General features: G+C 46.2%; 1 protein-coding gene across 2 annotated transcripts; it reads right to left on the reverse strand.

Annotated features, from left to right (window-relative positions):
* Nucleotides 1–14,696: 14,696 nt before the first annotated feature.
* PARP16 (poly(ADP-ribose) polymerase family member 16) lies at nucleotides 14,697–38,078 on the reverse strand. Of its 2 annotated transcripts, XM_049906087.1 has the most exons (6): nucleotides 37,297–38,078; nucleotides 26,259–26,396; nucleotides 23,372–23,578; nucleotides 19,325–19,496; nucleotides 17,657–17,798; nucleotides 14,697–16,099 (listed from the first exon to the last, which is right to left on the reverse strand). In XM_049906087.1, exons 1-6 carry the CDS (start codon nucleotides 37,468–37,470, stop codon nucleotides 15,964–15,966), a joined length of 969 nt encoding a protein of 322 aa, XP_049762044.1. In that variant the 5' UTR covers nucleotides 37,471–38,078; the 3' UTR covers nucleotides 14,697–15,963. The 2 variants fall into 2 exon arrangements, with proteins under 2 accessions (XP_049762044.1, XP_049762045.1); XM_049906088.1 differs by lacking the exon at nucleotides 23,372–23,578.
* Nucleotides 38,079–59,012: the final 20,934 nt, after the last annotated feature.

Here is a 59,012-nt window from a genome sequence, read left to right on the forward strand (position 1 = left end):
CTTTCAATTTTAGCGTAGTGGGTCTACAGTGATATTTCATTGTTTTAATTTGCATTTCCCTGACAACCAATGAGCATTTGAGTGCTTATTTGTCATTTGGCTATCTTGTTTGGTAAAGTGTCTGTTCAAAATTTTTTCCCATTTTTTAAGAAATTTGGTTGCTTCCTTGTTGAGTTGTGTATGTACTTTGTGTGTTCTAGATCCTCTGACTCATGGCGACCCCATGTGTGTGATGTTAGCAGTAGATTTTTCATAAATGCCATGAATCTCAAAAGAGAGTTCTCTTCTTTTCCCAGTTTTCTAGGGTTTTTATCGGGAATGAATACTGGATTTTGTCAAATGATTTTTCAGCATCTATTGAGGTGATCGTATGTTTTTATCTTTTTCAGTTAAATGTGGTGAATTACATTGATTGCTTTTCAAACATTAAATCAACCTGGCATTCCCAGGTAAATCCCACTGGATCATGATGAATTATCCTTTTATACATTGTTGAGTTTGCTCTGCTAAAATTTTCATAAGAACTTTTTGCATTTTTGCCCTTGTGTTCATGAAGGATATTCGTCTGTAGTTTTATTTTCTTGGAATGCCTTTGTCGGATTTGCTCTCAGGGTAATGCTGCCCTCATAGAATGAGTTGAAAAGTATTCCTCCCCCCACCTTTTTTTTTTTTTTAATTTTCTAGAAGATTTTGTATAGAACGGGTATTATTTCTTCCTTAAATGTTTGGGAGAACTCACCAGTGAAGACATCTGGGCCTGGAGTTCTCTTTGTGGAAAGGTTTTTAACTATAATTTCTTTAATGGATATAAGGTTATTTGGGTTATTTATTTCTTCTTGAATGTGGGTCACACTTTTGCTCAAAGTCCTCAGGGTCTTCTTCTTATACCTACCTAAGTCCTTACTGTGGCTTACAAGGCCCTACCTGGTCTGCCCTGGCCCTCCTCTCAACCTTGTCTTCATGCCACCTTCCCCTCTCTTACCATGTTCCAGCCACATGGACCTTCTGGTTATTCCAAAATTATGCCAAGTTCTTCCCACCCACAAATGTCCCCATGCTCCAAGGTCTTGGCATTGCTTTTCCACAGCTCTTCCATAGGCTCTTTGCATGCTTCTCAGTCTCACACTTCAGGTCTCAGATTATACATCAGAGAGGCCTTCCCTAACCACTATATCCAAGGTAAGGCCTGAGGGATACCCTCTCCCACAGAATACTGTTTGTTTTCTCTAGGATTTATATATCACATTGTGTCATCGTCTTGTTTGTTTATTTTTTTCTCTGAGAGTAGGAACACTGTCTGTTTTTATCATGGCTGTATGCCCTGCACCCAGCACAAGACCTGGTACAAACAAGGTGTTCAATTACTATTTGTGGAATAAGTAGACTCTGTTAGTAAGTTTGCCTGTTGGTCAGTCAGGCTGTGTATCAGGCCAGCAGTGAATCCCCTGTAGGCCTGTCCATTAGGCTGAGATTTCTGATCAGCCTAGAGTAGGGCAGGCAGACACTGAGTGGGCCGGTCACTCTGTGGGGTGGGCCTGTGTGACTGCTGAGCCCACTGTGGGTGCAGCCCAGAATTCTGGGGGACAAAGAAGTGAAAGATCCAGGCCCATCCCCAACTCTCCAATTAGAGGCTCACTGCTCCCCATTCCCTGGCCAGGAGGTGAAGTAGGGATGGGACAGCAGGGGGTGGGGGTGGGGAGGTGGGGGGGTGGAGTGCAGGGGCTGTAGAACCAGTCTCTAGTCTGGCAGCTACTCTGCAATAACTTTGCTGCAGGGCTTTCAAACTCCATAAAAGCCTCACCCTGCGGACTTCTATGCTCAGGGAGAGCCTGTGGAAGCGGCACAGAAAGGGCTTTGTGACTTCTCCCCTACCGCACCCCCAACTTCCCCTGACGTGGGCTCTCTTCTCATGGAAACTCCCCCCTTGGACCTGGCTGTTTGGCCTCAGGAGACAGACCGTGGCACACGTTGCCACTGCCTGCTCTCCATTGCTACAGGACAGGGCCTGGTACAGGTCTGAACTTTTAAGGGCTACTTCTAGCAACTGAGCCCACTCTAGGTGTCTCTCTCCTAGACCAGGCTGAGGCATGCCTCTCTGGTTCAGGGAAAGGCTTTGCATGGAAGCTGGGAGTTAACCCCAGGTTTCCCCAGGAACACCCCCAGCTGTGGGGTCAGGGATATGGCTGGAACCCCATCACAAACATGTATGTATAGGAGGGTATCAGCCGCCTGTGTGGGAAGCAGCTGTTTCCAATAACTAGGCAGCAGCGCCCAGACCACTGGTGATCATGGAGCCTCCATCCTGCTCACTGACAAACTCCATGACTAGGAGGCCCCACTCATGGTGACATCATCCCCCTCACACACTGCTGAGGGAAATGAGCTCAGGGCAGCCATCAGAGGCAGGGTGTTTACTCACAGAGACCCTGGCCAGCAGCAGGTCTTTGAGCAGACATTCCATGTCCTGGCCAGGATGAAGCACAAATTTCCTTAAACACATTACTTTGGCCACAACCCACTACTTGCTGCCTTGCTCTCAGTTTTTTCTTTTTTTCAAGAGGAAAATTCCCAGTTCTGGCCCCAAACAGAACAGGCCAGAGGTGGTAGGGGAGAGCAGTAACAAGAATCCTGAGAGGGTCTTTCCCAGTTTAAATTGCTCCCAATTCCCCAGTAATCCCAGGAGCTGAGACACCACAAACCAGTTCTCAGGCATCTGTGTATGTGTGTGTGTGTGTCAGAGGGAAGGCCAACATGACCTCAAGAGCAGACTCTTCCCAGCCTCCTCAGAGTCTCTCCCACCCTCAGCTCACATTCACAGCATTTCCCAGCTCAGCAACCCTGACTGACCCCAGACCCCTCCCTCATTCTCCCCAGGCCGGGGATATTTCAGGAGAGCCCAAGAGCTGCCAGCTTTGACAGCCTCCTCCAGGGGATTCCCGGATGGTCACGCCCACCAGTCCTGCTGAGAGGCACTGTTACCCGCCCTCCCCCAATTCTCTTTTTGTTGTACCTGCTGTAATTCAGCTATTCTAGAGTCCTTTAAGGGAAAGGGTCATGGAGTTCTCTCCTCAGCTTCCCTAATGCTCCAGAACCCTGAGATTGCCTTTGCCAGGAGCCCGGAGATGCTAGGAGTATCAATCACGATGGACAGGTGCCCTCTGCCTGGCTGTATCTGCCCACCACTGGGGTGGGTCAGGCAGGCCAGGACATGTCCGGGAGCCTGAGGCCTTACCTGACCCAGCTCTGCCCTGTGGCTGGATCCTACTGAGCTCAGCATCTAGCCCACACCAGGGAGGAGCTCAGGGACAGAATCAGGTTGGAAGGGGGTTTTGAACCTGAGTTTCACAGTACTTTACATGAGACTGAGAAAATGTTAAGGGTCCACATTGAAGAATGGGGTGCGGGAGTGGCACACAGATATGAGTTGGCAGCTTCTTAGAAGGCACTGAAGAAAGGTCCAGATTTTCTCCCCCATTGCTATGACAGACAAGTATGAGCAGAGAAACACATACAGTAAAATCTGCAAAAGCCGGAACCTATATAAGGCAGAAACCTATCAGAGAAGAAAACTCAAATATTTTCCACTAAGAGAAGTGATAGAAAAGTGGTTTAAGACTGCACACTATCAAAGGGGGAAAACTTGTGAAACCCAGAAAAACAAGGCAGCCCTTTTGAGTTCCGGCTCTCACGGGTTTCATTGTACTTAAGAGCACACATGTGCACACACATACACACACGGCCATTTAAACCGATGCACTGTATTGCCTTATCTCCGTACTTGCTGCAGTTCCTTTCCAGGTTGCAAGTTCCATGAGGAAACAGGCAAGAAGGGCCCTTGCCCTGGGCCCAAGCCTTAGAAGGCCAGGCTCTGGCTCTACCCTGACTACACCCCTCCCCACACAGTGAGAAGCCCATCTTCAGGCACTCGATAGGCCCACCGAGAGACCCCCTTCTAGAGGACAAATTGGGCACACGGGACCCCATTATTTCCTACACCAATAGCCTGTGCCTGCTTCCAAGTCTACACAACCTAGCAGACTTTGACAATGGTGTGGGCACTCCTGGCCTGAGGGGTGGCCAAGGGCAGCTGTTTTTGGGTGTGTGGGTAGAGTCTGGATATGAGTAGACTGAGAAGTCATACATGTGTGCAAGGCCCCTTGAGGACACAGCTGGGGTGGGGAAGGAAGGAGCTGGGGCCATTCCCTGTTGCTGTGTTCCAGAATGGAAATCCAAGCTGAGAATTCAAAATCAAACCCGACCCTCCTGGTTACTGTTGTTCTTCTTAGCTGCCATCGAGTCAGCCCCTGGGTGGTGACTCCACGCACAATGGAACAAAACACTGTCGAAGCCTGCGCCATCCCCATGATTCGTTGTATATCAGATGGTCGTGATCATTAGGGTTTTTAATTAACTGGATTTTGGAAATAGGTCACCAGGCCTTTCTTCCTAGTCCATCTTAGTCTGGAAGCTCCACTAAAACCTGTTCAGCATCATAACAACATGCAAGCCTCCACTGACAGACAGTTGGTGGCTGCTCATGAGGTGTATTGGCCGGGGGCTGAGCCCAGGGCTTCGGAATTGAAGGTTAGAATTCTACCACTGAACCACCGTTGCTGAACTGGATATTTTAGTAAACAGTTTATTGGCTTGATTTTTAACTTTAAAATATTTAGACAGACAGGCATGGGCCTTCCTTGTACTCTTGCCCTGAGACCCACAAGTGTTAGGAGCTGCCCTGGACACCTCTCAAAATCCCCAGCGCTCAGTGCAGGGCTGATCCCACAACAAGCACGTTAAAGATGTCTGTTGAGTAAAATGAGCCAATCAAATCCCTTTACAAATGAATCGTCAAGTGAGTGAATGAACGCTTCCTCACAAATTAAACAGGCATACGCGCTTTCAGAGACTTGCCAACATATTGACAAACATAAGCACACACTCCCAGAGACACACATGCCTGAACCTGCATCTGGAAAAACAAGCACAGTGTACACCAGGGTAACCCACATGCTCCACACATACTCCCATGGACACAACAGGCAAAGACCCACTCATCTATGCAAAGACAAAGAGACCTGCACTTCTCTCAACGATATCCACATACATGAGCTTACAGAGATGTGGGCACTCACATATAAGCAGGCAAGTATACAAGGACGCACTTCCTGCAAAGAACCCAGCTCCAGTATAGACATGGAGCAGTCACAGAAACCCACAGTGATCCACTCAGCCAGACGAAGGCAAAGCTATAGGCCCGAGACTGACAGGGAGTGAGGCACTGCCCACAGAGGCCCCGGCCAGCCAGGCTCCCACAGTCTGCCTCCCTCCCCTCCTGTCTGCTGCCAGAGGGGCTCCTAGAGGAATTCCTTCTGCAGATGCTGAGAAAGGCTGCTGTCCCTCCTCCCCCCGCAGTCCCAGGCCAGAGTCACAGGGCCAGGGAAGCATTTGGTTTATGTTAGGGGCTCCCCTTCCCAAGTGCCCTGCCCTCAAGCCCCAGCTGCCTCCAGTAGCCTGGCCAAACCCAGGCTAGACACTGGATGGTGGCAGAGCCCCACTGAGGTCTGGCTGCCCCAGTGGTACTTCTGACAAATGATTTAGGAGGGCTGGTGAACAGTGCTTTGCCAGAGGCTTTGGTTCCTCAGGAAACGGCTGGGCCGCAAGCCTGATCTTCAAAACAGGCCTAGGATGAAAACACCCCTGCCCCTCTCTAAAAACGCAGGCCTCCCCTCTTGCTCACAGCCCCTAACGTCATTCTGGCCACAGCTTGCACAGCACCCCCAGGAGCTGAATGGGAATTAAAGATCCGGGTTCTAGTCCTGGTTCAGCCACTACTTAGCTGTGTCCACAGCTGTAAAGTTATTAGGCGTGATGATTTCGGATCTGGCTAGGATGTTACGGGAGTCTCAAATTCCCCAGGCAGCCCCTGAGCAGAGGTGAAGGGGTTCCAGCCCCAGGCACAGTGGCCTGGTGGGGGCCTCCTCTTAGCTCAGTCATTAACAGCACAGAGCTTGTGACGGGAGTGGCTTGAGGCTGGGCTTCCTGGTGCTGGAACAAAATAGGGACCTAGGGGAGGGAATATCCTGTCCAGTCTGGAGACAGACAGCAACCTCCCCTCTCCCTCCCACCCGCTCCCAGGTCCCCCAGGCCTCTGCTGGAGGTGGATACAGGGCTGCAGCCCCACCCAGCCAGGCAGGCCCAGAGACAGGAATGCTGCTCGGCACAGCTGGCCAGACAGGGGAGACTGTTTATTCTCTGATGTCGGGAACATCTCAGACAATCAGGGGGATTTGGCTGCTGGCAGCCCCTGGCTGTAAAGTCTTGAAGAATTCAAGTTAATCAGAGCAGACTGATGGTCCCAGCTGAGCAAGAAGTGGGGCTGGGGCCTCCCTCCCTGTCCCACATTCAGTGCCCTTGCACCTCTGAGCTCACCACCAGGGTCTGCAGTGATAGGGCTAGAAAGGTGGCCAGAGCCGAGTTCAGAGCTCTTGTTAATATTAATGTCAGCATCAGGGGAGACTTCCCATAGTCTTCTCATTCTGGCATCCTGGGTGCCCCTGCTTATAAGACAGGGCAGAGCTAACGGCCTTAGCCCAGGAAGGAATCTCACTTTGTATCCACCGGGGCTGATACTGCCCATGCCGGCCCCCACCACTACCAGCCCAGATCCTTTTTGCTCAGGCAGCCCTCTCGCTGAAACCTCACGTGCCTGCCCCACCTTTGTTTCAGCTCTGGCTCTGCCTCTTTCTGACCGTTTCATCTTGGGCAAGTCACAAGACTGTTTCCTCTCCTGTAAAACAGAGGGCAGTGGTGGTTCGGTGGTAGAATTATCACCTTCCATGCGGGAGACTCAGGTTCGATTCCTGGCTAATGCACCTCATGCACAGGCACCACTCATCTGTCCGTGGAAGCTTGCATGTTGCTGTGATGCTAAACAGGTCTCAGCGAAGCTTCCAGATTCAGACAGACTAGGAAGAAAGGCCTAGCAATCTATTTCTGAAAATCAGCCAGTGAAAACCCTATGGATCACAATGGTTCACTCTGCAACCCATCATGGAGATGGCACAGGACCTGGCAGTATTTTGTTCTGTTGTGCCATGAGCCAGGGACCAACTCAACAGCACCTAAGAACAAAAGTAAAGATAACAGCATCTGTGCCACAAGGATAATGTAAGGATTAACTGAGATAATTCCTGCAGTATGCCCATCATGCAGGAGGCCATAAATGGTAGTGCCCTTTTCACCTCCTTCCTTCTCCCACTGCTGTAGACCCACCTCTGGGCTTCCTGAGGGACAGACCCCTCCAGTGTTGCTTATAATCCCAGCCCTGCTCACATCTGCTTGTTGCTGCTCCCAAACCTCAGAGTGCCCTTGGGTTGCCTAGGCTGAAGCCCTTCTGGAGAAGAGTTCAAGTTGACCCAAAGAGGCACTTTGATGCGGAGGCTACAGAAGGCCCTGGAGCATGGCGGGTTTTTGTGTGTTTTGTCCAATCTCTCGTTTTGCACAGGTTTGAGTGCCTTATGAGGATAGTCCAGGGGTTAAACCCAGTGCCGTCGAGTCTATTCAGACTCATAGTGACCCTACAGGATAGAGTAGAACTGCCCCATAGAGTTTCCAAGGAGCGCCTGGCGGATTTGAACTGCCGACCCTTTGGTTAGCAGCCGTAGCACTTAAACACTATGCCACCAGTCCAGGGGTTAGGACAGTCAAACTTCATCAATTCAGACTCTCATTTGGAACTCACATATTTCTATCTTTAATAAAGGCTTTACATCAAGAATAATGAAGCCGCAGGTTGGCAAAGGGTATCAATCAGGAACCCCTGTTTACTCCCCACAAGACCCATTTTGAACCCTTTTAAATAAGAAGGAAATGTCCCTGAGTGACACAAATGGTTTGCAGCAGGGCCAGTCTCTCACATTCAGGACCAGCAGAAACACAAGACTTTCTTTTCCAAGGCCCCCAGCAAAAAGCTTAGTTCATCTTCTTGACTCTGATTGGGTCACATGTCCATACCTGAGCCAATCACCGAGGCCAGGGGAATGCAACTTGCTGATTGGCTGGGGCCAAAGCCACTCTCTACCAGTGTCAGCTTTACCAGCGTCCAATGAACGGAGATCAGGAAAAGGAGAAGCTGGGTCACCGTACCAGGAGGGCTACTGACCACTGGGGACAAGAACAACACATGTTATTATCCGAGAGAAATCAGTGGTCAAAGAGCTAAGATTATAAATATTTTTCAAGCACCGTCAAGCCCTCTAAAAATTTAATTGATTTGCTAGTTTTAAAACCCTATAGACCTCTGACAGAAAAATGCTATGGGACCTTCTGGGATAGCCGGTACTTGCTCAAAAACAGTAAAGCCGCACCTTTAAGCCAGTCTGCAATCCGTACTTCCCAGTAATTCAGACTGGCCTAGTCTCTTTCCGGCCCCAGTTTGGCTGGACTGACCAAGGTCGGCAGGGCTGGAAGGGCCTGCCGGCACCACACACTGCTTTCTCTGGGGTCCTCCCTTGGCCAAATGGGGATTGAGCAAAGCTTGACTCCAGTGCCCCCAGCCGTCCTTTTCTTCTTACCCCCCTACCACGGTCAAAGCTCCTTTTGCCCTTAAATCTCCTGTGACTTCTTACTATTCACTCATCACCACCCTATCCCAGACCCCCCACCCCCAACTCATTATGTTACAGGGCAAGGCTTCCCAGCTCGGGACTAAGCCCTGCCTAGGTTCTTACCTTCTTCCGACCAAGAATGACCAGGAGAGGCTCAGAGGTTCCACACGAACGAAGATTACGGACAGAAAGAAGGTAAAAAGGCTGGCGAGGGAAAGATGGAGAGGAGTTCCCACCTATGCTAGCCTCCAGTCTCTCCTGAACAAAGGATTTCCAGGGGTTTATTAAAGGTTTTCTTCATTCATTACATGGGTGGAGATCTCCAGGAGAAGGGGAGGGATTATGAAAATCAAATGAGCGCGCAACTGAAATTCAAGATGGATTTCCTCGCAGAGGTTGTCAGAACTAAAATGGAGCCTGTCGCGCGGGCTGCTGGGGTGTCGAACAGGACTTATTCTGGGATGTTGCACATGCGTAATGTCTCTGGATCCTGGTTCGAGTCCCGGCAAGGGATTCCTGTTCATGATTATCTCATGTGGAAGGTCATTCATGGGTTACCTCGATTTTTACTGCGCATGCTCTGCACCTGGTGGGGGACTTGAAAAACAACTCAGGAGGGTTATCAGTGATTTACAGGTGGTCAAGCATGTAGGGATAGGAAATATGGCCCCTTATCTTGTCTAAGCACCTAGTTTGTTAATCACAGGTAGTCCTCAAGTGCCAGCAGTAGAAGTTACATGGTGGTCTGCACTTGGGTTTAAATTCCAAGAATACTGAGTCAGAGGCTATGTAATTTACAGCTGGTCAAGCACATAGGGCCTTAGAATGTAGCCCCTTATCTTGTCTGAGCACCTAGTTTGTTAATCACAAGTAATTCTTGGGTGCTAGCAGTAAAAGTTTAATTTTTATTTATATTTTTATTAGCAGTAAAAGTTATATGGTGGTCTGCACTTAGGTTTAGATTCCAAGAATACTGAATCAGGTTATTTAATTATAGCCAGTCCGATCTCTTACCTGTCTCAATTACTGTTCTTAAGAAAGAAAGTCTTAGTTAAATCGGTCATTTACACTGTATATGAATAAGCATCAAATCAGGACTCCTCTCAGGACTTTAAGTCTGATCCTTTCCAAAGAAACAAAAGGCTGTGTCCTACCCACACTCCATTACCCCCAAAAGGTACTTTTGGTGACAGAGAACAAATGGAGTTTCCTGAGATCAAGTAACAAATGTCCATGACCTTCACTGAAACTCTCACCCACCCACACTGCCTTGCCAAAACTTTTTTTTCTCAAGTCTAGCTCAGTCCCTATGGGGCAGTTCTACTCTGTCACGCTGGGTTGCTATGAGTCAGAGTTGCCTCAGTGGCACCTAGCAATAACTTCAATCCCCGTTGCTGCCATTCAATCATTACCCTCAACTATGGCAGAGAAGTTTCTTGCATCCTTTCATCCATTTTTTCACTCAAAAAACTTCTTGAGCACCCACTATATCTTAGATACTTGGGTATTCAAAAAAGATCTGAGTGCTGCCCTGAAGCAGCTTGCAGTTGAGTTTGAATGCAGGAAACATCATCTTCATCACCAGGTTTTTAACACGGGAAAGCCTAGCCCAGTGGCTGGTATACAGAAGGTATTCAATAAACTATGCTTCCCCTTCTCAGGGCTGCACTATAGGGACATTGCAATAGAACATTGGAAATTTTCTAAAAACCCTTTCCAGGTGGACAAGGCGCCAGTTGGAGTGGGTGGAGATGGTGGTTTGTATCTTGCTTTAGAACATCGTGATTTATTTTGGATGTTCCAAATGTCATGTTGGAGATGCATGCGAAGGAGAGGGGCTTATTCTAACCAGATCAGGGCTAGAGGCAGCCTGGGACACTGTCTCCATGGTGCGTAGCCCCAGACAGTTTGTAAACAAACAGAAACCCGTCCAGAGGAGGGAGACTGACAAAGGCAAAAACAAAGGCCAAGAGATGGAAAACTCAGGAGGTGGAGAAGGGGAGTGGGGAGAGCAAGCAAGTGGGGGCTGGAGGGAGACTTGGGGAGGGGCAAGTCCTGTTTTTGTGTGAAGTGCTGAATCCAGCCTCAGGGTCCGCCTAAGAATCACCATGGCAACAGAGAGGGTGCTTACAGCAGATTCCAAGCCAACACAAACGTCCCGGGTTTAGCAGAGGGAATGGGCTCAGATGGGGGCCATGTCTAAAGAAAAATCTGAATTGGGCTCTTCAGATCACAAACTCCCTACCCGCTCCTGGTTTTGTAGGCAATCAATGTTTAATGAATTAATCAGAAGCCACACGGAACCATGTCCCCTACTCCACCTCTCATATACACACACGTGTACTTATCAATAGGCCCACAGAGTAAAACCTCCTACCTTTGTGCTGGAAACTCACGGCTTACGGGGCCCTTGACATCCTGGAAGCAGGTACCTGGCCCATGGGAGGCCCACTTGCCACCCCTCCCAAAGCTGTACCCCTAGACCGTGGCATTAGTGACAGAGGGCAGACAGGGCTGCTTTTACAAGACCAAGGCATCTGGGGCCCTGGTGTGAGGTGGCTCCAGATGAACCACCGTCTGGTCTCCTCTGCCATCAGCTGCCTGGTGAACTGGGCCCACTGGGTGTGCATCAGCAAGGAGACTGCTTCTTCCTCCCCCAGCAGAGGGGAAAGAAGACTCACAGCATGAGCCTCCTGAGTGCCCAAACCCCCAACCCCAGCACCCCAAATTTGCCCTTTCTGGGACCTAGTTGGCTTATGAGAATTTTCCTTAGATGCAGGATCAATGCTAAATAGAATTGTGTGTCTCATTCGGGGTTTGTCTCCTCCCACCTCTTATTCCAGGTCCCCAGAAGCCTCACACTACCCGCCATTACCCTGGGCCACGGCTAACTCAACTATCAGGCACAGCAGACACAGTGCATCTGAGGCCCACATTATTCCTGGGCATTCATGAAAACTTTTTAACATATATTTTTGTCTTTATACCAACACAGTTGTAGATACAATTTTCAATACTTTTTTATGGAGGGAAGGGGCCCATGAAGGTCCAAGTGTGCAGCACTTCCCTCCTGCCCACTCCAACCGTCTAGGCTCCAGCCATTTCTTTCCCTATATCAAAATGTACTTGTCCAAGGTCACCCCACTACCCTGAGAGCTCCCGCTGATCCTCATGTCCCCAGCACCAGGCTCAGTGGTTGCCCCCCAGTCATATCATCCACTTTTGGGGGATGGGCAGGGAGGAAGCAAAAATCTCAGTGTGACCCTAATACTACCCAGCATGTTTTCTCCTTTTTCAAAATGGTCAACTGAGAGCTTGACATAACTAAGGCCCTGATGAACCTGTAAGTTTTTCTCCTTCTTCTGCCTGCCTCCTCCTTTGCATTCCTTTGTAAATGACTTTGTTCTTTGTTTTAATCTGATGCAAATAACTTTGTTTTGTTCTGTCCTGACAACTTGTGACTTACAACCCCCCACGGGAAAATCAGAGCCCAGGTGCTTGATGTGTATCTCTTTAGCCTGATAAAATCTTTTGTCACTGTCCTGTAATGAATACCTCCTCTGGCCAGGCTATCTGCAGACTACAAAGACACTTCTAACCCTTGTAAGATTCTATATAAGCTCTAATGTTAAATTGCTCTTTGGGACTCCATAGAGACAGCCTGTGTTGCTGCTGGGCCCCCAGTGATGTATAAAAAATAATTTATTTTTTATTTTTTTATGTATACATCCCCTTAATAAACTTTCTTACTCTTTCTGACTCGGAGAATGTTCATTGGCTCGACTGCTCCAGGGCATAGACCCTAATCAGGTAACATCAGCCAAAAAAAAAAAAAAAAAGGGCTATATTTTCAATAGAGTCCCTGGGTGGCACAAACAATATGCTTAGCTGCTAACTAAAAAGCTGGAGGTTTGAGTCCACCCAGAGGCACTTCAGAAGAAAGTCCTGGCAATCAACTTCTGAGAGATCACAGCCATCGGAAACACTATGGAGCACGGTTCCACTCTGACATGCATGGGGTCGGCATGAGTTAGAACTGGCTCAATGGCAACTGGTTTTAACGTGTTAAATATTACCTGAATGAAGGAGACCCACCTCTCAGCCCTGCTCTTCAACAGTGGCTAAGGTGACAGCAGACTCAAGCTAAAGGAGGGGCTCTTGCCTTGGCACGTGGGGCCTGCCTCAGGAACTGCGGCCCCTAGCAACTGTGTACCATCTTCTCCATCTGCAGTGTGCCTCTGCCTACACCCGCTGCATGGAACCGCATGGACACTGCTCCCACCCAGTCCACCAGTGATCTGCAACTCAGTGAATCCAATAGATATTTTTCAAGCATAATCTTGACTCCTCAGCAGCATTTGACACTGCTGAGCAAGCCCTCCTTTCCGGCTTCCATGGTACTTTGCTGTCTTGCTTGGACACTCTGCTGCCTCCTTTGCAGGCCCATCTTCTCCTTGGGGCCATTAGAGGCAAATAATAAGCAACCAAAGTCACAAAGCGATTTGCGTACACATTTTTGAATGAAAAACTAATTTGCACTGTCAACTTTCACCTAAAACACAGTAAAAAAAAGTTTTTAAGTAATAATAATAGCAGCAGACACATTTTGTTCCATGCTAGGCACGACTGTATCAGTTCTTTTAATCCTCAAAACAATCCTGAATCCATTCTCCAACCACCACACAGAGTGATTTTTCTGAAAACCAAATCTAGTCATATCAGTGTCCCTGCTCACAGCTTTTACAGCCTTCCACGATCTGGCCCTTGCCTACCTTTCCAGCCCTTTTTCTTACCACCAGCCTCTTCCTTTACAGCCCTTCTGCTTTGGGCTTCTCCAGCGAGAACACTGAGCCTTTGCAAGTGCCGTTCCCACTCTTCCTTCACCTCTGAGCCTAACACCATGTCATCGTCCAGGCTTCTGTGGAATACCACCCTTCCGGGAAGCCCAGGAGGGGAGTACAGGTAATGTGGTGATTAAGAGTGTTGACAATGAAACTAGTCTGCTAGTTCAAGTCCCATCTCCACCACTGCCTAGCCATATAGCCTAGGGCAAGGTAGTAAACCCTCTGGGACTTCAGTAAGAAGCCCTGGTGGCTCAGTGGTAAAGCACTCAGCTGGTAGCCGAAAGGCTGCTCTGCAGGAAGAAGACATGGCAGTCTGCTTCCATAAAGATTTACAGCCTTGGAAAATCTATGGGGCAGTTCTCTCTGTCCTACAGGGTCCTTGAGTCAGGATTGGCTCGACGGCAACAGGTTCGGTTTGGGTTTGGGACTTCAGTTTTCTTATCTGTAAAGAGACAATAATTGTACCTACCTCTCAGGCTGGCTGTGAGGATTAAATAAATCCAGACATGTAAACCGCCTGGCAGGGTCTCACGCGTCAGCTCCACGTTCCCTGACCCCAGACCACTTCCGAGTATTTTCTGACTCATGGCAGCTTCACGTCAGAGGAGAACTGTGCTGCACAGGGTTTTCAACAGCCGATTCTTCAGACGTACACCACCAGGCCTTTCCTCTGAGGCACCTCGGGGTGGACTTGAAACTTTTGATTAGCAGCCAAGTGCTTAACTGTTTGTGCCACTTGAGGACCCCAAAACTCTCTTCCTACCACTGTCCAGTCAACTCCGACTCATAGGGAAGACCCTGTGGGTTTTCAAGGCTGTGAATCTCTACGGAAGCAGACAGCCATATCTTCATCCCACGGAACGGCTGGTGGTTGACCTTCTGGTTAGCAGTTGATCGCTTTAACCACTGAGCCACCAGGGCTCCTTACAATACCATATGATACCAATCTCACTCCTGGGATTGTTTGCTATCTGCCGCCCTAGCTAGACTGTCAGCTCCATGAGGGCAGGGGAGTTTTGAACTTGATCTTGCTTAAGTTTCTGGTGCCTGGCACACAGATGCTCACATATTTGTTACCTCGATGACTAGGAATCCAGCACCTACTAGACTTCCTGATGGTAAGACACGCTCTCCAGTAACCAGCCACCCTGAACAAGGAAGGGAAGCGAGGTAAAACTGTCTACGACTAACGAGGCACACACAGCAGGCTCACACCGAGGCTGCCAGCAGTCACCAAGGCGAGCTGCTCATTAGAAAGTACCTTTATTGTTTTTGAAATGTTCCAATATTCAATGGAAAAACCATGAGAGCGGCTTTCTCACAACTTTACAAATTAATAGAAAAAGTGATTTTTCTCCTTCTTTACAGAAATCTCTCCCTTGAATCAGACAGGGTTCCATTGTGGCTGAAACCCAGCAGGAAGGGAGATGAAAAGAATACAGCAAAGAGGGCTTTTCCTCCACATTTAAAGCCCAGGCTGAGTCCCCACAGACCTGCCATCCCTCTGAGGGAGGTTCAGCCCATTCAGACCATGGCACTCTGTGGCAGGCCTCTGTCTCAAAGGCCAGCAGCCCCCTGAATGCCTGCGGGGGTCAGGCAGGTGCAATCAAGGCAGCTTCATGAGAATGAGAACAGGAGGCAAGCCTGCTGCTCAGGTCCCTTTCTCTATAAACAGCCAGGAAACAGGCTATGGGCACTGGCCAATAGTGCTCTAAGTTTAGAAACTTCCCCTTTTCCTTAGCTCACAAAGCCTAATTTGTCAAATAGCTTTCCAAAAAAAAAACAAAAAAATCAGAAAACAAACATTTGGTTCCATTTCAGCTATAATCAGCAGTTGGTAATTTTTAGAAAAAGATGCCTTGAGTTGCTCATTGTTACGTTGGTGTTTTTTATGAGGCCTCTGGCTCCTTCCTTTCTCAGCCATGATTTGGGGTTGGGGGCATAGCTGCAGCAGAAAGTTGTTTCTGTTGATTTGAGAAAACTACTGAGATGTTTTGCACTCACATTCAGAGGCTGATGGAATTCAAAACCGATCCCACTGATTTTTATGAAAAACATAACTGTTCCTCTTGGGTGTCTCGAGTCAAAACAAGGCAACCGCTTCGTGATTTATGGCCCCCACTACGAATTTTCCGCCTTCCAGAAAGCATTAGAGAAACTGCCGACCTCTGCCAGGAGCATTGTAAACACACCCCTGACAGCTTGGACACTTTGTTTTTAAACACAGCAGGACTTTTCCCTTGGCCCTGGCTGGAAAGCCACCTCCCTAGGATGGATTGGGAAGGAGCAGACAGGATGGCTCCCTCAAAACCTAAACGTGAGGGACCAGTGGTCCCCCATGGACCAGTGTGGCTGGGAGCATCATCAAAGGCAATGGATACATTTATGGCATACAAAAATTGCCCCGTGGTCCCCAAGTGGCCTCCAGGCTCAGCCTGGCTGGACGCAAGGTGCACGGATACAGAACAATGTATCATAAGGCACGTGTGGCTCCCACACCAGGCCCAGGAAGATTATCTCTTCGCACGATTCCAGAAGTGCTGGAAAGCAGAGGAGTTGATGGCACTGACTACGAGGAGCAGCAGCAGGTACAGGGAGATCATCACCATAAACCAATGGCTGGAAAACCAGGACAGCTGGCTGGAAGCCCTGTGGAAGGGGGGAGAAAGAGCGATGTTGGCAAAGAGAGAAAAACATTTTTTTTAAAAAAACTATGCAACAACTTCTGGCTCAAAGCAGACTAAATGATGAATTCCATCCTCCGCATGAGCCATGAAATAAAGCTTCTTCATGTTCTTTGCTGGAGAAATCTGGAGCTGTTTGCCTTGGCACTGACATGCTTTTCAACAGAACAGTTTCTAAATGTACGAAGACAGCTGTGCAATGAGCTCACCCTGATCTTCCCTTTTTTAGCTCCCCCTTTTACCTTTTATAACCCGTCTGTTCTTCAGCAAGGCTTTGGTATCTAGAGGGGCCTAGCCTGAGGTGTCTGTCCAGATGGAGGCGGGCAGAAGGGTACTCAGCTAAAGGCTTCTCACTTTTAGACACCCACAGGTATCAATCTGAGCTGGGGAAATCCTCTTTGGCCCACTGGGAGGTGACGTGAATCATCCAAGTGAGCGCTAGAGGCTCCAGGGAGAAGTGGGAAAGGACTGGAATTTTCAAACAGAAAAAGCGCAATGATTTTAAACCAAAGGACAGAGTTCCCTGTGCTCCGCAACCCTACACAGGTTTCCAGAGTTTGAGGGAAAGTTTTACTGGTTTATGAAATCCTGAAGCCACATAGGAATAGAGATTATAAAAGTCACCCCTGCCCCATCTCACCTGCTCACCTGCTGCAGACCCCCAGAGAGGCCATAGAACCCAACAATGTGACAAGATCTCAAAGTGACCCCAGGCCCTAGAGCATCCCGCATGTAATCCCACTACCACACTGCTGGGTGAGAGGAGGCATCCGCCCTGGGGCTTAGGAGCAGAAGGTCCCCCTCTGCTATTAGGTTCAATACCCTCATTTTAGAAATAAAGAGGAGACATGTGAGGTCCAGAGAGGGGCAGGAAGGGGTTCGGTAACTACTGTGGGAAGTGGCTGAGGTGGGCTGCAAACACCCCCAGCCAGCACCCACTTGCTACCCTGCCTCTTGGCTTAACCTAGCCAATGGGTTTCAGACTGCAATCTGTGAGCCTAGGTGGCTAAAGGGCCTCAAGGCTTGGGCGGCCATTTGGCTATGCTAGTTGAGGGTCAGCAAAAAATAGGAAGACCTTCCATGAGATGGACTGGCACAGTGGCTGCAACAATGGGCTCAAACAGCAACAATTGTGAGGATGGCACAGGACCGGGCAGTGTTTCATTCTGTTGTACACTGGGTCACTGTGGTCAGAACCAACTTGATGGCACCTAACAACTGTTCCTCGTGCTGTTTATGTTTACAAATCCCTTTCTACCTTCTCCACTAGAATGTACAATCCTTTTCGGACCAGGACCCCATCTTATTAACCCCTTACCATATCTTTCATGGTGCTTTATACATAGCTGGGGTCTAACAAGTCTGTTGTACATAGCGTTGCTATGAGTTGGAACCGACTCGATAGCATCTAACAACAACAAAAGTCCATGGTGGGCAGAAGAGACTGATAACTAAGAAATCCAATACTTTGAACACAACCATTAAGCTCTTCTGGACCTCACGCAGGGATCGTCCTTCTTACCTCTTGGGCTGCTTCTGCGAGTACACCAGCAGGTACTTCACTCGCAGGAGCTGGTTATTGGTGACCACAAAGTACTTTGGAGGGATTTCTCCTCCTTCACTATGTTTGATTCTTGCTCTTCTGCGATCTATCTCCTTGGAATCTACATAAGGAGAGACCAGTCAACAAGCACAACTTTACTGGGGTCGGGGGGAGAGACACAATAAGCAAAGAAGCAAATTATAAACAGAAACAGGGCCAAGCCTCCTGGACCTGAAGGCAGAGCTGCCCCAGTGGGCTGAGGAGTGGTCCTGAGTAGGCTGATGCAGCACTAAAACCACGGGAGAATCCAGCAGACAGACAGACAGGAGGAGGGAAAAAGGAGTAGGAAAACTTCGGGGATAAAAGGGAAGAAAAGAAGAACTCAACTGAGTGGGCAAAGTAGAGGGAAAAAGCAGACTCGTACCAAAAGCAAACACAAGAGGCTCTGAGACTAGCAACTAGGAACTGACTTGACCTGAGACAAACCTCTTAGTAGGCATTTTAAATTAACCATTCTGGATTCGAGCTCCTTAGAATGCTTATCTTCCACTCTTCACACTAAGACTTATTAAAGGAAAAAAAAATTTTTTTTTACCAAAAAATAAAATGGGGGGAAAGAAAAAAAGGGGGAAAAAACTCCAAAGCTGTGTGACAGCAGAGGTTACAAGGTTTTGTTCGATGCTTAATGTCACGGTTTGCAAACTTCCAAGAGTTATAAATGCAAATATTTATGCCATCTGGTTTGGGAGGGTGGTGTCAGAACTGGGCCTGTTCCCCAGGATTCCAGTTGTTTTACATTAGCAGCCAGGAACAGTCTTCTGGATTCTCTTTTTCTAACAGAACCACGGGCCAGTTCTGGAGACTGGATGACAGCTCTGTGACCTCTTCGATCTTCGAGGTGGGCTAATACTTTGGGGGCGGGAGACATGGAGAATAAGCTAAGGGACACTTTGGGGGAGTGGCTATGAGATGCACAGCTGGTGAGTCAGCTCCATGGATTCTCGCCCCTGGCCTTGGCTGTCCCTCACATCATCTCTGGGCTCTTGCACTCACCCGAGTAGCCTGGAGGGGCAGTCTGGAACCAGAGTCTTTAGCTTCAGGTCAGGTCTCTGCTGACACCAGGCGCCCAAAAATGAGTGAGATTATTCAAACAGCTTTGCTTTGTTATATATATATATATTTACCACAATTTAAAAAGAAAAAAAATGCAATTAAAAAAAAAATGAATGAGTCTCAGTTCTTATCCTCAAGGAGCCCACCTTCTGCCTCACACCCACCTTCATGTATCAAATCTCACCTTCTTGAGATGGCATATGTTTTGCTATATTTTCACCACAATAAAATAAGATTCAAAAATCTTACCTTCTCCCAGAAGCTTTCACTGGGACCCACCAGGACTGCCCCTTCCCCTGAGCTGCCCCCATGGCCCTAATCAGCTCCTCACCTAATACTCCCTCCCTTACCATTTTCCATTTTGTGTCTAATCCCTAAAGAGACTGACTGGTCACTCCTTGAAGGCAGGCCCTTGTCCTGCACCACTGTGGACCCAGCCCATCCCTTGGCATGGAAACCGTGCTCCACGCAAGAGCTGGGCCAACAGCAAGAGTCTGCATACCACACCCAGGTCCAGGCTAAGCACTCACTCACCTTTTTTCTTGGTTTGGCATTTGACATCTGGGTGATCAATAACCTCGCACACGGCCACACAGCTGAGGAGGGGTCCGAGGAGGCTGCGCTGCCACCCGTGGCCGTGGGGGCTGTAAATGAGGGCCAGGCTCAAGTCGCTGGTGAGGTAGGTCCCCTCCCCAAACAAGGATGTCTGGAATGGCAGAGGGCAGCAGAAAAGAAACATAGCCAAGTGAATACAGAGCTGGGAGTCGGCACAGTTAGATGCCAAGGCTCTTTATTCAACACAGAGTTGTAAATGCAAAAGTTTCAAGCCTTTTTGTTTCCCAGCAAAAGAGGCAGGATCAACTAATCCTGGGACATTATCATACGGTTATTACTAAACGCGTTCCGTACTGATGACAGTTTAATTGCGGAATTAGCCGTCTAACTGAACTAACCAGCAGTTTCTGGTGGTTAAGCTCCAATGGGAAAGGCAGAGTTATGAGTCCAGACAGACCTGAGTTTGAATCTTGCCTCTGCCCCGCCAAGCTGGCAAGTTATATAAACTCTCTGGGTCTCGGTTTCTACATTACAGAATGGGGGTAACAGTACCTCCTTCAGAAGGTTGTGGGTGAAGACTGAAGGAGACAACGTACATAAAGTGGCAAGCAGGACACCCGGCACACGAAAGGTGCTAAATACATGAGGCATGGGTCCTCCATGGAGTCCCTGGGTGATGCAAATGGTTAACACATTCGGCTGCTAACAGAAAAGTTGTAGGTTTGAATCCACCCAGAGGCACCTCAGAAGAAAAGGTCTGGTGATCTCCTTCTGAAAAATCAACCACTGAAAACCCTATGGAGCACAGTTCTACTCGGACACCCATGGGGTCACCATAAGTCAGAGTCAACTTGACAGCAGCTGGTTTTGGGTCCTCCATCACAAGCTCCTGTGTTGGAGCATATATAATGCCTCTGTTACATGAATGTATTTAGAATAGTTACATTGATGGGCTTGCGAAAGTAACCTCATGCCCTTATGTGCAAGGAGGCGCACCGAACGGGAAGGTAATCCAAGACATTACTTGGGAAAGAAATGAGTCTCTCAGACCAGAAACTGTACCCGAATGAGGGAGGCCTACATGGGGCAGGGTATGTTGCTCTATTTGGCTTGGTGTTAACCAAGAAAATGGCCAAAACTCTAGGAGGCAGCTCCCTGGTGGTAGGTATTTAAGATAGTGCTCTCCATAAGGAAGCAGGCTAGGTGATAGCAGTAAGGATTCCAGGTGAGAAACCTGCAAGCTGAGGCAACAGCAGGGAGAGCAAACACATCCTTTGCCCTTGCCAGACACCGATAATCAACCATGATGACTAACATACAAATATCAATCATGGCACTCATTCACACTGAGCTGAGGCGAAGACTCAGACTCTTTCTCAGCATAACATCCTGGGTAGCTGAAGCCAGTGGATGGAATTTGACATTCATGTTGAAACTCATTTGCTATCTCTGGGTCACAGTATCCATGTCACCAGATGATAAGTGGACTTGAACAGCTCACTGAAAAACACCCTATCCTCTGGAAATGAGAACTGTCCTATTCCATGGCGTCAGGCTTCCACAATCCTTAAACCTGTTAAGCAAAGCTTAGGAGAGATGAATCAAGCCTTTGCTTGGCCTCTGAGAAGCCCTTACCAGGTTAGGCAGTGTCCTCATCTCTCAAGTGCTGACATAGACCTCCAAGGACTGGACGCCCTCTGATCTGACTCGACACCCATTTTCCTGCTCACACATGCCACGAACGCACCCTTCCCTAGACTCAAGGACCTTGTGCAGGGCTGCCAGGAGCACAGCTGCACAAAGGTGGGAAACCTGAGGTACCTCTGCCACAAAAGCAATCTCACAGCTTCAACTGGCAGGTGGGCTCCCTCCAAGAGGTGTTACGGATTGAATTGTGTCCCCCAAAAAGGTGTGTCAACTTGGCTAGGCCATGATTCCCAGTATTGTGTGACTGTCCACTATTTTGTCACCTGATGTGATTTCCCTATGTGTTGTAAGTCCTATCTCTATGATGTTAATGAAACAGGACTCAATCTACAAGATTAGGTTGTGTCTTAAGCCAACCTCTTTCAAGATATAAAACAGAGAATCAAGCGGGGCGGGGGGGGGGGTGAACCTCATACCACCAAGAGAGCAGCGCCAGGAGCAGAGGGTCCTTTGGACCCTGGGTCCCTGCACCGAGAAGTCCCTAGACCAGGAGAAGATTGATGACAAGGATCTTCCTCCAGAGCCAACAGATATAAAAAGCCTTTCCCTGGAGTCGATGCCCTGAATTCAGACTTCTAGCCTCCTAGACTGTGAGAGAATCAACTTCTGTTTGTTGAAGCCATCCACTTGTGGTATTTCTGTTATAATGGCACTAGATGACTAGGACAAGGCCCTTCACTGAAAACCCAGAAGAGGAGGAGGCCAGAAGGGGATTTGCTTCACCAAAGAACTCTCCATCAGATGTCTCTAAGCAGCTAACTCCCTGGGGCACTGAAATGAAGGTTTGCTGTACAAGAATATCATCTGCAGGCAATTTCTCCAGGCTGGCTCTTGGGTGATATAGAGGCCCCCTTGATTCCAGTAGCCTGGTCGTAATACTAAGCTGAACCAGTGTAAATAAGCCTGTTATCCTCTCCAAAACCCAACTATGCTAATCACATTCAGTAGTGTTAAAAAATGTCACTCTAGCCTTGGGCTGCTGTGTCAGCCACAGCCGAGCAAGTGGTTCACGATCCAGACAAGGCAGATGCTGCTACAACTAGGGGAAAGGCCTGTAGCTCCAGACACCCTTTCCAAGAGTCTATTAAACCAGCTGCCCCTTCCTAAGTGGTTATTATTTGTGGAACAATTTTCATACAGGATGTTTCAATCTCCTCAGCATACCTGAACATGGGTTGTAAGGCCAAACCAACCCATTGCCATCAAGCTGATGCCAACTCATAGCGACCCTAAAGGACAGAGTAGAACTGCCCCATAGGGTTTTCAAGGCTGTAATCTCTATGAGAGCAGACTGCCACATCTTTCTCCCACTCTGCTGGTGGGTTTGAACGGCTGACCTTTCAGTTAAAGTAATCCGTGGCCGTCGAGTCGATTCTGACTCATAGCGACCCTATGAACAGAGTAGTACCCCCCATAGGGTTTCCAAGGAGTGGCTGGTGGATTGGAACTGCCAGCCTTTTTTTGGTTAGCAGCTGTAGCTCGCCGGAACTCTTAACTACTGCGCCACCAGGGGCTCCTTCAGTTAGAACAGTTATCCCTATTTTACAGCTGAGAAAACTGAGGCTCAGAGAGTTTACGTAAACTTGCCCAGTGCCACAGAGCTGGTCAGTATATCTTTTTGGCTCCAGTGTCTGTCTGTACTCTTCTTCCTACATTTCACTAGAGGGTAAAATAAGTACTAGCAGCGAAGGGGTGGTTGACTCTATTTTAACTCCCGAAAAAGTGAGGAAAGGAACTTAAGCAGGAAGGGAAAAAGGAAGACTTCCCTCAGTTTCCACTGCTGGAGTGTCCCTGAGTGTAGGGCTTTCCAAATGTCAACGTGCACGCAGATCACCTGGGGTGCTGTGAAAGTGCAGGCTCTTTTCTAGCCTGAGATTCAGCACTTCCAGCTAGCTCCCAGGTGATGCCATTGGTCCAGGGACCAGGCTGAGTAGCAAGGAGAGGCCATACATCCGGATCCTCTGGAGAGCTTTTAAAGAATCCTGATGCCTGGACCCCAGCCCTAAAGATTCTAGTCTAATTGGTCTGAAATGCCGCCAGGCTCCCCTCGTGATTCTAACGTGCAGCCTGGGCTGGGACCCATCCTTAAATCGATACTTCTGTAACTGTAATCTGCATAGGAATCTTGGAGATCTTGTTAAGACCTAGGTTCTGGTTCAGAAGGTCCCAGAGGGGCCCCTTTAACAGGCTCCCAGGTGCTGCTGTGATTTGTAGCCCACGCTTTGAGAGACAAGGCCCTAATGCACCTGCCCACCTGCCCCCACCAGCAAACTCCCAGGGTTCCGACCCCCGCGTCAGCAGGGTGCCCTCAGGCCCCACCTTGTTCAGGTGACAGTGCAGGCCATTGTGGATGATGGAATGGAAGTTTTCTAGGCGGCTCCCGTGGAAGGCGTAGATTAGGTCTCGTTCTCCTTTGGTCTCATAAAATTTGGCATTGGCTGGATCAGAATACTCAATTTCAAACAGGAAGTCCGGCGTGGGGACAGGCGTGTGAGAGGCACCTGTCAGCTTTTGGATCTTTTCAAACTTGAAAACATGAAGGGAATGGCATTTTTATTTGGGAAGCCAGAAGATGTGCTGCAAAAAATGCCTCTTAAAGGCTTGGCCTTAACTCCCATGGGTTCTGCTCACAGGAACAATTGATTTCACAAGAATAAAACCAAAAAAACCAAACCCATCGCCATCGAGTTGACTCCAACTCATAGTGACCTTATAGGACAGGGTAGAACTAGGATTTCCAAGGGGTGCCTGGGGGATTCGAACTGCCAACCTTTTGGTTAGCACCCATAGCTCTTAACCACAACACCACCAGGTTTTCCTCATGAGGACAAAGACATCAGTTTATAAACAGGCTCAGGGCTTATCGCTCAAGACTGCTTTCCTCTATTAACATTTTTCCTTACCGTATGCTAACTGAGTGGCATTAGCTGTACCTTCGAACTAGAGGTCAACTTTTAATTTCCATAACACTTTCACAGGTTTCCTGCATTCTATCTTTACGATACTCCCATGAGGGGGGGAGGTGTGATAAACTGCAAAAATAGCCACATATTTTTCCTCCCCTCCGTCTGTGCACCCATCTGCAAGGTGCCTTTGTAGGTGGAATTCCACCAAGATTCCATCAAGAGGTGGGATCTAGTTCCCTACCCTTTGAATCCAGACTTGGCCATGGCTTTGGCCAATGGGACCCTAGCATACATATGGCAAGCAGAGACTTGAAAAGGGCTTGCCGTTTTCTCGTTTGCTGCTGGGAACCCTTCACCTTTCACTGCCATGTGAACAACCCCAGACTAGCCTCCTAGAGGATGAGAGCCTCAGAGAGGAAGGACCCAACCTTCACAGCCATCCCAAAGGAAGTGAGGCTACCCTAGATCATCCAGCCCCAGCTGAGCCAGCTCAGACCAAAAGAATCACCAACACACAGAATCATGAGAAGCAAGCAATGTTTGTTGCTTGAAGGCAAGTTCTGGGAATGGTTTGTTACACAGCAAAAACTAACTGATACAGGACGGTAACCTCCCTCCTAAATCTCTTCAGGGCGGAGACTATATCATTTCAGTGGTATGCAAAACAGGAAGTCACAGACCAAAGGCAATCTGTGGCCAAGCTGTCTTTGGGCTATGATTAAATGAGAAAAATAAAAGGAACATAGCATGTATTTATGTTGATGTAAGGTTGCCATGATTCTTTCTTTGGAAGACATGTCCTTTATTCTAAGATTAGGACCATCATCCTTTTTTGATGTTAAAATATCCTTTTACAAAATTATGATAGATGGTAGGCCAATGGTTTGACTTGGGGCAAAATAAAAAGCTGGCAACCATGGGTCCCAACACCCAATGTTTTAGTGGAAATTTAACTGGTCTTTAATCAAAAGCCAAGGAACAAAAACAAAAAAGCCAAGGAGCCATTGCCTTATCCACTTCAGTTACCGCGCCTGACATCTACTAGGTGCTTGGTGGCCATATGAGGAATAAATAAATGAACTACAAATGAGCAGATGAGTAAAACGAAACCCAGAGATCATACCAGAGTTAACAGCCCAGACCGAATGTGAATACAGGTCTCCTGACTCCTACTCTGGGCTCTTCATGTTACTTTACCATCCAGCACAGAAGGATGTCCCTTAGACACTAAATTCCAAGATACCAAATTCTTAAGGGAGATTTTTGTCTTCAGCAGGAGCTTATAAAATTGGATGCTCTTAAAATTGATGAATTAGATGAAGAGCGGTACAGATAAGCCACTGCTGTCGGTCAGAGGGAAGTGCACCAGGTCAGGGGTCAGATCCTAGCCTGCCCCTAGGAGGTCACACTGAGCTGGGGGAACCACCATTATGGAGTGTCTGACCTGTGTCAGAAACTGTGCCAAGGGGTGACACATATTCTGTCAGACCCCTTCTCTGAGGTAACCATCAATATTCTCAATTTAGAAATGGGGAAAAAGAGTCTCAAAAATGGATGGAAGCGGGATTTAAACCCTGGGCCTGAGGTATTCCACTCTTTTGAGCTCTGCTCATTTCCTAATAGAGAAATGGTGGCACCATGGTTAGGAGCTCGGCTACTAAAAGCAAAAGGTTGGCAGTTCAAATCCACCAGCTGCTCCCTGGAAGCCCTATGGGGCAGTTCTGCTCTGTCCTACAGGGTCACTATGAGTCGGAACCAGCTCAACAGCAACAGGTTTTTTGGTTATGTTCTTGACACCTGGATTAAGCAATGTTTCTTAAGGTGTGTTTTCAGGGCCCACCCTCATCAGAATTACCTGGGGTGCTTGTTAAATAAAGTGATACCTGGCATTTACTGACCCCCCCCCCGCCTTTTTTTTTTTTAGTACACGTCAGGCATCGTTCTAAGTGCGAAAATTCATTGAATTCTCATAACCAGTTCCTTGATGGGAGTATAGTACTACAATCTCCATTTTACAGAGGAGGAAACTGAGGTGCTAAAAGGTATCCAGTAACCTGCTCAAGGTCACACAGCTAGTTTAAGAGGCAGAGTCCAGCTTTGCAGGGTTGGTGTGCATGCTGGGCCTCACTCACTCCAGACCCAGAACCAGAGTCTCTAGAGGAAAAGCCCAGGAACCTGCGTTTTCAACAAGCTGCCCAGGTCACTCCGGTGCACGAGGAGGTCTCAGAGGCCCTGGACCCGGCACCGTTCCGGAGCTCCTGGGCCCTGGGAATCTGTGATGCTATAGACCAAAGTCTCACCTCTGCCTTCCCTGCGCTGTGGATCGTCAGGACCTTTGAAGATAAGATCCAGCTCACCAGGTCCTGGGCCCGTTTGTCTTTGTCTCCGGATGACTGGAGAAGTTCCTTCAGGTTAGGTAACGTGCTGGCATCTGCAAGCTGAAGTGGTTGGGGTAAAACCTCTATGAGCAAGGATCCCGACAAAATGATAACCAAGGGCCCTCTAGTGTTGATGCTGGTGACTTTCACTTCTTTCTTGTTTCAAGGGATTTTTAAACCAAACCCGTTGCCATGGAGTCGATTCCACTTCCTAGCAACCCTATAGGACAGAGTAGAACTGCCCCACAGGGTTTCCAAGGCTGTAATCTTTTTTTGTGCCTGTGCTTTAGGTGAAAGTTTACAGCTCAAGTTAATTTCTCGTACAAAAATGTATACCCATATTGTTTTGTGACATTAGTTGCAGTTTCTGCAATGTGACAACACGCTCCCCCTTTCCTCCCCAGGTTCCATGTGTCCATTCAACCGGTTCTTGTCCCTTCCTGCCTTCTCATCCTCCTTTTGGACAGGAGCTGCCCATTTGGTCTTGTATATCTGATTGAACTAAGAAGCACATTCTTCACGTGTATTACTTTTTGTTTTATAGTCCTGTCTAATCTTTGTCTGAAAAGTGGGCTTCGGGAATGGTTTTAGTTCTGAGTTAACAGTGCGTCTGGGAGGCCATAGTTTCGGAGGTTGCTCCAGTCTCTGTCAGACCATTAAGTCTGGTTTTTTTATGCGAATTTGAGTTCTGTTCTACATTTTTCTCCTGCTCTGTCCGGGACTCTCTGTTGTGTTCCCTGTCAGGCCAAGGCTGTAAATCTTTACCGGAGCAGGTTGCCACATCTTTCTCCTGTGGGGTGGCTGGTGGGTTTGAACCACCGAACTTTCAGTTAGCAGCCAAGTGCTTTACCTCTGTGCCACCACAGCTCCTAAGGGATTTCCTAAGAGGGGGAAAACGCATAGTTCTGCAATCCCGTTTCCAAATAATACCCAAACCCTAAAGCTCCGAGCATGCAAAGTGTTTTTGTAACTCATCTGATTCAAAACCTGATCTGAACCGATGAAAGGTTCATTTCTGTAGCATTTTGCTACAGGAATTCCGATGTGTCTGATTACGGGATGCTACCCCATTGGAAGTGTTACTGAATACGTTTGTATACGCAAGTGAGGGTAAAGGGTTGTTGTCCCTGGGTGGTGCGGTTAACACACTTGGCTGCTAACTGAAAGGTTGGAGGTTCAAGTCCACCCACAGGGGCCTCAGAAGAAAGGCCTGGTGATTTACTTCCGAAAAATCAGCCACTGAAAATACTATGGAGCAGTTTTATTCTGACACATGTGGGGGTCACCATGAGTCGGAATCAACTCTATGACAACTAGTGGCATTTTGGGTAAAAGTGTAAGAAACCATTTTCCCTTTAGCAGGAGAACATGACCTTCAGTCCCGTTAACCTGTTCTCCTGGCGACCTGCTAAAGACAGCGCAGCAACTACATTATGGCAACCCTGTTTACAGGAAAAAAACGACCCTGAGTGGTAAGCTGCATCTGGACTGGGAGGAATTGAAAATAGGGTAGCCATGGCTTTGGGTTTTCCTGAGTGTGGTGGTTTTGTGGAGGGACCTGGTAGCTATATCCAGCCTCTGCGGGACATGGGGCTTCGCTTAAGCCACAGCAGTACCTATTCTCATCAGATGAGTCTCGTCTTCTCACATCTGAGTTGTCGGGGAGAGAGGGGGTGGGGTGACTAGCTCTTGGGCCACTGCATGAGCTGCTTGCAAGGACTCCCGCAAAAAAAGGATGGCCCGATGCAGCCCTGTCCTGGAGCCTTCTGATGATGCTGGTCCCCAGTGTGGCCGGTGACAGGCTTCTAGGTCTGCAAGCTTAACTGCACGTTACCCCCTTTCTAAAATCAGGACAAATCTGAATTCCAAACTGCATCTGGCACCAGAATCTCTGATAAGAAATTGGGGACCTGGACTGACAGCGGCAAGGTATCTTAACTTCTGCTTAGAAATTTAGGCTGGTTAGAGGCAGCACCTCACCAGCACAGCACCTAAGTAAGACACCACTCACCTCTCCCACTCTGCTCCCCAGCAGACTGCGGCTCTCCCTGAACACCCTGGGTTGTACGACCTCCAAGCCTTTGCTCAATCAGCTCCCCACAACTGGAACGCCCCTTCTCCCACCCCTACCAACAAGGGGGCCCCTGACCCAAGACACCCCATTCCTCTAAACCCCTAAGGCACTCAGCCCCAGTACTCTCTCCCCAGTTTGGCCCAACTCCTGGAGGCCAGGATTGCCCTGTGTTTCTCTAATTCTTCCCTTTCCTGAACGTAGAAGAAAGAGCACGAACTCTGGAGTCAGCTTGAGTCTCTGCTCCTTATGCAAGGCTGAACCTGGTTGAGCCTCTCTTTCCTCATCTCTAATGTGGCAACCCCACTACCTCCACATGGGGTTGTCGGGAGCCTGGTGGCGCAAGTGGTTTCCTACTGGCTGCTAGTTGAAAGATTGGCGATTTGAACCCGACTGGTGGCTCCATGGAAGAAAGGCCTGGTGACTTGCTTCTGGAAAGATTACAGCCAAGGAAACCCTATGGAGCAGTTCTACTCTGTAACACATGGGGTCGCCAAGAGTCAGGGCCAACTCAACCACAGCTAATTCCTCCCACATGGGGTTGTCAAGAAGATTAAAGAAGGGAATGTACTCTCAGGGCCTGGTCTATACCTCTCTTGTTCTTTTACTTCTCATCTATATTTCTCCTGCACACGTCTCCCCCCACACTTTTCCCGCAGCTTTGCTAGGGACGTAGCTGGCACTTCATAAATACAAACCTGTGGTTCCCTTCCATTTTTCTAGAAAGCTGGCTGTTGCTGACTTTTAGGGGCTTTATTTCTTAGGTCTGAAGTTGGAAATAAGAAAGATTTCAGGGCTGATTTATCTCTGTCTCTATTTCCAAAGACTCAATTCAGTAGCCTCAGACTTTAATTAAACTATCTCTACACGCCTCATGGAGTCCTGGTGGCACAGTGGTTAAGAGCTCGGCTGCTACCAAAAGGTCAGTGGTTCGAATCCACCATTAACTCCTTGAAAGCGCTGTGGGGGCAGTTCTCCTCTGTTTTCTCCTCTGTTCTATAGGGCCGCTATGAGTAGGAATCAACTCGACGACAACGGGTTTCAACAGGTTACATGCCTCACAGGACATCAGTGAGGAGAGAGGAAGTGAAAATGTTCTATAAGCATTGGTGTCATCTCTTTGTCTAGTTTACTGCTCACCCCCCGCCCCGCCCCCAGCTGCACCCCAGCCTCAGATCCTTGCACTTACTCAGGGAACATTTACTGAGCCTCTGACTCAGCCAGACCCTGTGCTGGGGGGAGAGGAGGGGAACCAGGGCTAGAGACGGAAAAAGGGGCTCTCAGTCCGGCGGGGAGAAGGAAAGGGAAATAACTATGACTCAGGAGTCCTCATTATAACGAAGGTGGATACAAACTGCTAAAGGGACAAGGGGCAACTTTTGCTGGGTTAGGGCTGGGTGGAAGGGGGTGCCCAGGAGAGGCTCGGCAGAGGAGGTACCCTGCGACCTGGGTTTGATGTGCCTAGGCACAGAAGTGTGAAAGTGCAGGTTGTTGTCAGAGAAGTAGATGGTGACGTGGTTAATTGTGCAGGCTCTCCCACCAGTCCGCTGGGGCCAAACCTCCTAGCTGTGTGACCTTGGGTAGGCTGCTTGCCACTCTGTGCCTCGGTTTCCTAAACTACATAATTGGGATATTAGTACCTACTTCATGGATCTCTGTGAAGGTTAATCAAGTTAAAGCAAGTAATGTGCTTAGAGCAATGAGGACGGTATTAAGTACTCAAGGATGGTACTAAGTACTTTGACATAGCTGTGATTTCCATGAAGGTCATCATCATGAACTGCAGGTGGCTCTGTGTGGCTGGAGGTGGTCACCATGAGGAACAGGAGTGGCAAGGTGACTTGAGACCAGCCTATGAAGGGCCTTGTACCCCACTTGGGGACTCTGGGTTTGTTTGGTAAGCAATAGGGAGCCACTGAGGGTACCTAAGGAGTCCCTGGGAGGTACAAATGGTTAAGCACTCAGCTACTAACTGTAAGATTGGTGGTTCAAATGCACCTCGAGGTGCCTGGAAGGCCTGGCAATCTACTTCTGAAAGATCAAATCCATTGAAAACCCTATGGAGTGCAGTTCTACTCTAAAACACATGGGTTGCCACAAGTCAGAATTGACTTGATGGCAGCTGGTTTGGTGTTTTTTGTTTGTTTGAGAGTTCCTGAGGATGTGACCTAAATGACATGCCCTCAGTGGCCGCCCAGCTGGCCTGCTGCCTGCACAGTCCAGAGGACACCCCAGCAGCCCTTGCGTCATCTCAGCCTCCCCTTCTTTCTTTTCTACTCCTGGTCCAACTTGCTACCCCAGAGCCCAGTTGCCTTCTCTCCCACAATTACTGTCCCCGCCACTCCTGTTCTCAAAGCCCACTTGTGAGCCACAGCTCTTGCCAACAGTCCAGACCTGGGTGCAGGGAGCCCACAAAAGGACGGTCAACTACGCCAGGCCCCCTGCATGGGCTCTGTCTGGGGAACTGAGAGAGATCCCTCCCAGGTGAGCTGAAGCCAGGCCTCCCCTGAGCCTCCTGCAGGGCTCAGGCCTCTCACAGCAGCCACCTGCCCAGATAGAGCCCCTGCTGTGTCCCGGACTGGCTTCCTTGCCCTCCCTCATTCTGCTCACACTCTTTAACCCCTCAAATAACCTCCGTTATGGTCCATATCACTTTTCAAACTACTCTGAAAATAAATCTCCTCCAACCAGTTAATGGGATTCTTCTCTCAAGACCGAAACCTGCCTGCATCTGATCAGGCACACAGGTAGGATTGCCAAATAAAACTCAGGCTACCCAGTTAAACTTGAATCTCAGATAAACAACAAATAAATTTCTAGTATAAGTATGTCCCACACAATATTTAAGGCATACTTATGCTAAAAAATTGTTTGTTGCTTATCTGAAATTCAAATTTAGCTGGATGGCCTGTATTTTTATTTGCTAAATCTGGCAACCCTACACTTAACGAGGCCCTGGGAACCTGGTCTGGCCTCCCTCCCCAATTGTGCCTTCTGCCACCAGCACACCCACCACCACCACCACCACCAGTGGCCATCTAGTCAATTCCAGTTCAGCCTCCACCCCCATGCTATTCCTCAAGCTGCCCTATGTCTGTCCTCCTCCAGGCCTCTGCACTCCCTCCTTCACTGCCTAGCAGACATTCCACTCAGCCTTCAAAACCAAGCCAAACCAGCTACTGTCAAGTCAATTATGACTCATGCTGACCCCAAATGTGTCAGAGGACAGCTGCGTTCCATAGGGTTTTCAATGGCTGGGATCTTTTGGAGCTAGATTGCCAGCCCTTTCTTCCAAAGCACCTCTGGGTGGACTTGAATCACCAACCTTTACGCTAGTACCTGAGCGATTAAACATTTGTGCCACCCAGGGGCTCCATTTAACCTTCAACGCCACCCACCATCTCTGAGCTCCCCCAGTGCTCCACAGAGCCCCATCTTGTGACTTGACACTCTGGGGGAACCTCATATCTGACTGGGTTGAGCACTCCCTGAAAGCCACATCTTACTTGTCCTGAAGCCTCAGTGCCAGCGTGGAACCTGGCATGGAGTTCAGAGCAATGACAGTAACAGCTGCTATCTATTGAGCCTTCACCATGTACTGGAGCCCTGGTGGGCCAGTGGTTAAGAGCTTGGCTGCTAACCAAAAGGTCAGCAGTTTGAATCTAACAGCCTCTCCTTAGAAACCCTAAAGGGCGGTTCTCGTCTGTCCTGTAGGATCACTATGAGTTGGAATGGATTTGAAGGCAACAGGTTTGGTTTTTTTGTTTGTTTGTTTAGGTGCTGGGCTAAATGTTGTATATGCAATGTTGCATTTTATTCCACAACTACCAATTTTATAGGGGAAGGAACTGAGACTTGACAAGTCAAGCACCTTGCCTAGGGTTTCGCTGCTATTCAGTGGCAGGGATATGAAGCCAGGCACCCTGACGCCACTGTCTTAGCCAAGATGCTCTCCTACCAAAAGAATGGAGGAATTTAGTGATGGACTGAATAGTTTAGCCCTAAGGAGCAATTCCAGCAGAATTTTAAGAGGCTGCTCAGGAAGCTAACCTGTTTGGAGCTCCCCCCACCTTCCAAATAATATAACTAAGACCACTATTAGCTGCCTAAGCTCTAAGGTTGGGAGAAAGCTGTATTGATGTATATTATTGGTGGGGGGGAAGGGTGACAGAAAACTCTTGAAAACAAGCCTGCCCTGGAGTGCAAAGAAGATGACAGCCAGCAAATGGTACGTGTGCAAGGGCCAGGAACTGATGGTAACTGTGCACGCCATCAGCCAACCCCGTCGTTGTGCAAAGAGCCAGGAGCCAGCTGCCTGATGGGGGAACAGAGCAACCAGGAGAGCTGATGGATCTGGGCAGGAGTCCAGGACAGAGGACAGCATTTACCAACTGCTGGGTCCAGACAGTTCTACTCTGTCCTACAGGGTCGCTATGAGTCAGAATCGACTCGACGGCATTGGGTTGGGTTGGGTCCAGGAGAGTAAGCTTTCGGGAGGAAGGAAGGCGTTTCTGGGGGCTGGGGCTGAAGGCAGAGGAAGCCAGTAGGATGGAAGTGGAACCTGCAGAGAGGGGGAGGACTTGAGAGGCAGAGTGGAGAGGATGCTCAGTGGGAAAGAATAAGGCAGAGAGGAGTAACTAGCACCTGTCCCAAAACGAGGGCCCCTGCCCTCAATGCCCTCAAGGGCCAGAGAAGTGATGGAAATGAGTAAGGGGCCCTCTGGGAAAGAGTGGCGAGGGCTGTGAACTGGAGACCACTGGCCTGACCAAGGGCCCAGCCACCAACTCGCAGGGCAACGCCCACCCAGTCTGCAGAGCCTCGGGTTCTCTCTGTTTTTTCAGAAGTCAGCAAGCTGCGTTTTTTTTTTTTTTTTTTTAGTTTTCCAATTTCTAAAAGGCTAGAGGACACAAGAACTCTGTCAGCCCGCAGACCACACATACGCAACCACTGCTTTGGAGAATCAGGAAGGAGGCAGCTAGAGAGGTGGCTAGAGGGCCCGGGGGAGGCCTGAAGGGTGGGCAGAGTTGGGCCATCGCAGGGATTTGAAAAGGACAGTCTCTTGGGAAAAGAAGACAGTGACAAGGGCAGGGAGCCAGCAGGTGCAAGCAGAGGCGGGAGAGGCCCAGTAGCACTGGAAGGAGACAACGTAACCTCCTTGTCGGAGTCAGGAGGTGGCAGGGCAGCCCAGCAGACACTGCGCAACCACCTAGATCGAAATCTCCTGGTGAAGGGGCCCAGGAATCTATGTGTGCAGAAGTTGTCACAAGTGAGGCTTATCATCCGGAAAGTCAGAGACACTCAGGTTTAAATGTCAGGCAATGTTCTCCTAGAAGGGTGTACGGCAATAGGAAAGAAAGAACATCTGAAAGAACACTTGTCTAGGAAGACGCCAGAGGTCATGATGACTGTATGTAGGTGGACGTGCTCAGAAGGAAATGAATCAAAGGCACAGCCAAGGTCACCAACCCGACACTGAGATATGGGGTTTGAGAGAACAGTGATGAAGGATGGAGGGTGGACACCACAGTCACACCTTGCTTTGCACAGACCTAAGGTACGAAAATGTTTTACTACAACAGATTGGGGGTGAGGGGCTACTTTACAAGAGCACTCTTCACAAAGGAGTCATCATGAGGACCCTGTAGAACAGTGGCTCTCAGCCCTGGCTGTGCCTTAGCCTCACCTGGGAGCTTTGAAAGACCCCAGTGCCTGAGAGAAAGTGGGTGACAGGCCACCAGCACATATTCTCTGCAAAGACACAGAAAATCTCTATGCCCAGGCTGTAGCCCAGACCAATTAAATCAGAATCTCTGGGGGTGGAGCTCAGGCATCAGTAGTTTATTAAAGCTTCCAGATGATTCCAATGTCGCCAAGACTGAGAACCTTGTGAAGAGTGCTCTATCTCCCCCAAATGTCAACATGCAATCTCCAATCTGGAAATAAGTATCGAAAATGTTCCTAAGAAAGGTTAGCCTTTGAGCCAGCAATTTCACCTCTGAGAATTCACTTCAAGCACATAACCAGGGATACGAATAATGATTAATATACAAACATGTTTAGCATAGCATTATTTATAATAGCAAAGAAAATGCATGAAGGAACCCAGAAGACAAAGTCCTAACTGCTGGGGGAGTGACAGGAGGGGTTTTTGCTGAAACAAAGGAGGGGAGGCACCAGGAAGGCAGGCACACACTACCATCAGGACAGAGAGGAGATTATTCCATGTTTTAACGCAGACACTGGGTGGGGAGGAGTGGCACAGTGGTTAAGCACTGGGCTGTGAACTGAAAGGTCAGTGGTTGAACCCACCAGGTGCTCCACGGGAGAAAGATGGGGCAGTCTGCTTCCATAAAGATTTATAGCCTTGGAAACCCTATGGGGCAGTTCTACTCATGTTGGAATCGACTTGATGGCAATGGGATGGAGTGGGACAGGGGTCATCTTGTCTAGACAGTGTAAGCCAGAGACCAGAAAGAAGAGAAAACAGGGTGGATCCTTATTCCTCCAGTACCAGGAGATTCCTCGAGAGCAGTTCAGGCCCCTAAACCCTAGATGAGAACAGGGTAAGTTAGATAAGTGCCTCCCAAGTAACACTGCGTGCAGGAAATCACCCAGGATCGCGATAAAACCCTGATTCCAGAGGTCTAGGGTGGGCCTGAGATTCTGAGTTTTTGTTAATTTTGCTGTTGTTAAGGAGACTAAACACAGCAAAACATACACCAATTCAACCATTCCTACATGTACAATTCAGTGATAATGACTACATTCTTTGAGCTGTACAATCATTCTCACCCTCAAGATCCCGCCTCTCTAGTAAGCTCCCGGGTGATATGGCACTGCTGGCCACTGCCCAGGCTCTGAGCAGTGAGGGACAGGAGTTAATGCGAAGTATCCATTTCCACCCACCAGAAAGAACCTGCAAGCTGATGGAGAACTAAAACCAAAAAACCAAACCAGTAAAACTGTTAAATGGGAACCTAATTTGCTGTGCAAACTTTTACCAAAAATACAGTATTATTTAGAAAAAAAAATTGCCATTGAGTTGATTCTGACTCATGGCAACCCCATGTGTGTCCGAGTAGAGCTGTGCTCCACAGGGTCTTCAGCAGCTGATTTTTGGAGGCACCTTTCTTCTGAGCCCCCTCTGAGTGGACCTGAACCTTTTGGTTAACAGCCAAGCACTTAACCATCTGCACCAGCCAGGGACTCCCAGGGTATGTTATTTTCCAGGGGAAAAAAAAACAACTTTACAGCTGTTGACACCACTGGCACGATACCATATCAAGTGACTCAGGAGTGTGAACCATGTACTGGAAAGTGCAACTCTAAAGTTTAAGGTTCAAAGGTCAAGAGCTACAGGCTATCCCAAGAATGCCACAGGTTCTCTGATTTTGATTCCTCAAACCTTCAGTAAGCATCTCCCAGGCCCGGGATACAAAGAGTTCCCAGTGTAGGATTGAAGCAAGAACTCCGCATAGAAATGTTCCCAGAACACGGCCCTGAAGAGATGACTTGGAATTCTGGGGACTGTGGAAGGATCCACCCAACGCTGTACCTTAGCCAAGAGTTTGGTTTCCCAAGAGGGCATTCTCAGGACAGAAACAATAAAGTAATTCAGCCACAGCTATAATTTTGGAAGCTGCCACACATGTGTGATAGTTTGTAATGACACCTCACAGTGTGGGGAAAATTAATTTAAAATGGCTGAAAAAGACACTTGTTTAAACATTACTTCAAGTGCTTTTAGCTAAACAAGTAGAAGCGAAAGACTTTTTAACCACTCCATACTTTCTTTTCACAGGTCAAGCCCAGGCTGATTCCCTTTCTTTTGAAACGCAGCCTTTGAGTCAGATACAAGTCCAGAGACCAAATTACCTGTTTCACTTCAGAAACTCATGTAATGTGGCAAAATGAAATCTAAAGTGTGTTTAAAAACATGTGCACGTCACACAGAGATCCTGGTGAGTGGTCTTCTCCTGGGAAACTGCACACAGACAGCCAAAATCCGTGCAGCCTGGGCCACTTCCTTTAACAATAATGCCCAATAAGGAATGTGTCAACAGAACTGGATGGTAAGAACGTTCTGGGTGTCCATGTTTCTCCAGTGGCCCTTGAGATAAAGGATGCCTTGTCTGGAGCTAGAGCAATGAGCCCCACACTAGGGGCAGTCTGCCCCTATTGAGGAGGTAATGGGGCAGTGGGGGTTCAGTGGCAGAATGGTCATCTTCCATGTGGGAGACCCAGGTTCAATTCCCGACCAAGGCACCACATGTGCAGCTCAAACAGGCCGCCACCTGAAGACCACAGTCTGGGTGGCTTTGATGTCTTATTATATGCGACCCACCGCCATGGAGTCAATTCCGACTCATAGCGACCCTGCAGGACAGAGTAGAACTGTCCCACAGGGTTTCCCAAGGCTGTAAATCTTTACAGAAGCAGACTGCCACATCTTTCTCCCCTGAGGCGGCTGGTGAGTTTGAACTGCCCACCTTTCGGTTAGCAGCCAAGCTCTTAATCTCTGCGCCACCAGGGCTCCAATTATTTGCAAAGGAATGGGTAAATACCTATTTAGCAGACCAGCTGAATCAGATCAACATCCTATTGCTGGCCACGCAAGAAATTTTTGTGGAGGGCTATACATGTATTAGATTACTCACGTTGAAACTCCTGTCATTAACAAGAGCAAGCAGCCACGAAGTGCCTCGGGAGTGCCTGCATCAGGGGTCAGGAGTGTACTTAGCTCATAGAAACCTTCTCCAAGGCCAGGCTGGCGATGGAAAGTCTAGTGGCCGGCATGTTTACTAACACGGGTGGAGCCACCTCTGCCTGTGGTTCCACCGGCCACGTGGCCAGGGACGCGGGGGGCAGCGCTGGGGAAAGCACACTCACCAGAGCCTCAAAGTCCTTGCAGTCGTGGCGGGCATAGGAGGCGGGGAAGGGCCGCAGCACCGAGTCGCGCTTGTAGCTCTGTAGGGCTGAGGCGAAGAGGCTGCACCGGAGGTCGGCGGCCAGCACGTCGCGGCCGGCCGCCTCCCTGGCTGCCGCCCAGCCAGAAGGCTGCATCTCAGGCTGGGGCGTGTCGCTGGGGAGACGCGCCGGTCAGGGGCGAAGACCGAGCTTGTGGACAGCGCGGGGCCGGGCCCAGGCCCAGGGACAAAGGGCCAGAGGGCCCGGAATTCCCAGGCCTAGGGTGGAGCTAGGCAGGGGGATGACAGCGGTGAGAACGTGCTGACGAGTGTCTTCCTGCGGGGGTCCGAGCCTGGGCGCTCGCTGCCAATGGTGACAGGAGAGGGTCTGGGCCGGACTGTGGGTCAGCGCGTGGGGGTGGGCCCAAGCATAATGGGGCCGAGGTCCCAGGCCTGGGGGAGGGGCTATGACATGGGATGAGATGACAACGGCGGGAACGTGCTGACACGTGTCCCTTGCAGGGCTCTGGGGTGCGGGGCTCCCCAGAGGAGACGGCAGGCAGAGCCCTCTCCCCGCGCCGGGCCAGGCTGCGGTGCCACCCGTGCCTTCCTGTCCCGCCTCCGGCCGGCGCCACCGAAGCCCCAGTGCCCGCCCGGCTGTCCTCGGCTCCGCCTGTGCAGCCACTCCGCTCGTCTTGCCCGGCCCACCAGGTGGCCCCCCGCGCCCTGCCGCGCGCGCCCGGGCCTACCTCCCCACCCGGCCGCCGGCTCCCCAAGCTGCCCGCGCCCCGCCCAGCCGGCCGAGGGTCCGCCCCTTCCCGCACCAGACCCCGCCCCCGTCCCCGCCCAGCGCAGGATGAGCCCGCCCTTCCCGACCAGGATCTTCCCAGCCGTGATGCGTGGGGCCACCAGCGTTTGCCAGGTGAAGTCTTCCTCGCCACGGCCGGGAGCACAAACTGTTGTGGGCACCCTCTTTACCCGCCCCTGGACTTACCTTTGTCCCAGCTGCGCGGACTGAACCTGCTTCTCTCGCCTTGGGAAATTGCTACTACCTGCTGTCACCCTCGAGTCGTTTCCATCCAAGACTCCGGCAGCTTCTGACCCATTTGTTGTTGTTGTTGTTGTTAGGTGCCGTCGAGTCGGTTCCGACTCATAGCGACCCTATGCACAACAGGACGAAACATTGCCCGGTCCTGCGCCATCCTTACAATTGCTGTTATGCTTGGGCTCATTGTTGCAGCCACTGTGTCAATCCACCTCGTTGAGGGTCTTCATCTTTTCCGCTGACTCTCTGTACTCTACCAAGCCTGATGTCCTTCTCCAGGGACTGATCCCTCCTGACAACATGTCCAAAGTATGTAAGACGCAGTCTCACCATCCTTGCTTCTAAGGAGCATTCTGGTTGTACTTCTTCTAAGACAGATTTGTTTGTTCTTTTGTCAGTCCATGGTATATTCAATATTCTTGGCCAACACCACAATTTGAAGGCGTCAGCTCTTCTTTGGTCTTCCTTATTCATTGTCCAGCTTTCACATGCATATGATGCGATTGAAAATACCATGGCTTGGGTCAGGTGCACCTTAGTCTTCAGGGTGACATCTTTGCTCTTCAACACTTTGAAGAGGTCCTTTGCGGCAGATTTGCCCAATGCAATGCGTCTTTTGATTTCTTGACTGCTGCTTCCATGGCTGTTGATTGTGGATCCAAGTAAAATGAAATCCTTGACAGCTTCAATCTTTTCTCCATTTATCATGATGTTGCTCATTGGTCCAGTTGTGAGGATTTTTGTTTTCTTTATGTCGAGGTGTAATCCATACTGAAGGATGTGGTCTTTGATCTTACCATTTAACACATGGGAAAACTGAGGCTCAGAATGGTGCAATGCTTGCCTAAGGCCCCACAGCCAGGAGGGTGAAACTGGAGCTCCCACCTAGGTCTTCCGAAAGCCAAAAGGCCTTTCTTCTGCTTTTCAGCCATCAGAATCCTCTGACTTGCCAAAGTCGCTGGCCTTGCAGATTTCCCAAGATCCTCCTTTGGGGCTCCCTCTGACAGGGAACCTGGGGATGGGGCAATGGGGAAGGAGGAAGAGGAGCTCTGACCTAAGGCTCCAGGAAGGAAAGGACTACACTCCCAAACCCTCCCCATACTCAGAACACCTGGTGACCTGCTTCTGTAAACACTACAGCCAAGAAAACCCTATGGGGCAGCTCCGCTCTGTCATATGGGGTCCCTTTGGATCGGAATCGACTGGCTGGTACCTAACAACATGAGCCGGGTCCATCTTTATTCTTTTGCATTTGGCTATCCAGTTGTCTCCTCAGCACCATTTGTTGAAAAGACTGTATTTTCTCTGTTGAATGGACTTGCCACTCTTGTCAAAAATCAGTTGACCTTAGATACATGGTTTTATTTCTGGATTCTCAATCCTAATCCATTGACCTATATGTCTATCTTACACTAGTACCACACTGTCTTGATTAGTGTAGCTTTGTAGTAAGCTTTGAAATTGGAACATGTAAGTCCTCCTACTTTGTTCTTTTGCGGGATTGTTTTGGCTATTCTGGGTCCCTTGTAATTCCATATAAATTTTAGAATCAGCCTGTCAATTTCTACAAAGACTTAGCTGGGATTCCGATAGGATTATATTGAATCCGAAGATCAACTGGAGAGTATTGCCATCTTAACAATTTTAAGTCCTCCAATCCACGACCAAAACAAAACCAAACCCAGGGCCGTTGAGTCGATTCCGATTCATAGTGACCCTATAGGACAGAGTAGAACTGCCCCATAGAGTTTCCAAGGAGTGCCTGGCAGATTCAAACTGCTGACCGTTTGGTTAGCAGCCGTAGCACTTAACCACTGGGCCACCAGGGTTTCCTCCAATCCGTGAACATGGGATTTTTTCCATTATTTAGATTATCTTTTATTTCTTTCAACAACATTCTATAGTTTTCTGACAGTAAGTTTTTCACTTTTTTAAAGTTTCTTCCTAAATTGGAAACCCTGGTGGCGTAGTGGTTAAGTGCTACGGGCTGCTAACCAAAGGCTCGGCAGTTCGAATCTGCCAGGTGCTCCTTGGAAACTCTATGGGGCGGTCTACCCTGTCCTCTAGGGTCGCTACGAGTCAGAATCGACTCGACGGCACTGGGTTTGGTTTTTGGTTTTGGTTTATTCCTAAATTATTCTTTTTGATGTTATTGTAAATGGAATTATTTTCCTTAATTTCATTTTCAGATTGTTCATTGCAAGTATACAGAAATAAAATTGAGTTTTATACATTGGTCTTGTATTTTGCAGCTTGCTGAACTCGTTCATTAGTTCTAATAATTTTTTAGCATATTCTTCAGGATTTTTCTATATATGTAATCATGTCATCTGTGAATAGTTTTACTTCTTCCTTGGATGCCTTTTATTTGTTTATTTATATTTATTTTTTGCCTAATTGCCCTGGCTGGAACCTCCACTACAATGTTGAATCTAAGTGGTGGAAGTGGACATCCTTGTCTTGTTTCTGATCTTAGGGATAAAATATTCAGTCTTTCATATTAAAGTATGATGTTGGCTGTGGACTTTTCATAGGTGCCCTTTACCAGGTTGAGGAAGTTCCCTTCTATTCTAGCTTGTTGAGTGTTTTTGCCATGAAATGGTGTTGGGTTTTGTCAAATGTTGAGATGATCATGCTTTTTTTGTTTTTTATTCTGTTGATACAATGTATTATATTAACTGATCTTCAGATATTTGACATCGTGGAATAAATCTCACTTTGTCAAGGTATGTAATTCTTTTTACATGTTGCTGGATTTGTTTTCCAAGTATGTTGTTGGGGACTTTTGCATCCCTATTTATAAGAGATATCGGTCTGTAGTTTTCTTGTGGTTTCTTTAACTGGTCTTGATATCAAAGTAATAGTGGCCTCATAGAATGAACTGGAAAGTGTTCATTCCTCTTCTATGTTTTTGAAAAGTTTATGAAGAATTGGTATTAATTCTTCTTTGTATGTTTGGTGGAATTCACTGGTGGAGCTATCTGAGCCTGGGTTTTTTCTTTGTGAGTAGCTTTTTATTATTATTGTTATTACTACTAATTCAATCTCTTCACTTGTTATAGGTCTATTTAGATTGTCTACTTCTTTTTGAGTCAGTTTCAGCAGTTTGTGTCTTTCTAGAAACTTGTCTATTTCACCTAAGTAATCTAATTTATTGGCATACAATTGTTCATAGTATTCATTTATAGTACTTTTTTTTTTAATGTTGGTAATAATATCCCCCCTTTTATTTCTGATTCTAGTTATTTGATCTTCCTTTTTTCTTGGTCAGTCTAGCTAAAAGTTTATCAATTCTGTTGCTCTTTTCAAAGAAACAGCTTTTGATTTCATTTTCTGTATTGTTTTGCTACTTCTATTTCATTAATTTCTGCTCCTGTCTGTATTATTATTCCCTTCCTTTGGTTACTTTAGGTTAGTTTGCACTTCTTATCCCAGTGTCTTAAAGTGGAAACTTAGGTTATTATTTTGATATCTTTCTTCTTTATTAACATTAGGCATTTATAGCTATAAATTTCCCTCTAAGCACTGCTTTAGCTGCATTCCATAAATTTTGATATGTTGTGTATTTTTTCTGCTCCTTTCTTTCTCTCCTGTCCTTCTGGTTTATCCATTTCACATACATTGGTGTGTTTAATGGTGTCCCACATGTCTCAGGCTCTGTTCATTTCTCTTCCTCCTTTTTTCTCTCTTTTCTTCAGATTGTATCTCTATTGATCTGTCTTCAAGTTCACTGATTATTTCTTCAACCAGTTCAAATGTACTGCTGAGTCCCTCTAGTGAATTTTTCATTTTAGTTGTTGTACTTGTCAACTTTAGCTATCCCATTTGGTTCTTTTTCATATTTTCTATCTCTTTATTGACATTCTCTATTTGATGTGACATTGTCATCATACCTTCCTTTACTTCTTTAACCATGGTTTCTCAAACATATTTAGAGTGGTTACTTTGAAGGTTTTGTTTGTTAAATCTGACATCTGGCCATCATCACAGATAGTTTCTGTTGCCTGCTTTCTTTGTGGTGTATGGATCATACTTTCGTATTTCTTTGCATATCTCATTTTTTGTTGTTGGAAACTGGACATTTTATATAATATATTGTAGCAAATCTTGATACTGTTCTCCCACTCCAGGTCTTTTGTTATTTGTTCGCTTATTTGTTTAGTGACTGGCTTTATTATTTTAGTGGAGTCTTCCCACCCTGCCCCTCCCCACCCCGCAGTGTTAAGTGTCTGATGTTCTTAATGGGGTACAAAAAACAGAAACAAACCCATTGCCATCAAGTCGATTCAGACTCATAGTGACCCTATAGGACAGAGCAGAACTATCCTATAGGGTTTTCAAGGAGGAGCTACAACTGTGGATATTCCCACAGTCACCCTGGGATGATAGTGGTTTTCACAGGGCTCTCTTTGACTGTCTCTTTCCCTGACCACATTTAGCTGTTCACCTGCTAACTATGGGCTAATTACTCTATCATTTATAAGTGCCCTGGAGCATTAATTGCTCCACAGATCAAACCAACCAAATTTAGGCTTCTTTGACGGGATAGTTCCCAAGGTCTGTGTTTGAGATTTGTTCTGACCCTAGGTTGGCTCCCCCAGCTGTCTCCCTTATTCTCTAGCCAACCTGTAGTTTAGCTTATATAACCAGTGAATCTACCATTCTTCTAATTGCCCTTCCCACATCCTCCACACTGTTTGTGTGAGGACCTGTAGACTTGAATTTCTCTATGCTCTGTTGTAAATGATATCAGTTCTTTTGGTAAGAGATCAGATGTTGTCTATTTTATGGTCTGCTTCTCCCCCCGGGAAAAATCTCTGAGCCTTGGCTCTGGAGCTGTGGTGGGGACAAATGCCAGCTTCTCTCTGAGTGACACTCCCACTTTAGGAGCTGAGTAGAGGGGAAGCGGTAGCCTCAGATGTTCCTGACTTGCCTTTCCTGGCTGGGACAAGGGCAATGGAGGCCCTAGTACTCTCAGTAGCTCAAGGGCCCAGGGTAGCGCCTCCATCCCATGAGTGGGAGCTGGGTAGAAGAAGGGTGCCCCCACCTCTCAGCTACACTCATTGGGAACCTAGCCTTAGCAACAGGTACCTGAGGGCAAGATGAGAAATGCTGATGCCCTGTTCTTCCTGAAAAAATAGTCCTCTGACTGTGAGTTGAGGGGAGAGGAGGCCCTGTGTTCTTGGCTGCTCCAGTCTGGAGTAAAGTTTCTATCTCATTGAGCTGGGAAAGAAGAGGAAGTGGGTGTATCTCAGTTAAAATAGTATAGACTCATTGTTCTTACCAAATTTTAGTAAATTTTCTTAAGTAAACATTTCTTCATTTGCTGTATGTCCTTAGGCCATTTCTAGAAACATTGAATGATTGTTTTTCAAATAATTTTCACCAGTTTCTCTGGGGAGTGGGTTGGTGGAACTTCTCAAGCTGTCATGCCAGAAGTCCCCCTCCCTGTGTTTATTTCCTTTTAATACCTTCAAGAATTTAGTGAAGTCTTATTTTAACACCAAGGACTTCAAGTGGGGTGTGCAAAGATTGCCCAAGAGGTAAGCAGACAGTCATTTTAAGGAATCCAGGTCTTTGACCTCCTCATGGACTAATTGTTAAAATGGATCCTTGGGGGAATTCTGTCCCACTTACCCTTTCACACAATGGCCCTTCTTCCACTTCTCAAAAGAACAGCCACAAATCACACTGTGGAGCACTGGCCCAGGGTATAAAACTCCCAGGGCTCCAGAGAGACAATGCAAAATATTGGTGTTGAAGTACAAGGCTCTACTAACTGGGAAGTAAATCCTTTTGCAAGTGAAATGCTTTGGAATCTAATTCAGTTGAATATTATATGGCATACAACTCAGTAATGAATTGCAATGTTATTGCCATAACTTCTTCCATTCCCATCTACTCATTTATAGGAACAAGAATTCTTAGCACTTTACATCTATAAAAACGAAAAACAGAAATGGAAGAGATGCTGAATCCTGTCTCATCATGACAATAAGCATATTTGTTCATGGATGCAGGCATGTCATTAAGAGTTTCACTTCCAGTAAAAGTTTACTTTTTATGCTTAATAATAATCAAAGTTTGAAAAATATATGTATTTATCAAGTATGTACTACTACTAAGAATAACAACTCAGTCTAAAAGAAATATTTTTAATATATAGAGACTTGTGGCAATAGGAAATAAAAAACAAATTTAATTTTGATCTAGGTATATACTTTTTATCATAGAGCATATGATATGTGCGATAAAAGACTTTTAATAACCAGAATATATAAAGAACTCTTAAAACTCAACAGCAAGAAAAAAAATTTTTTTTACAAAGGGCAAAAGACTTGAATAGATACTTCCCCAAAGAAAATATATGGTTTATAAATAAGCACTTGAAAAGATATTCAACATCATTAGTTATTAGGAAAATGCAAATTAAAACCACAATGAGATACCACTACGCATCCGTCAGGATGGCTTAAATGAAAAAAAAAAACCAACCTGACAACACCATATGCTGGAGAGACGACAAGCAACTGGGATTTTCATCTGTTGCTTGGTGGGAATGCAAACTGGTACAGGTACTTTGGAAAACACTTCGGCAGTTTCTTATAAAGCTAAACATCCACTTACCATATGGCCCAACAATCCCACTTCTAGGTATCTACCTTAGGAAAATGAGAACTTAAATTTATACAAAATCCTATATATGAATGTGCTTATATCAACTCTATTAGTAACAATCACTAAAAACAGTAAATAAGTGAATGGATAAACAAACTGTGGTACATCCATCCACACAGTGAAAAGCTATTCAGAACTCCAAAGGAATGAAATACTGATACCTGCAATACAGGACAAATCTCAAAGGCGTTAATGTTGAGTGAAAGGAACCACATTCAAACGTGTACATACTGTAACCATTTTTATGACAGTCTGAAAAAGGCAGAATCACAGTGATGGAGAACAGACGGTGGGACTACAAAGAGGAGGCATGAGGAGGGGTTTGGGGATGACGGGGCTGTTCTGTGCCCTGATTACAAACTCTGGTGGTGGTTATGCAAATCTACCTGTACACGTGTTGGAAATCATAGAAGGATGCACCAAAAAGTCAATTTTACTATTAGCCCAGAGGAGCCTAAGGAGACAAGACGATTAAATACAACATGATTTCCTAGATAGGATCCTAGAATCAGAAAACAACTAAGGAAATCTGAATAAGCCATGGACTTTAGTTAATAATACTGTATCAGTCAATGTTGGTTCATGAATTGTGACAAATATACCATGCTAATATAACATGTTGGAGCCCTGGTGGTGCAGAGGTTAAAAGCTCGGCTGCTAACCGAGAGGTGGGCAGTTCGAATCTACCAGCTGTTCCTTGGAAACCCTTTGGGGCAGTTCTACTCTGTCCTATAGGGTCGCTATCAGTTGGAATCAACTGGACAGCAACAGGTTTGGCAACGGGTTTATTGTAACCTGTTAATAACAAGGGTAACTGGTGGAAGATGTGGGGACTCTCTATATCTTCTCAATTTTTCTGTACATTTAAAACTATTCTTAAAAAAATAAAAGTTTATTTTTAAAAATAATACATTATTACCAAATTGGGTTTAGGTGATAAATGCAGGGATAATTGATCACAGAAGATCTCTTAATGCAATTTTCAACATTAATGGATTAATCTCAACACCCATACATACTATTCAGCAAACCAGGAATAGAGCAGAACTGGCTTAATCAGAATTTCTACCAGAAGCCTTTCAAGGCCCAGTGAAAATGAAACTGCAGGGCCTCTTGTCCAAAAATGATTAGGAATTTCAAGAAGACAAGAGCAGAGCACTAAACCAAGAGCCAGGCCTCTGGCCCCACAGCCTTGTGAGCGCACAGGCCATGTGCCGAGGAAGCTGGCCCCAAGTATACAGGGAACTTCACATTTAATGAAAGCTATAAAAAAAAAAAAATTTTTTTTTTTTTTTTTATCAGAACCAGAACAAAGATACCCACTATCACTGCTTCAGTTCTGAGTCTCTCTACCAGAGTTCCCAGCCAACAAAGTAAAACAAGAAAAAGAAATTTAAAAAAAAGTACAAGAGTTGGAAAGGAAGAAACAACGTTGTCGCTATCTGCTGGTATGTTTGTCTACCTATTAGAAGTAAAGAGTTTAAGAATGCTGAATCGAAGAGCAACAAACAAAACTCAACTGCCTTACTAGACACCAGCAATTCTAAACTGTCATTTAAGAAATCTATGCTAGCCACAAAAACTGTATTAGGAGTGTATCTAATAAAGGAGCCCCGGTGGCGCCTCCTGGTGGAAGCCCTCCGCTGCTACCTGAAAGGCCGGTGGTTTGAACCCACCAGGAAGCTGCTCAAGGGGAGAAAGACGTGGCAGTCTGCTTCCGTAAAGATTACAGCTTTGGAAACCCTATGGGGCAGTTCTACCCTGTCCTACCGGGTCACTATGAGTCGGAATTGACTCCACAGTAATGGGTTGGAATTTTTTTTTTTTGGTGTATTTAACAAAAAATTTGTACGGTAAAATTATAAACTATTGGAAGACAAAAGTAGACGTCAATAAACAGGTAGATTTACAATGTTTTCATGAATGGGAAGACAATATAATGAAAAATGAATCAAATCCCTGAAGAGTTTTCTTTTTGAGGTTAAATTCTCACTGAAGTTTAAGTGCTCACTGAAATGTTTTTTGAAGTAATACTTTTGTTGTTATTAGGTGCCACTGAGACGACTCCGACACGTAGTCACCCCATGTGACAGACAACTGCCCCATAGGGTTTTCTTGGCCGTAATCTTTAAGGAAGCAGATCACCAGGTCTCTTTCCCACAGAGCCAGGTTTGAGCCCGGTTAGCAGCGGATTGCTTGACCCTTGGCATCAACACTCTGGCTGCATGGAAGTAGAAAGTGGCCACACAGTGGGACCGTCACACTTTGGATTCGGAACTCTGTGAGCCCCCATGACTGTCCCTGGAGTCTGCAACAGCTAAAAGCTTAACATTAAGCTTATTTCTCATTTATCACTCTCATTCTTTCCTTAGGGATAAGTGCCTCTGTGGAGCACAGTAAAGCCTTAAGACCCAGGAGCGATGAAACACTTTCTACAGACGCAATCTTATCAAAGGTGAGATGGTAGGGAGATGTACAGAGAAACTACCCCCCACCCTTGTTATATTTATGGTGGTCGCTTCACATCGCACCGGTTTTTTTTTTTATCTTTTAAAAAATTTTTATGTAAGTATATCCTACAGATAAAAGAAGTATATCTTGTATACATAATTTAGAAAAAAAGTAATAAAATGAAACTCTGATGCCACACTCCCAATTTAAGACAAAAAGATATTGCCGACACAGGATCCTTACTCCCCACCGAGGGTAACCAATACCCTGAATTTTGTGTTAACAATTCCTCGTTATTCTCTCCCTACCCCCGCCCCAACTATTAGAAAATTGCTTTATCTAAAAGAAATCACTTTTTAAAGTCCCAATGTATGAACAAGATAAAATCAGAGCCTCAGGTTGACCGGGACGGGGTTTAGATCCCAACCAGCCAAGCCTCCCATTCGCCTCCTAGTGGTGGCCCAGAAGCATCGCGTAATAGCAAGGTATTTCCGCAGTCCAAAGTGCAAGTAAAAAAACAAAAACAAAAACCCTGTTGCGGTAGAGTCTATTCCGACTCCTAGCGGCCCTATAGAACAGAGTAGAACTGCTCCATAGGGTTTCCGAGGAGCAGCTGGTGGATTTTAACTGCCAACCTTTTGGTTAAGAGACGAACTCAACCACTGCACCACCAGAGCGATTACTTAGGCTTATTTGCATACCCATAATACACTGCTCATAGTACAATTTTTTATCCAAGTTAAAAAAGCCTTTCTACTCAATTTCTCTAACATTCATGAAAGTGCTATTTAAAGAATTCCTTGGATGAACGTCTATGGGCAGAGATCTTGTGGGTAAGTAGGCACCATCACCGCACTAGTAGTTGTAGTTACCTGAGGCATGAATCAGGGCCTAAGAAGTTTCCCTGCTTGAAGACATGAAAGCAGGTATAAAAATAGATGTTGTCTTAAGCCAGTTTTTGGAGGCTTTCCGTTTTTTGCAAGGCTGATAACTGTGTTGAAGCTTAAAAAGAAAAGCTGCTATAATTGTTACCCGCGATTTTTTTCAAATGCTTTCTAAGCATATAGGTCATTTTCTCAGTGGTTAGTGTTTTTAAGCTATGCTGTACACTGCATGTTAATCGGTTTTTCTCCATTCTCTCTTAGTTGCAAGCCTATCTTTAGCCAGTAAATTGAACACTAACCTCGTTTTGTGTAGTGGTGGTGCTGTCTTTATTTCTCAACTCTTTTTGCATTTCAGTCAGTCTCTGGGTTATCAAGGTCTGAGTTACTTTTGACAACGGACTACCATAAAGCCTATTAAAAATTTTAGTTAAATATGGTGGTTCGTGGTAAGGAATGCATGCACTACTTTGTTACGCTCATAAAAACATTGCATGGCTTCAGCGGTTCCTCGCTGGAGCCAAGAAAACGCTGCCATCTTAAGTTGTATTTTTTTTTTTCTATCTAAATTTTTTTTTTACAATAGTGTATACGTACAGATTCTATCATCAATACAGTACCGTATGTAGTTACGTTTATTATTACTGTATTATTATTAGTAATTATGTACTGTATTATTAGGGTCACAGTCGTTAAGAGCTTGACCACTAATCTAAAGGTCGGCAGTTCGAATCCACCAGCCGCTTCTTGGAAACCCTTTGGGACAGTTCTGCTCTGTCCTATAGGGTCGCTATGAGTCAGAAATCACCAGATGGCAACAGGTTTGGATTTTTTGGGTATTATTAGAAACTCTGGTGACAGAGTGGTTAAGCGCTGGGCTGCTAACCAAAAGGTCGACTGTTCAAACCCACCAGTTGCTCGGTGGAAGAAAGATGTGGCAGTCTGCTTCCGTAAAGATGTACAGCCTTGGAAGCCCGATGGGGCCGTTCTACCGTGTCCTATACGGTTGCTATGAGTGGGAATCAACTCCACAGCAGTGGGTTTTTTGTTTTGGACTGTATTATTATGTTTACGGTGTTTTCGTGTATTTGGAAGTGTTTTTTAAGTGTTTTATATACATAAAATAATATATACTGTATACTAAGACAAACATTTGACTAACTGACGCTAAGTAAGAAACGCATGTACCTGTTCCAACTTACCTAACAAATTTGACTTAAAGACAGATTTAGGAACTGATCTCGTTTGTAACCCGGGGACTGCCTTACTAGAGTTTCTTTGGCCGATTTTTGAAGTTAATGTAAATACAATCATACTCTGTTATTTTGTGTTCAGCTTTTCCACTCAGTAGTGCATTTTGTTTAAAACGACAAGCAATTTAGTAATGACACGTGTCAATGTTTTATTTCAACCTACTGCAGGGGAAAAGTCCTCTAGCAGATCGATTAAATGATTCAGTTCTCCGTTAAGCATTTTATAGGGAAAGATACTAGTTACATTATTGTTATGCTAGATACAAAAGTAAATGATGGTTAAAAGTCACTAGGGGTCATCTTAACTAAGTAAAAAGGACCTTAACTAAATGATCATTGGTGTAGTTCTACTCTGTCCTATGGGGTCGCTATGAGTTGGAATCGACTCGACGGCACTGGGTTTTTTGGGTTAAATGATCATCTAAGGACCAAAACTCAGAGCATAGCGACCCTATAGGACAGAGTAGAACTGCCCCATAGAGTTTCCAAGAATCACCTGGTGGATTCGAACTGCCGACCTTTTGGTTAGAAGCCATAGCACTTAACCACTACTAAGGACTAACCATAAAAAAAAAAAAAAAACACCCAGAAAAAGGTCTAATCATATCTAAGACCAAAACTAAAAAAACCAAACCCGTTGCCGTGGAGTTGATTCCGACTCACAGCGACAGAGATGTGTATAAACAGCTTCCCAGAACAAGTCTTAATCGTACTAAATTTTATCACAGAATTGCTTAAACATTCTTTTCCCCAGTAGAAGATCGTGAATTCTATCATGTAAAAAAGTTATGTCTTAATTCAGGTTCGGGCGGTTTTTATTTTAGTTTGTAAAGATTCTGCTTTGTTGCTTCGTAGCTCTCTTTGGCTCGTTTTCATTGTGTTAATTCCAGTTTCCAGGTTTTAACTACTAAAAACATTGCTGCTCTGAACATTCCCGTACACATGGAGGTAAATATGCACCAGGTGTTCCAGGGTTTACACCTGGAGTGGAGCTGCTGCACACGCATTGCTTCCACTTTACCAGGTAATGCCCAATTGTTTCCCAAAGCCGTCAACTGGGTATGGTCGGACTTTGTTTTTTGCCCATCTAGTGAGTGTAAAATGGTATCTTATAATGATTCTACGTTTTATTTTTCTTAATCCCTGAAAGGTTGAAGCATCTTGTAAAGGTTTATTTGGCCATATTTTCTTTTTTAAAGTTTTGCTTTTCACTTTTACGTCCTTGAACTTGAGCCGGGCAGCCGCTGAATGGCGGCTGGGAGGATCTAAGCCTCCATTTTCCCTCCGTTTTGGCCCCAGTGCTACTGGCCGACCCCATGACGTCAGCATCATCACAGGAGTTGTCCATCAGTCCTGATAGACAACGCTCCTGAGCACACCCTGAAGAAGAGCCCACCCCTGCTCTGTTTCCTCCCCTGATAAACCTCTGTGCCTGCCAACTGGGGAGCCGTCTTGGCGACAAAGGTCCTGGTGTACTCCTGTGCTTGGCCAACCAAATAAAGTTTTCTTCTTTCACTTTCACCTGTCTTGTATCTCAGTGTGGCGCCGAGCAAGACTTGGAGGACCAGTAACAAACTTTTCAGAACAAATTTTCTTGTGCATGGTGTGAGGAAGGGATCCATCGTTATTTTTTCTTATGAATGACCAATTGTCCAGCACCATTTGTTGAATTATCTCTCCTTTCAGCTCTGTTCTGCTTTGGCATAACTGTGAATCTGTGCCTACCCTGCTATTCATTTACGCATCTATTTTACTGTCCCCGAGCCTAATTACTATAGGTTTATAATGAATCTTGCTCTGTAAACTGAGTCCTTCCATTTGGGTTTTCTTTTCAGAAATGGCTGGGCTCTTAACTGTTTGCTCTTTCATATAAATTTTAGAACTAGCTTTTTGTCAAAAACAACAACATATGCTGAAGTCTACTCAAAATCAAACAGTAGTTTATCTTAACTAGCAAAGAATATCTCCCTTAAGCATGGTGCTCTTTTAAGAACTATATGGGATCAGATTGACAACAGCAACTCCAAAGATTAGACAGGAAACTTAGGGAGCAGTGAGTTCATGTTAATGAGGGAGGAACAACTCAGAAAGTGAGGGCAAGAATGCTTGCACAACTCGAAATGTAATAAATGTCACTGAATTATGTATGCAGAAATTATTGAGTTGGTGTATGTTCTGCTGTGTGTATTCTCAACAACAAAAATAAAGTGTGTATATATATATATATATTGTTATATTTAAAAAAAGAGGCTTGCTCAAGGTCATAAACCTTGCCAAGAGCAGAGCTAGAAATCTCATTGTAGTACAGAGCAAACTTGTATAAGGGAAAAATAACGAAGCTGAAAAAGCAGGATGTCTTTCTCCAGTGAATGGTCTCTCCTGATGATGCGTCCGAAGCAAGCGAAGACGAAGTGTTGCCATCTTCACTTCTAAGGAGCACTCTGGCTGTACTTCCTCCAAGACAGATTGGCTCGTTCTTCACCAACACTCCAAACCTTATTGTTGTTAGTTGCCTTTGAGTCAATTCAGACTCATGGCGACCCCATGTATGAAGAGTAGAACGGCTCCATAGGGTTTTCAAGGCAGGTTGCCAGGTCTGTCTTCTGAGGCATCTCTGGGTGGGTTCAAACCGACGACCTTTGAGCTAGTAGTCGAACCCTTCACCTTTTGCGCCACCCAGGAACCTACTCTAAACCTTACCCAGGTGCAACGCCTGGGAGTGTGAAAACCTTCAGTGCTTCAAACAAAATGTCAATTTAAGATATTTACATCTATTTTGAAAAAGTGAACAATTTTGGCCAACAAATCCTTTTGCAAATTAAAAGATTCCCAAATATCTTCTTTCAATCAAATTTGAAGAGGACTTAATCCGGTTGTCACCTGATGGATCATTATATGATAATGACATTGTTGAAACTCTTCCATCTACCGATTTATGGGAACAAGTTTTCTTAGGTTCAGCTATAAAAATGAAAAAAGGAAGCACTGAAACGAAACTCAAAGTATTCATTCTTTGAAACTATTTAAACTTATGATTCAAAACTGTATCATAGTTTAAATGCACAAGAGGAACATAGTTTTTCAAAATTCTTCTAAGAGGTATAGGAGCAAAACTTTTGACGTTATTAACAGGTCTGCCTTGTGGCCAGAACTGACGCTAAGGGAAGTAGCAACCCCTTGTGGCCAGAAAAGAGGCTGCAGCAGAAATAAGCAAGGACTCCCAGACGATTTTTTTCCCAGACAGACGGTAAAGCTGAGGACTAGACTTAGGGGCTGGTTCTTCCCTCCCCACAAAGACAGTCTTTCACCACTTGCAAAATTGAAAGGGCTAGATTTTGTTACTACACTCAGAACTGCCCCCTTGTAGCTGTGGACCCTGGGATCCAGCTACAACAAAAAGAAACCAGAGAACAATCTGCAAGAACAGGCAAGGATGATTTAACATTAATCTCAATATACATCACTATTGTAAGAGATTAAAGAAAAACCACTGAATCATTCCCACGAATGCAGAAAATGTATCTGATAATATCAAACACCCATTCATTACATATATATATATATATATATATCATACTAGAAATAGAAGGAAACCTGCTTAATCTAATGAAGAATACCAGTCAGAAAACTCCAGCAAACATCACAATTAACAAAAAGTGTTGTAAACTTTCCCTTTAAGGCCAGGAACAAGACAAGAATGACCAGTATCACCGCTTTTATTCAGTGCGGCACTACAGGTCCTTGCCAGCAAAGTAAAACAAGGGGGAAAGTACAAGAATTGGAAAACAATAAAATTATTAACCTGAGCCAATATGATTACGTTTGCAGAAGATCTAGAACGGCACTGTCTAATACAGGGGCCACCGGCCACACGTGGCTTTTGAGCAATTGAAACGTGGCCAGTCTGAATTCAGATGAGCTGTTAATATAAAAATACCACTGGATTTTTAAGGCTTCTCAGGAAAAAAGTAATGTAAAATATCTCATTAATAAATTTTATATTACATGTTGAAATGATAACATTTGCATAATTAGATTCAAACAAATCTTACATAAACAGATAAATATAATTTTACCCCTTTGTGTTTACGTTTCTTAATGTAATTACTAGGAAATGTAAAATTCACATATGTGGCTCATATTTCTGTCAGACAGTGCTAATCTAGAGAATCCTTTAGAACTAAAAGTATATAGTTCAGCAAGGTTATTGGATGTAAAACTGATAGACAAAAATAAATTGCATTCTTAGACAAATAGTAAGTTGTCTGAATAATCACAACTAATTGCAAAATTTAATTTTAAAAAATCTCCAGTTTACTCGGGGCACATCTACACCTATCAACATGTCATAGTTCTTAAAGACAATGCTCTACATCCTACTTTGGTGAGTAGTGTCTGGGATCTTAAAAGATTACTAGTGGCCACTTAAGATACAATTATCTTTTCTAGTTCGGAGCAAAGGCGAGGTGAAAAAAACTAAAGATTCAAGGGAGCAATTAGTCCAAAGGACTAGTGGAACACATGAACCACAGCCTACACGACCCTAAGACCAGAAGAACTAGGTGGTGCCCAGCTACCTCTACCCACCACACTCTGACCAGAATTACAACAGGAGCTCCTGGACAGAGCAGGAGAAAACTGTAGACCAAATGATCAAATTCACAAAAAGACCAGACTCACTGGTCTGACAGAGACTGGAGGAATCCCTGAGAGTATGGCTCCCAGACACCCTTCTAACTCAGAACTGAAGCCACTCCCGAAGCTCACTGTTAAGCCAAAGATTAGGCCGTCCTATAAGACAAACAATAATACACCTGAGGAACGTACTTCTTAGATCAACCAAGTATACGAGATCAATGGGCAACACCTGCCCAAAAACAAAGATTATAAGGTGGGAAGGGACAGGAAAACTGGATGAATGGAACTGAGGAACCCAGGGTGGAAAGGGAAAGGGGAACAGTGCTGACACATTACAGGACTGCAGCCAATGCCATGAAAAAAAATGTGTAGAAATTTTTGAATGAGAAACTAATTTGCTCTGTAAACTTTCACCTAAAGCACAATGAAAAAAATTTTATAATAAAAGAAGGGAGAAGAGAAGACATATTAGGTAGGCAACTAAAAAAATAATCTACAATTCATAATAACAGAAAAAACTCCTAAGATATTAGGTGTAAATATAAGAAAAGATTCCTATGGAGCGAGCTATACAGCTTTATCAAACCAAAACCAAACCAATCCCATTGCCGTCAAGTCAGTTCTGACTCATAGCAACCCTATAGGGCAGAGTAGCACTGCCGCATAGGGTTTCCAACGCTGTAATCTTTATAGGGTCACTATGAGTTGGAATCTACTTGACAGCAACAGGTTTGGTTTTTGGGTTTAATCTTTATGGGAGCAGACCGCCACATCGTTCTCCCACAGAGGAGCTGGTGGGTTCAAACCACCAACCTCTCAGCACTTAACCATTGTCCCGCCAGGGCTTTATAGAAAGATGTAAATAAATGAAGAGATATATCAAGTTCATAAACTGGTAGACTCAATGTCATAAAGATGGGAAATTCTTCCCAAACAAACCTATAAATTCCAAACCACTTCAATCAAAATTCCAACAAGGGGTTTTTTTGTTTTCTATTTTGTTTCTTAGGTTATGTCTGGTACTAAGCTTCAATGTGAATTGTTGCCAGAAACGGAAGTACAGGGTGCACCATAGACAATGAAACTTGTAAAGGCCCCTCTAACTCCACATTTTAAATCAGGGATGGGCCCACACTTTGGATTCAGAAATCCTTGAAACTCCATGGCTCCCTGTGGAATCTGGATAACATAAGTTATCCTCCTTGTGTTTCTCTAACCAGTGAAAACTGCCCAAAACGAAGAAGAGTAAAGACCAGAAGGTGAGTGTGTAAAACCCACCAATGTGGAAGCACTCTCCAAAATTCCAAAGTCTAGAGTGTTCAAAAAGCCTCTCTCCCCTGTCCCCTTAGCCCCTCAGCCCTTCGCACAGCACAGTGAGGTATAGCTGTCATCATGTAGTGGAAACGTGACATCTCATTGGTCTCTTTCCTTAACCTCCTATTACAACTGTGAAATATGGCAAGCGTGCAAAGCTGCATCAAAAACAAATGTTATTTGCTGTCTCGGGGTAGTTCTGGCTGCTTCAGAGGGGCAGAGCTCGTGTGCAGTGCTGGGGACCTCAGAGGCTGGGGCGGGAGAGGGTGGTACCCTCGACCACGGTCCCACAGAGGAAGCAGGTGAAGGAATGCTCCCCGTGGCTGTCTAAAGCCCTCTTCCCCAGACAGGGGCCTCACCTTCCTCTAGAGACTTTGTTGTTGCCATTGCTGCCATGGACTTGGCCTTGGCTCATGGCGACCACATACACAACTGAACAAGCACTGCAGATCAGACCCTTGTAATCCATAGGGTTTTCATTGGCTGATTTTTGGAAGTAGATTGCCAGGCCATTCTTCCCAGTTCCTCTTAGCCTGGAAGCTCCGCTGAAATCTATCGGCATCACAGCAACATGCAAGCCTCCGCTGACACACCGGTGATGGCCGCACTTGAAGTACTGAGCCGGGATCTTCTGCATGGGAGGCAAGAATTCCGCCACTGAGCCACCCTACCTCCCTCACTAGTGACGACTTCCTGATTTGTCTGAACTGCTTACTCTGTCCATCAATTGACAGAAGATAAATGTGAAAACACACGTGGTATCATTAAAAAAGAATGTGTTCTGGCTGCAGCCAAAGAGATTCCAAAGAAGCGCAGAGGTTAAACGTCAACACGGTCTTGAAAACTACGTGATGCATTATTTTAGGTGGTGACAGTGCTTTTTATATATCTATTAATATTGTGGATTATTAAAATATTGGCCAGTTGAGTGATGTGTGCATTTGTACACTTTTTACTGGTACTGAAGTATCTCAAACATGTGGAACTATTTGACCTTTTTAAAAATTTTTATAGAAATTATATTTTATTTACTTTAAATGACTTCTATTTTATTTTTGTTTCCGTTTTGTTGCTATTACAAACGTTTTCTATATAAACAAAACAAAAGCTTACTATATTAAGTAGCTTCACAAGGTGTTCTGGTTAGAATTAAGTGTATCTGCATTTAGATCCAGCCATCAGGAGCTATGGAATTAATCTCCGAAGACAACATGCAGCCAAATTTAGGTTTATTTTAAATGTTAATTTTATAATGTTTTTGTATAAGGAATGCAATCTACTTTTAAACCAAAAAAAAAAAAAAAAAAAACTCACTGCTGTCAAGTCGATTCCGACTCATAGCGGCCCTATAGGACAGAGAACTGCCCCACAGAGTTTACAAGGAGCACCTGGCAGATTCGAACTGCCGACCTCTTGGTTAGCAGCCATAGTACTTAACCACTACGCCACCAGGGTTTCCAAATCTACTTTTATGTGTCCATAAAAACCAAAAAAACCAACCCCTTGTCATCCAAGGAGCAGCTGGTGGATTTGAACTGCTGACCTTTTGGTTAGCAGCCATAGTACTTAACCACTACGCCACCAGGGTTTCCAAATCTACTTTTATGTGTCCATAAAAACCAAAAAAACCAACCCCTTGTCATCCAAGGAGCAGCTGGTGGATTTGAACTGCTGACCTTTTGGTTAGCAGCCGTAGCACTTAACCGCTACACCACCAGGGTTCCATTGTGTCTACACTAAAAAAAAAAAAAAATCAATTGCCATGAGTCAATTCTAGCGACCCTACAGGACAGAGTAGAACTGCCCCATAGGGTTTCCAAGTGCGACAAGGAATCAGACTGGCTGAGGTAAATGAATTCTGGCTCAGTCCTCCTCGATTCCTGGATTGAAGCCTATGCACAAGCTTCATTGCCCCTCCCCTCCTATGGGTTGTTAGAATGTATTCCTTTCTGAGTAAATAACCTTTTCTTTATACATTTCCTTAACAGACATCCTTGACTAATCCAGTAAATAACTACTTTTTCAAGGTTGTTTTTCAAGTCCCTACCAGGTGCAGAGCATGCTCAATAAAGAACAATGGATGACCTTCTGCAGGAAATAAACATGAGCAAAGACCCCTTGCCAGGACTCAAACCAAGGTCCAGAGGCATCACGCATGCACAACATCCCAGAATAAGTCCTGTTCCACATCCCAGCAGCCTTTGTGACAGACTCCATCTTGGTTCCAGCAACCTCTGCAAGGAAGTCCATCTTGAATTCTAACTGCACACACGTTTGATTTTCATAATCCCTCCCCTTCTCCTGGAACTCTCCACCCATTTCATAAATAAAAATAATGCCTTTTTTCCCTCCTAAAAACATTTATAAACCCTAGGGAATCCTTTGTTCGGAGACTGGAGTCTATCTAGCATAAGTGGAAGCTCCTCTCTGTCTCTCCCTTGCAAGCCTTTGCTGTCTTTCTGTAGCTAATAAACCTTTGTTCGTGTGGAACCTCTGAGCCTCTCTTGGTCATTCTTGGTCAGTAGAAGGCAAGAACCTAGGCAGGGCTTAGTCTCGAGCTGGGATGCTTTGCCCTGTTAACACAAGGAGCATCTGGCAATTGCAACTGCCCACCTTTTCGGTTAGCAGCCGTAACACAACCACTACACCACCAGGGTTTCTGTTGTGTCCATAGTAATTATAAAATTTATCAACTGTGTACTAATGGCGTGGGGCACCATCTAAGCTTCTCTAACTTCACAAGGGGGAAGAAGAATCAAGATCAACAGCCCAAGGCTGATTCCTATGAGGTGGAGGTCAGACGTACTTCCTCTCTCCGCCATCTGTACCAATTCTGACACCAACCTTTCCTCCCATGGCACTCTCTACTTCTCTGCTGGGTTCAATAATTCATTGCAATGGCCACACAAAACTCACAGATAATACTCATGATTAAGAGGTTTACAAGGGAAGTAGCAGGTTACAATTCAGGATCAGGAACACTCAGGGTACAGTTCTTCCATCAGGACAGCCTCTTTTCAGCCTTGCCCGCTGGCAAGCCTTTTTCTGGCCTTCAGCCTCTACTCTGCTCCAGCGAGTGTTACAAATCTCTTTTAGCTCCGCCAGTAAGTGCCCAGAGGCACCCCGCTCCTCCAGGAAGTCTTGGCCTAAAGGCACTGGGTCCGCTCTACCAAGTGCCCGGAGGCACCCTGCTCCACCACCAAGTGCTGGAGACACCCTACTCCACCAGCAACCCTCCTGCCCAAAGGCACTCCGTTCTCACACCCGGGGCAGGGAAGCCCACTGCGTCATCTCCTGCTGGTCTCCTGGTTCTGCCAATGCTTCTCCCCTGGCTCCTCTCTGTTGGTGGTGGAATTGGCTCTCTTCTAAGCCTATCAGAATGGCAAAACTGACCAATCCCCTTGGCGGGCCACAATTACATTATTTGGACAGTCCCATC

This window comes from Elephas maximus, chromosome 13, assembly GCF_024166365.1.
Source record: "Elephas maximus indicus isolate mEleMax1 chromosome 13, mEleMax1 primary haplotype, whole genome shotgun sequence".
NCBI lineage: Eukaryota > Metazoa > Chordata > Mammalia > Proboscidea > Elephantidae > Elephas > Elephas maximus.

What these genes read in the sequence shown, in the direction of transcription:
- PARP16 (XM_049906087.1), bottom strand. Translation starts at nt 37,470, where the DNA reads ATGCAGCCTTCTGGCTGGGCGGCAGCCAGGGAGGCGGCCGGCCGCGAC. An exon ending in GCAAGGACTTTGAGGCTCTG is followed by an intron (nt 26,397 to 37,296) that starts GTGAGTGTGCTT and finishes CAACCACTTCAG; the next exon opens with CTTGCAGATGCCAGCACGTT. An exon ending in TCGCAGAAGCAGCCCAAGAG is followed by an intron (nt 16,100 to 17,656) that starts GTAAGAAGGACG and finishes CCCCTTCCACAG; the next exon opens with GGCTTCCAGCCAGCTGTCCT.